Source organism: Gordionus sp. m RMFG-2023, chromosome 5 (genome assembly GCF_954871325.1).
Source record: "Gordionus sp. m RMFG-2023 chromosome 5, tfGorSpeb1-WG-v2, whole genome shotgun sequence".
NCBI classification, from domain to species: domain Eukaryota; kingdom Metazoa; phylum Nematomorpha; class Gordioida; order Chordodea; family Parachordodidae; genus Gordionus; species Gordionus sp. m RMFG-2023.
Genome location: NC_088779.1, coordinates 2772718 through 2844806, shown reverse-complemented (window position 1 = coordinate 2844806; position 72089 = coordinate 2772718). Strand labels below are relative to the sequence as shown.

General features: G+C 28.1%; 2 protein-coding genes across 2 annotated transcripts; both read left to right on the top strand.

Moving 5' to 3' along the window:
* Positions 1-30385: 30385 nt before the first annotated feature.
* On the top strand, positions 30386-36542 carry LOC135929702 (uncharacterized). The gene is made up of 2 exons (XM_065466407.1): positions 30386-31575; positions 36428-36542. Exons 1-2 carry the CDS (start codon positions 30476-30478, stop codon positions 36432-36434), a joined length of 1107 nt encoding a protein of 368 aa, XP_065322479.1. The 5' UTR covers positions 30386-30475; the 3' UTR covers positions 36435-36542.
* An 18199-nt stretch (positions 36543-54741) lies between these two features.
* Positions 54742-68182, top strand: LOC135929594 (large ribosomal subunit protein mL39-like). The gene is made up of 13 exons (XM_065466248.1): positions 54742-54859; positions 54917-55454; positions 56290-56407; positions 56454-56660; positions 56701-56840; positions 56888-56987; positions 60303-60367; positions 61833-61945; positions 62399-62546; positions 63147-63224; positions 65937-65984; positions 66930-67171; positions 67986-68182. The coding sequence occupies exons 3-13, from the start codon at positions 56374-56376 to the stop codon at positions 68119-68121; spliced, it is 1311 nt and encodes a 436-aa protein (XP_065322320.1). The 5' UTR covers positions 54742-54859; positions 54917-55454; positions 56290-56373; the 3' UTR covers positions 68122-68182.
* Positions 68183-72089: the final 3907 nt, after the last annotated feature.

Genomic DNA, 72089 nt, shown 5'->3' with positions numbered 1-72089 from the left:
AGAACCACGGTCCAACTTTTTTTGCGGGTTCAAAAATAAAACGTAATTTTGCGTGAGGTTAAAATGGATGAATATGCATTTTACATTTTAAGAAAGAGAAAGTCGCCATCAAATAAGAACATAAGTAGATAAACTGTAAAAGGCACACAAGTATTAAAAACACTGGTAAGAACCTTCACTTCCTACTTTTGCAACAATGAATAATACTTTAATGGCATTACAGAGCAAGTGAACTAGCGAAACCCAAATTAATTCTGTTAAGGATCAAAATCTCCTTGTTTTAAATGGTAGTTACGTTTCCGTTTATCACGATGCCTCATATTCACATGATGACTTAATAATAGACAATTGATCTGGATCTTTTATAATTATCATTGAGGAAGTCTGATTCTTCTTACATGTCCCCACCGATTAGAACTTTCGTATTAATGAGAAAGAACTGTTTGCAATCATGTCACTGGTTTTGATATGTAATATCAAAAATTTTTACTGAAAGTTTTAACGAATCCAGAGCCTACTTCGCAATGTGGAAGGGGAGAGCGAAATCTCCTTGGAATAATTATTAAACATCATTGATATGATATACTTGTCGTTAGCCAAGGTATTCAACGGATTCTTAGACATAAAAACCCTGCAGATCCAGAGAATGAATAAATAACAGTAGATGACAGAACCACTAAGTGAACACTATGTAACTAATACTTTAACTACCATTTGTGTTTATAATATAGCGTAGGCGTAGCCAGAAGGCGGGTGAATGCCTTCCCCCATTCAGAAATATATCACTTTCTGTTTATGCTTTATAAAAATATCCTCCTTAGCCCCATTTCCAACCCCCCCCCCCCCCCCCTGTCCCCCAAATATATAGGTATATATCTTAAACAATAATTTGAAAGAAAGATTGTAAGTTAATCATTTTTTTTAAACTAATGACTATACTTTTTTGGAATAAAAAATTTACATATAAAAAAGACAGTTTATTTTTTGATACCATCTCTTGCTTGTAGTAAATAAGACAATTGAATGATTTTACATATATTTTGATATTGATATGCATAACATAAGTATTATGTTTATAATGTAATGTATAATGAATTAAGGTATTTTTTTAATTATATGTTTTATAATGATTTTATACGTATAATATATAAGTAAAATATCCTATTAAGGGTTATTTACCTAAAATTTATGGAGATATTATTATTATTTTTTTTTGTATGTATCTTTTTCAGTAATTGCTTGACTCATAGACTACGCCTATATAGTGTATTATGTTCACGAGTTAATTACAATCTTTGAATTAAATTATAAAATATACAATACCCACCAATAACATAATTAAAATGATGTTGATATTTTAAAATATTTAATAAACTATATTAAACAATGTTGCCGTTTCTGTTGTTCCGTGTTTTATTGTTGTGTTTGTTGTTCCGTGTTTTGTTGTTGTGTTGTTGCATGTTTTGTTGTTGTTGCATGTTTTGTTGTTGTGTTATATTGTGTGTTATGTTACTGTTGTTGTTTTTACATAATTCAGGATAGTAGAATTCTTTTTTATCCCTTAAGAAAATTCGAAATTACGAAATTAAAATATAAACAAATATATTAGAGTTTTATGATATTTTTTAAAATATTTCATCATTTTTTTGTCTTGAAAATATTATAAAAATTTAATCCTTTATTATATGTAATCTAATTATAAATTGAAATGTCTGGTCTATCGAATTATTTGGAATTTATCTAAAATTATTATTAATTCAATTTTTTTACAAAAACAAAATTTTTCATGGTTAAAAATTTTTAAAGGAAACTAAAATAATAATTAAATAAAGCATAAAAAATATGTGATTTCATATCGATTTTACACTAGTGATATTAAAAGGCTAATTTGAGCCTGAATAACGGCTTACTCAGTATTTTATCATTACGCAGGTTCTAAAGATCTTGCTCATCAGTGGTACAAAGGTTTAGATATCTATTTAGCGAAATCTCAAGGCTAAAGCTACATTTTTCAGGTTAAAATATTGAGTTAGCAAAATCATCGCTCAAATCGAGCTTATAAATAACACTAATTTACTTGTAAATTATTAAGGATTTATTACTTGGATAATTTGTGCTGTTTACCATTTATGCATACGGTGTTTTTGAAGAGCATGGTTCCATCTTCCACGAATTCTTCGTATGGGTGCAAAATATATTCAGCTCTAGTTTTTTTATTTCTACATCTGGATGATTCGTTTTTTGGAAAATGTCTACATCTTTTTTTACATTTAAGTTCGCACGATGCTTTGTCTGCAAAAAAGTTAATTTAAATTTTATTAAGAAGAATCAAATTTTTTTTTCTTTGAATGGAATATATCACAATTGTTAAAGTATCTAAATACATAAATGTTGTTTGTCTGTTTATATCTAAATACATTTTTAAGAAAAACATGTTATATACATCTGTATCTAGATAGATTTTAAAAATGTCTCTTAACAACTCTAGGATATATGTTAGAGGCAATGTGTTATTATAATCATATATTGAGCAGATTTTTAATAATTCAAGTAACTGATTTTACCTGAAATGTATTTAATGATGCTTGGAATCCAATAATAAGAATTTTAGACGATTCTGCCATGAACTTTTGAACCTAATATAATTTATATTCGTTTCTTCCAAATATTTTTTTAATATTAAATGACTTCAAAGGTTAACGACAAAATCGCCTACAATTCATAAGCATAGAATATTCTAAACATGCTAAAATATATTTCTGGAAAAAATAAAAAAAAAACACATTGTCGCTAACATATGGTGATCCATGACAAATCAACGAAGAAAAAGACTATTTTCCACCCCGATCCTCTTAGATTTTTTAAAAATTTAGCTCCTAGTTAACAGCTGATGAGAAATGGGCCTCCTCTAAATGTCGGAAAATAGGGGTATTTTTGTCAAAATGCACTCCATTTAATTTTAAATATCTTTAGATATAAAGACTATTTTCCACCCCGATCCTCTTAGATTTTTTTAAAATTTAGCTCCTAGTTAACAGCTGATGAGAAATGGGCCTCCTCTAAATGTCGGAAAATAGGGGTATTTTTGTCAAAATGCACTCCATTTAATTTTAAATATCTTTAGATATAATAGAGCTAGAAGCGTTATTTAAATATCTTTCCTAATGGGCATAGGCCTTTATACTTTATATAATGTTAAATAATGTTTTTAAAAAAAAAATTTTTAAATGTCAAAAAACCGGAAATGGATACCCCGGAAATGATTATTAAATCAAACCGACATTTTTTTTTCTCTCTTTTTTAAAAACGGCTAACTCAATATTTTATCCGGGAAAATATTATACAATCCCTAAGGATTTGGCTCATATGTGGCACATAGGATTGCACATCTACTGGCAAAATCTTGACGCTTAGGCAATATTTTCCTTAACTTTGCCAGCCGTTTAACAACACTAATTGTAGCTATCAAATATTTTATGTTTAATAATTTAAAAGAAAAATAATTTATGATCTGAAAAGTTATTATTTTAATATTTTTGGAATTAATTTTCTATACAATATGAAAATAATTTAACATTATTTTTCACGAGTGCTTATTAAGAGTTATGAAACATTTTGTATTTCCGGGAATGAGTTTGGCCTTTTGAACAAGTTTCATATTCATTATCTTATATTTACGCATAAACAATTTCAGCGATATTTAAATAGAATTTAAATGAATCTAAGGTGTTTAATATTTGATTCTCATATGAATGCTTGGTGATGTTTGCAATGGGCTGTTACCCAAAAATGACATTTTGCTTTGATTTCAAAATCAAGTGCTTAGATTATGAATTTTATTCTTTATATTGAGTATATTACACCAAAAGGAAAAAAAAATAACAATTTTTGATAAATTTTAAAATTTTTTGATTTTTAGAAAACTAAATCATTTAAGTTAAAAAAAAAATTGGTCTTTAAATCTGCAAGTTTATCGAAGCTAACTTTTATATCAATATGAATTTCTTTAAAATTAGAAATATAATTCCTCATGATTGCATAAAATGAGAATTTTTCTTCTGGTTATCCTTTTTAACCTACGGGTGATACCCAGGTATGACTCTTTGGAATCATGAAATTTTCCAATAATATCTCTATAATATAGTCTAAATAAACACTTCCAACTCCCTTTAAAATATTTGGATTAGCAATATTTTTTCTATCCACCCATGGATTCATTCCTAGAGAATTCTTCTTATTTTTAGGTTTCCAAGAATTTGATAAAACCATTATAATTATCTGATATTTTTTTTTTCCATCTCGAGAAATGTAATTTATATGCAAATTTAATTTTCAATTGCTTATTGATTTCACCATTCATCATTAATTTTAAAATTTTCAAAACTAATGTTTGGGCCAATCATCCAAGGAAGTGGATCCTCCCCACTTCCCATCCATCTTATTTAATTTTTCTTTATTTTAAAAAAATATGTAAAATAATAAAAGATTTTGGCTTAAATATAATTACAACAAATATTTACAATTTGACTCAATTGATTAAAATGCCATATTCTCTCCCATAAACCAGATCGCGTCTCAATTTTAAAACTTTTCAAATTTATTAATTATACTTTTATATCTATAAGTTATGGAGAAAAAAAAAATTTGAGACAAAGAAAAACACCGATTAGATTTAGTGATCATTTCCGGTTTTCTATTTCCGGTTTTTGATATTTTTTTTTTTTTAAAAAAAAAAATATTAAACAATTATCATAATTATAAAGGCCTATACCATTTAGGACATATTATAGAGACATTCAAATGAAGGCTTCTAGCTAAATTATATCCAGAGATATCCAAAAATTGGAAGAAGAAATTTTGCTCAAAATGCCACATTATTTTTGACCTTTAGAGGGTCAGTATCTCAGCCACTTTTTGGAGTTGGAGTTAAAATTTTATTTTATTTTCTTGTTAGCGTCAAATGTGTTTTTTTTCTTCCGGTAATGTGTTATTTTTTCAATTTCAAGTCATTTTTTTGAGCGCGTTTTTTTAAATTTAAAAAAATCTAATTTTACCGGAAGTGTATGCCCTCATGTTCGGAATACCTACTACCTTATAAATTTCAGACAATTTTAACCACAAACCTTCGAACTTAATATATTAGTTTTTCCATAGATTTTTTATAAATATAAATTATGAATGACTCAAAAGGTTTAAAGGAAAAAAAATTGTCTACAAATTCATAATATAGAATATTTCTAAAGATGCTGAATATACATTTCCGGTAAAATCAGATTTTTAAAATTTAAAAGAAAAACGCGCTTAAAAAAAAAGAGGATTTAAAGTTGTAAAAATAATCCATTTCCGGAAAAAAAAACACGCGTTGACGCTAACATAATCATATATATTGCAAACTCTAAGTTAAAAATATTTTTTTTAGAAAAATCTGAGGGGGTCGGGCTTGAACCATATATCAATTTGTCATACAAATTTCACTCCATATATATAATTAAATTACCTATAATATGAACATATGGCCCTATTTTATCGGACTTGTTATAAATTCGATTGCATTTTTTAATATTTGCCACGCGGGCTTTTCTTGATCCATCCTAAAATGATTTTTTCAATATTTTATTTTACGTATATACTATAAAATTAGAGAGAAAGTTTTAATTTTTGATATTGGTTTATTTTTAGTGACTGGCAAATCCATGACTCCCCTTCCCCCCCCCACTTTTTATTTTAAACTAGTGTTGTTAAACGGCGCGTTTTAAGACCGATATTTTTTTTAAAAACGGCGAAACTCAATATTTCCTCCAGAAAAATATTATCCAAGCCAGAAGAATTTTGCAAGGAACAAAGGTTTAGAAACCTATATCGTAGAAATTTTGAGGCTTAGTTAATATTTATTCGGGATAAAATATTGAGTTAACTCTTTTAAAATAACACTACTCCTTATCCGGCTCGGAGATAATATGTTAAAATCCCGGGAAAGGCTTAAATATATTGTTCGGGGGGGGGCCAATATAATAATAATGGAAAAATAATCAGCTGTTTATCTTAAATATATCGGTCTATATTTGATCCCTTTATTTGACAATTTGATGGTGTATCAAAAAAAGAAAAAAGGGGGGAGGGGTACATTTGTTCTAAAAGAAACGGAGAAGGACGTTTACAAAGAATGTCTACTTTTAAGTGATGCAATAAAATTGTTCAAAAAATCAATATTCAAGATGAAGAAATTTTTTTAAAAAAAATTCCCTTGGCCGAGTTCCAATGACATAATAATAATACCTAAGATTGACGAGCATTCATAAAAATGCATTTGAAAGGCGTCGTTGAATGCAAATCAGCTGGACCCGCCATTTTTGGTAACCTTTATAGCAATTATTCTCATGTTAAAAATTATTATTTGATAACTTGCTTTCTTATTATCTCGATGATCAGGCAACTCTTTATGCGTCCAGACATAAGATTGGTCACTCGTTTAAAATTTTTAATAATGATATGGGTAATCAAAATGGCGTTGCCAGCTATTTTCATCGATGTAAACCTTTAATGAATGCATCGTCAGTCTACAAATAAAAAATCTTAACCTAATCCCCAATATTACACCTCAAAGTCGAGCCTCCCAGTGCTGGTCACATGACGGCATTATTTATAAAAAAAATTTCCGGGCCGAGATTAAAGATACGAATAAATTACAAATCCTAGCAATGACTCAAAAGGTTTAAACTAGTGTTGTTAACGATTCGTTTTGAACCTATTTTTTTAAAAAAAACGGCTAATTTAATATTTCACTCAGAAAAATATTACGCCAAGCCTGAAGATTTCGCTCACAAATGGAACAAAGGTCTAGACATATATCATAGAAATCTCTAGGCTAACTCAATATTTTTCTGGCTAAAATATTGAGTTAGCGGCACACTAGTTTAAACGGCTAAATTATTAATAATTCGTAAGATAGGTATATTCTAAACATACTGGATTATATTCCCGGGAAAATCAATTTTTTTTTAAGTTTCAAAAAAAAAGGCGCCCAAAGTCATGATCTAAGGTTGAAACGAATTTGCCGCTAAGATATCTAAGTTAGCGGGGCAACGTGTTATTTTTTTTCAACTTTAAATCATACTTTTTTGAGCGCGTTTTTTTTAAAATTCTAATATCTAATTTTACCGGAATATATATTATAGCATGTTTAGAAATACCTATCTTTTTAGTGTTGTTAAACGGCTCGTTTTGAACCCATTTTTAAAAACGGATAACTCAATATTTTTGCCAGAAAAATACTGCGCATGCCTGAAGATTTTGCTCACAAATGGAACAAAGGTCTATAGACATATATTATAGAAATCTCGAAGGCTTAAGCAATATTTTTTTCTGGCTAAAGTATCGAGTTAGTCGTTTTAAAAAAATCGGCACAAAATAAGCAGTTAACAACACTAACTATCTTACAAATTGTAGACAATTTTGCCGTTAACCTTTGATTCATCTATAATTTACATTTAAAACAAAATATATGGAAAGTACTACTAATAATAAAATTGTAATTGGTTCAAAAATGTTCGTGGCGAAATTGGCCCTAAATTTTTTTAGAGTAGGTATTTCAAACATGATGGAATATATTTCGGATAAAATCAAAGTTTTAATATTAATAAATCGCGCCCAAATAAAATAATTTTAAGGTTGATGTTGGAATACAGCATCTTTTCTTCTTTCTTTCTTTCTTTCTTTCTTTCTTTCTTTCTTTCTTTCTTTCTTTCTTTCTTTCTTTCTTTCTTTCTTTCTTTTCTTTTTTGCCGCTAAGAATATATATTTACGGATCATTCCTATTCCTAACAAATCATTAATTTCATATTTTTTCCCAATTTCCTTTTTTGAAACTATTCTACAAAAGAATAATAATAAAGACCCAACAAAAAATAATTTTCGAAGAAAAGGAACCTTAGAATAAAAATGCAAATATATAACCGAACCGAAAAGTGGTCCTAAAAGTTATCTTAATAAATTTGTTGCCAGCATTTGGATTAGAAAATTGAAAAAATAAATAATTTAATCTCAGGGGGATTGGTAAAATATCTGATTCTCTTAACTCTGAATTATATCATAGCTTAATAAATCTAAAATAAAGTATTATATATATATAAACGGTCTGTCCTTCATTGCATTTCAAATATCTGTCGCTGCAGGCCCACCTGAATCAATTAAAATATTATGTTTTTTTTTAAGGATTAGTAAATATGAAATATATCTTATAACGTAATTATTTTTATTTTTATAATTTTTAAAATACCTTTTCTTTCGTAAATGGTAGTTGATGCGAAAAATCTCTTCGATTGGAACCGATCCTTAAAATAAGGGCGAACTAAATATTTTAGCCAGGAAAAAAAATATTGCTAATCTCGAGACTTTCGCTAAATTGATGACCACACCCTTGTGCCATCCTTGAGCAAAATCTTCAGTTTTGGATTTCTGGATAAAATACTGAGTTAGCAGTTTTTGAAAATCGGTTCGAATTCGAGACATTTTGCAACACTTATATAACTATACAACAAATGTATTATTATACATTTTTTTTTGTCAGAGTATCTATAATGAGCTCTCTGGTAGTGCTATACCCTTTAACTAACCTTGCTAAAAGAGTTACTTCTAAAAAAAAACTTACCATTTAGAAAGCATGGCAAAAATAAAGACTTTAATTATTACAGAGACCCACAGGTCCGGCCCTATCGGCCCGGAGATACAAAGGCCGGGCCGGGCCTGGAAATTTTTTTGAAAAAAAAATATCCGGGCCAGGCCTTATATTTTAAACCAATTATTTGAAATCGCCATTATTAGCTATAAAAAATCAAAAATAAATGCCGGGGTATGCAAATGGTACCTTTGAAGAGTCTCTGAATTATTATTTAGCAATTTTTTTAAAAAATTAATTGCTTCCACTTTGGAATAGAGATCCTCAAAATCTGAACTAACCAAAAAAAAAAAAAACTTAACGACCAAATTTATGGTTTTGGGGCGATAGTTGAAAGAAAGAAAGAAAGAAAGAAAGAAAGAAAGAAAGAAAGAAAGAAAGAAAGAAAGAAAGAAAGAAAGAAAGAAAGAAAGAAAGAAAGAAAGAAAGAAAGAAAGAAAATTTTATTAAAATTATAACGGGCCGAACCGAGCAAAATATTTAAGCGATATTAGGTGTCCGACCCTGACTAAGAACCATTTTTTTTTCAAATTTCCAGGGACCGTTTCAAGGGATGGAGTCATGCTGATCCCTTGTATGGTATAGCACATTGAAAATATTTACTTAGAAAGGTGTCGCTAAAAAACATTTTATCAACCAATTTTAATAGGTGGTGGCTACGTTTAAGGGTTCTTTTACATTTTGTGCAATACATTTTTTTTATATTAAAAAAGTGAGTTACAAAAAAAAAATAGGGATAGAATTATAAATATTTATATAATATAATACTATTATTATTACTGAGCTATTTCTAAAGTACACTCCATCACCTGGAAAAGCATTCCGAAACCCGTGCAATTTCCGGTTCGATTCCATGTCATAACCCCGTTCTCAAAGGTATTATTTTCGAGACAGATACTAACGTTGCGCCTTATTTTCACTTTAAAATAATAATTATATATATTTTTGCCAAATTAGAAATTAATTCATTTTTTTTAAAAAAAATATTATTTCCTTCCCGATATTACTGTGTTTCGTTAAAGGTAGGGAGTAATGCTTATTGAAAAGCCTCAATATGACCGATTTTTAAGAAACGGCTAAACTTATTATCTTAGCCAGAAAGATATTGCCCAAACTTCAAGATTTCGCTTAGATGTCCAACCCTTTGTGCCATCTATGAGTAGAAAAAATATTCAGGCTTTCATTTTAAAAATAGGCTCAACACTGAACTAGGGATAAAAAGGCAATAATAACCAAAAATTATTTAATTTTTCTTCTCCAATTTTCCGCATCCCATAGTCAAAAATAAATAAATGAAAAGGAAAAAAAATAAAACTAAAAAATAAAGAAATAGTTTTAAAAAAAAATACAAAACAAAATGTCCGAAATTTTTAGGGTTATATTTAAGGTTTCAAATATAGTTGGGTAATGACTAAATGTTGTCAGCTAATTCGGCTCAATCTTCAGTGGCTTGCCGGAGAAAATCCGTTAGCATTTAAGGCGCTCTAATTGTATATCGGTTTCTCCCAAATTTGAGCCGCTATCTTTTAAGAAAAAACCCCGACACCAAAGTGACGAGTTATCGGGTAAAAACTTTGTTTAAACCGATTTTCTAACCGGCTAAAAATTGGCCCTAAACGGCTAAAATAAATACGGTAATTACCGAAACTATAAGTTTGCTAAACCCTAAATGATATTTACTTTACTGGTATAATTATCATTAATTATTTTAAACAAAATTCCTTATTATGACCAAAAAAAATATGGGCTAAAAATTGGTCTAAACGGTTAAAAATGTGGTAATTAATAGTTACTAAGCCCTAATTATTACTCTACTGGTTATCATTGATTATTTAAAATAAAAATCTTATAATATACATGGAATAGAGTCTTCGGTGACAGAATCAGCTTTGTCGTAAATTATTTCATCAGTTTTCCGATAACACTCATCACAATCCCCCTTTAAGGTGTCCTCTTTGGCTTGCTCTAAAGAAAGTTAAATAAAATAATGATAATATAACATAAAAAATTTACCCATCAGACCAACAAAAACTGATAGGATGATTCCATAGATGATCATCGATTTATAAAAGAAGAAGCCAAAAAAATAAAATAAAATGATATCGTAAATTGGAATATTAAAAATAAAATAATTATTTTGGAGATTATTGTGGTGTATTATATATATATTTATTTTTTAAAAAAAATTATTAATTTTGGTAAACAAATACCTTGTTTTTTGTTTTTTTTAAAAAAAATATATTATTATTATTAGTCACTGTACTACTAATTATTTGATTGAGAGTTTACTGTGTCTCTGGAGGAAACTAAGCCTAACACGTAATCATGATCAGGGTTTTAAAACCGGAAATTGAACCAAGGGACCCTTCTGGGGCGAGGACCATGAAGCCAGAATCTAGAACCCTCTTATTTTAAAAGATATAGAAAATAGGTAAAATTTCCAGGAACCAATCAGGTGCTCGAAACCGAAACGGCCCTTCTTTATTCTTCTCCTTCTATTAAACGAATTCGTTCAAAATTAAACGCAGATTTCTCCTAGTGAAAATCAAAGCGAGTATAACTTAGAGCCGGAATGGAAAGCAATAATAAACAAGCCATAAGGAATTGATCTTATTTTATGGAAGATGAGAGAAAGAGGAATGGGAGGGGGGAAGGAAGGTACTTTCTTTTAAAACCCCTGTTTTTCATCCTTTCTTAATGACGAACAAACGAAAATGTTCCAGAAAATATATTTTTCCTGGAGGAGCGAAAAACCCGAATTTTTTTTTTAGCTAAGCTTACCGTAACGACAATTTAACAGATTATAAATCCAAGAATAAAATTGAAAAATATCAAAAATTAGTGATATTAAAAGGCTCTATATTTTTATTTAAAAAAAAACGGCTAACCCTAAATTTTAAGCCCCCAAAAAAATTATTAAGCATTAAAAACGGCTTAACCAAAATAAATATTATGTGGACCCTAAGAGATCTGACTAATAGATGGCACAAGGAGTTGGACCTCTATTTGGAAAATCTCGAGACTTTACATAACATTTATTTTGGCAAAAATTATCTGCCATCGTTCTTAAAAATCGTTCCAAAAACTTAGTAATGAATATTATTATATATATTCATCGTCTTCTATAAATTTATGTATATAGTTTAAAAATTTCAAGAAAAAAAACCAAAAAAAACACACAAATTTAATTTAATATTAATTTTTTTTTAAAATATATAGTTAATTTAAACTTTTTAATTCTCACTTATTGAACTCTCACCTTATATTTTTGTTATGAATATTTTTCATATTTTTTGAAATAAAAATAAAAATTCCAAGAATTAAATATTTGGTTTTTATAATATTTGTAGGTAAAAAAATATATTTTTAAAAAATGATGAGAGGGTGGTTAAAGTTGAAATAATAAAAAAAAACAAAAATAATAGTTTAATTTCATAAATATTGATAAATTTTATTTTGTACTTGCCAAAACATAGCCAGCTATTTTTTTTATAAATGAGAATTTTCAAGCCTATGCAGCGATTAGCTCTCTGTCAAAATTGACTCCTAACTGTATCAAAAAGCCTTTTATTAAAAAATTAAAAATGGCCATATTTATATTAACTTTATAGTAAAATAAGACTTCCACCTTTCCCCAGGCCAGTCATTGTTTTCTAGATTATACTGTTTTGATTCTTCGTAAGATAATTTTTGAAGTTCTTGAATGCGATTTCTTTAATGACTTTAATAGAAAAATATAAAATTTATTAAAGAAAGAAAGAAAGAAAGAAAGAAAGAAAGAAAGAAAGAAAGAAAGAAAGAAAGAAAGAAAGAAAGAAAGAATGTTTGAAATCATAAAGAATTTTTTTTTTGCCGGGGAAACCATTAAATAAAATATTGTATTTAGAGAAATATATGAATTAAATATAAAATACGGACCTTAAAGGCGAAAGGTGAATTTTTTTGATACAAAATTACTTATTAAATAATTTAAAGGTTATATAAAAATAAATAACCTTTTAAATATATTCTAACCCGTAAAACAAAAGATCCTCTTTTAAGATAAAATATATATAGATTAATGTTTTTTTCGTCATAGGTTTGTCCAAAATTCAGGAGAATAAAACTCGTTTCCTTCACTTAAAAAAAAATATTCAATTTATGTTAATAATTATTGAAATAATTACAAATTTAGAACATTTACTAGGACCCTACAAATCAGTTGAACGTGTCAGGTGTCAGACTATGACAGACAACCTTTCACTTCAGCTCAATGTCCGGTCCTGGCTCAGGTTTGGACCCTGAAAACATTTTAAGTAGGTGGTGGGCTAGCGTACATTTCTTTTTTCATAGAGAAATTAATATTTTTCCTTCTAATAAAAATTATACATGAATTATAAATTTTTTTTTAAGATTAGGACAATATACAAATATACATACAACTACTGATATTTTTATTATATTTTAACATTAGAAAACAAGACGAATCTAGTAATTAATAAATATTATGAACCGGGCCGGGCTGAAGTCAGGTGTTAGGCCCAGACCGAAAAGATATAATTTGTAGGGCCTACAACTAAATTATCGATTCTATTGTAATAAATATCTATTTGAGTTTACAAAAAAAAACAAAGCTATTTTTGTAAAAAAAATTTTAACAAAAAATTTTGTTATAACTTATAACGTTATAAAAAAACAAAGCATTGAGTGAGTTGTAAAATAGTGTTTATTAAGTATTCAGGTTTTACGACTTGTAACTCGACTCCGTAATAATAGGGTTTGGAATTAACCGGTCGGCTCATTAAATATAATTTGGGCCGTGTTCATTTATTCCCTTCCCGATTTCGGTTTAAGCGACTCGTTTGCATTCTTTAAATTAGGATTTCTTTGAGAAATGTTCCAGCATTTTTGATCAAATCTTTTAATAGGTTATTTCTAATGGTTAATATGTGCGGTTTATTATTTATATACATATGGTGTCCTTAGCCAGTAAAGTACCATTTTACACAAATTTGCTTTTTGGGCATAGAAAAGGGTTAAATTCAGTGGAGATTTTACGTCTGGTTGATTTACGTTTTGGAGAAGAATCAGTTTTAATGGCTAAATTGTCATTCGAAAAAAATTTGCATCTGAGTTTGCAGGAGTCTTGATCTATAATAAAATTAAATTACAATTATTTTTTTGTTTTTGGCAAATAGTTGTTGATTTTTTTGTTGTTTTTTTTATACTATTACATCTTATATATCGGTAGGATCCATTATTACTGGGTTTATTATAAATGCTATTGCACATTCCACTATTGGTTGTCTTAGAGGGTTTTTTTGGCCAATTTTAAAGGTAATATTTAAACGATGTAAAAAAAGAGTTTTATTCATCTGTCCTATTTCAAATCGGAAAGCAAATGTTTTAATTGAAAATAAAAATTAAACGAGAAACTTTGACCGAACCCTAAAATGAATTTTTATTTTTTTCCCAAAAAATTCGGCTTGGTAAATTGAAATATTTTTTTTTATTCATTATAGTGTTCAATTTAAGACTAGGGGCAAGATAACCTAAAATGATGAGGTTGCAAAATTCTGGGCGCGGTCATATAATGGTTCAAGTAATTCAAGACTATTCTTTAAAAAAATTAACGGTCTCTGTATACATGATATCGTTGGTGATAAACTCGTTACATTCTTTACGAAAATATAAGTGTATTGTTACCGAATATTGTATCGGTAAATAGTTCTCATCTAAAAACCTATTTCATGTCCTATTATCATATATAAACAATATTATTTTTATTTTGAAGCTAACCCTACCCCCCCATATACGTGTTTTATAGAAAATCAAGAAGTTTAAGATAAATAATAATAATATATATCAGTGACCTGCAGAGGTACCATTTTTACGGCCCGGTCCGGATTTTTTTTCCAAAAGATTTTCAAACCCGGCCCGGCACGGGTAAATTAAAAAAGTTTAAATATGCACCGGCCCGGGCTTAGAGCCGGGCCTACAGGTTTCTGATATATATTTCTTAAAACGAAAATTTAATAATATACTATAAGCGCAAACTTGCTAAATATTGGGCCTTCACCCATATCTACTATTTATCCCCGCACCCCCCCCCCAAGCCAACTTTAAGGCAATTGAAATACATGTAGATTCCACTTTTATTTTAATTATTTTTATATATCATTTTCAATGTGAGAATATTCATCGACACTGTGACTAGAACAAAATAGTGATATTAAACGACTAGATGAGAACCCATTTTTCAAGCCTGAAGATTTAGTTTATGTCTGTCGGCACAAAGAGGTTTAGATCTATTAGCGAAATTTCGAAGGCAATATTTTTCTGGTTATAATATTGAGTTATCCGTTTTTTTAAAAAAATCGGCGCACATTTAACGACACACTACGTAAAAATAATCAAATAATAACTATAACTTAGCTATTTTTACAAAGGTGATGTTTTTCTTTGAGAAATGCTCCATTTTGGTAAAATTTTACCTAAAATTCTAAATAATTTTTGTTAAAAATAAAATTTGTCTTTTATAAATAAATCTTTTGTCATTTTATGAATAAAAAAAATTTTAACGATGAAATGACAATTTTGATCTACTTATAAAAAATAGGTAAATTAATTTTTATAAAATATTTTGGCCTAAAAAATCTTTGAAGATGAAGATTGTTTCTCACAAAACTCCTGTTATTTAAAGCGGCATTTTTAGGTTAATTCCAATCCAATTAATAATTTTATTACCCGGTTAAAATGTGCGGTTTATCATTTATACATATGGTGTCTCCTTAGTCAGCATAGTGCCATCTTGTACAAATTTGCCTTTTGGGTATAGAAGAGAGTTAGTTTTAGTGGGGTATTTATGTATGGTTGATTCGTTTTTCGAAGAAGAGTCAGTTTCAGTGTTGTTTTTACATCTGGTTGATTCGATTTTTGAAGAAGTGCCAGTTTTATTGTGGCTTTCATGTATGGTTGATTCATCTGTTGAAGTAAAGTCAGTTTCAATTTTGATTTCATGTCCGCTCGATTCACCTGGAGAAGAATCAGTTTCAATGGGGTTTTTACGTCTGGCTGATTCATCTTTTGAGCGAAAGCCAGTTTCAGTGTTGTTTTCACATCTGGTCGATTCATCTCTCGAAGAAGAGCCAGTTTTAATGGTTACGTCATTCGAAAAATATTTGCATATGAGTTCGCAGGAGTTTTTATCTGTAAAATTTTATGACAATTAGTTGTTAATTTTTATTTAGAAAGTAATAAACTTTACCTTTAATATATCGATACGATCCATTATCACCGGGTTTATTATAAATGCTATAGCACATTCCATCATTGGTTGTCTCTGATGATTTTTCTGGCCAACTCTAAAGGCAATATTTAAACGAATTTAAAAAAGAGTTTTATTTATTCATGTTTTTTTATCCTGTCCCTTTTCTAATCAGAAAGCACAGAGGTTTTGAAAATTAAAAATAAATGACCCTTACCTAATAAAAAATTTATCTTTCAAAAATCCGTGCTTTGTATTTGAATATTCTCTATTCTTTATAGTCTGAGGTTCATCATTTAAGATAAGAGCAAGATTACTTAAAATTAAGAGGTTGCAAAATACTGGGACACGGTCCATAAAATGGTCAAAATTTTTATAAATATATTTCAAAAATGGGCCGAATGAAAATTTTTTTTTAAAATTTATCGGTCTAATCAGAAAGCACAGAGGTTTTGAAAATTAAAAATAAATGACCCTTACCTAATAAAAAATTTATCTTTCAAAAATCCGTGCTTTGTATTTGAATATTCTCTATTCTTTATAGTCTGAGGTTCATCATTTAAGATAAGAGCAAGATTACTTAAAATTAAGAGGTTGCAAAATACTGGGACACGGTCCATAAAATGGTCAAAATTTTTATAAATATATTTCAAAAATGGGCCGAATGAAATTTTTTTTTTAAAATTTATCGGTCTCTGCTTTAAGTTATCGCTGGGTGCTAACTCATTACACACTTTTATAAAAATATAAGGCTATTTTTTACGAAACGCTAGTATCGGTAAATAGTCTCATCTCTCTAAAAAAACCTATTTTATGCCACATTATATACACTCAATATTATTTTTTATTTTAAAGCTAACCCTAACCCCCCATATATGTGTTTTATAGAAATCAAGGAGAGCAGATAAATAATAATTATATAAATATCTTAAAAGGAATTTGAAAAATTGTGATATTTTATATTAAACTTTTAATAGGCAAATAGCCAAATATTAGGCCTTCTCCTATATCTACTATATACCCCATGGATTATATGTAGATTCATTTTCATTCTGATTAATTTTAAATATCATTTTAATATGAAACTATTTAACCGACATGGTGTTCGAGGAAAAAATAGTGTTGTTAAACGGGTTTCGATTTTGAGCTGGTTTTTAAGATCGGCTAACTCAATATTTCATCTAGAAATATATTTCGCAAGCTTAAAGATTTAATTTATGGACGGCACACGGGTTCGTATCTATTAGCAAAATCTTGGGACTAAGGCCAATATTTTCCTGCTTATAATATTAAGTTAATCAACTCAACTCGAGCTGTTTAACAACATAACGTAAAATAATCAAATTTTTTTTTTTACAAAGGTTAATGTTTTAACATAAACTTAAATTCCATCTAATAATTGAAAATAGATATATATATATAAATAATTTTTCTTGCTTTGCATTTCCAAAATCTGTCCGAGCACCACCTTGAAATGAATATAAATATATTACATTTGATAATTAGTTTATAACTAATATACATATCGGAGAATTCTAGACCCGGACCTAAACCCTGCACGGGAAAAAAAAGTAGAACCCATTAAGATAATTGCATTCTTTTTTTGCAAAACTCAGGCCAGGAATTTGGTCATTTAGAAAATTGTGCTTTATATTTTACATAATAGAGCCAAAATCAAAGAAAACTGAAAAATTTTGGGCTGGGCTCAAAATTTTGATTTTCGTATGTCTTTGGATAAATTTAAAATATATAACAGTTAAGTTTATCTTTTTAAATTTGTATATACCTGTCAATATCTCACACAACGTGAAGTCTGTCATCTCAGTTGTAATAAAATATTTGTCAGAACCCAAAATTATTTTTTTTATAAAAACTTAAGTGGAAGCTAACAACCCTCCAATAAAATTTATGGCGAAAACCTCGATCTAATAGCAATCCCCCCCCTTCCTTTAGGAAAATCCAGGATTCTATGAGTGAGTACTTATATAATTTAAATAAAATATTTAATATCATAATTATAGGCAAATCTTGTGTCGTTAAAGTTAGTTTACAGTCATTATCAGAGTTGTTAAAAGATACTTTTTAAATGGATCTAGATACAGATACATCGTCTAAAATAATATCTAGATACAGATATTTTGATCAAAAATCTATCTAGATACAGATACCACATTTTTATATCTAGATACTTGTATCTAGATCCTTTAACAACTCTGGTCATTATACAACATTTCTTTAATAATCTGTTCCAGGTTGCTTATCTATTTTTCGAAGAAATAGGCCAATTTGTAGTAAGTTAATTTTTTTTTTTTTAAAAAAGTATAACTAGTTTAAAAGTTACATTTTTTACCGGCAACATTTAGGACACTTAAATTTAATAACTGTTAGAGTTAAGTTTCCCTGAGAAGTATATAGTTAGTTATGTGGTTGGTTTACCATTTAATTTAACCGAAAACACGGTTAAAGTTAGAGCACTCCTTGATTGTAACCAGAGACCTACAGAAGTACCATTTACACGACCCGAACCGGCCCGGACCGGCCAGGGTTTTTTTTAAAATATATATATTTACTTTTGATTTTTATAGCTATTAATGACGATTTCAAATATTTTTACGATATATGGCCCGGCTCGGATTTTTTTTTTAAAACAATATATTCAGGCCCATGCCATGTTTAGAGCGGGTCCTGCACGATCTCAAATATTTTTACGATATTGCCCGGCTCGACTACCCCGAAAATCTTAACAACACAAAACTTCTTATAAAAATAGGCGCTCGAGATCTGATGAATGCTCTTACCGCGAGATCAAAAATTAGAATTTCGATATTATCCATTCTTTGCCATTTAACTGCGTAAAGATTGAGAATAATATTTTTATATGAAATCAATTTTTAGAGGAAGAAAATATAAATATTTACTTTTTGGTTTCTTCTGACATTATTATAAACCCTCCCGGACTATAATTTAAGAAGAAAAAAATATTAGGAACTAAAATAAATATATATATTTTGTTTAAAATAGCTTAGAGGAATAGGATACATTTATAAGAGAAATTAAGTTAAAATTTAATTTTTTAAAAATAAAATCCAAAAAAGTTTAAAATTAAAAACAGTAATGTTAATAATAATTTTTTTTAACCAAAATATCTGATAGATATCGTATCGGTTTTTGAAAAATAGTTTTAATATCCGATCAGTTTTTGTAATATATTTCCAATATCGGATCAGTTATTTTCAATATCGAATCAGATCAGTTTTGAAATATATTTCCAATATCGGATCAGTTTTTTGGAAAATATTTTCAATATCGGATAAGATCGTGGCTGGTAAAAAAAATTTGAATACTAAAGCCCTAATAGATATGGTAATATATACTTAAGTATTATTCCCAAAGTACATTTCATCACTTGGAAAGGAATTTCGAAACCAGTGCAATTCCCGGAAGGTTTCTATCTCATCGTTCTTTTATTATAACCATTCCTTGAGTGATGTAGTACATTAATATGGCACGTTATTTCCACTAATAAACAAATTTTAACAAATCGTTTAATTATATATATAATATATTATAAGAATTCTATGATAAATCAACATGAGTTTAAACCCGACACCTTAAAATAAAAAAAAAAATTGAACCTCCAACATCAGACAGCTGCTGAGACACGGGACTCTATTGGTCGAAAAAATAGGGCATTTTGGGCAAAATGCACTTCCTTTAATTTTAGATATCTTTGGGTTATGATTAAGCTAGAAGGACCATTCAAAGTTCTTTATATATCCTAATAAACTTTTAAAGTTATATTATGTTAAATATTGTTTAAAAAAATTTAAATGTCAAAAACCGGAAATGATTATAATATCAAATCGGCATTTTTTTTTAGGAGATATGGCATTTTAATCATTAGTCAATTGCAAAAATTCGTAATTTTTATTATATATATCTTATTATATTTTATCAACTAATTTCTATCTCGAGTTTTTATTGGCGTAAATATTTATCTATTATTTTCACATTTCGCGGCATAATCTTTATCCGCCATTTTCAAATTTATAGTCAAATTAATAATGGATATTTAGAAATTTCTTTAAAAATATTGTTGATGATGAAAAGTTCCTAGTCATCTTACAAAAAAAGCATAAATAGTTTTAAGTCCACCTCTCCCATAATATATGCAAATAATGAAAGAATTGCTGGAAGAATAATTGAGAGTCAGGATATAAGTAACTTATAAAAATTTAATTATTAGATATATTTAAAGGAATATTACATTATTAATAGTTGAATTTCCTTTCTTCATCTCATAATAAATAGTTTAAATCCATTAAAATAATTATTATATTCGATTACATTTTAAAATTTTCAATAATATTAAATCCGCAAGTTGGCGTTTATGATTTTAAAGTATATTATTTCAAAAACAAAAAAAAATAATAATACGCCAACTTGCGGATTTAATTATAATTATTTTGGATAAAATTTATATTAAAGTATTTTAAACTATTTAAAAAGGAAATACATAATACAACGATTAATATATTATATATTCATTTATTATTGAAAGGTTTTTTAATGTTCAATCTAAAAATAAATATACAAAATTATAAGATTTACATTTATTATTGATGAACAAGTGAGAAAAATGTTCAATTTAGAATAACTTTATTTGCAAGTATTTATCCAGAATAATTTATTTTATTAAAACCGCATCGAATATACGAAAAAAAAGTGATACAATTTTTCAAAACGTTTTTATAAAATCTCAATATATATATCTATCGTAAATCAATTTATTATAAATAAATTGTGGCTAAAGGCTTCGTATATAAAAATATAATATATTATTAAGTGTAAAAAGTAATATCGATTAAATAATATATTAAGAAATTATATTAAGAAATATAGCGCACATGCAACTATTAATTTTTTTTTTACTTTAGCTTCTAAAATGCTCAAATAAATCTTTAGATTCTTGAATGCTTAATGAGAAATCTTTAGGTTCTTTTAAAAATAAATATATAAAATTATAAGATTTATATTTATTATTAATTTTTACTTTAGCTTCTAAAATGCTCAAATAAATCTTTAGATTCTTGAATGCTTAATGAGAAATCTTTAGGTTCTTTAATGTTCAATCTAAAAATAAATATATAAAATTATAAGATTTACATTTATTATTAATTTTTACTTTAGCTTCTAAAATGCTCAAATAAATCTTTAGATTCTTGAATGCTTAATGAGTAATTTTTAGGTTCTTTAATGTTCAATCTAAAAATAAATATATAAAATTATAAGATTTATATTTATTATTAATTTTTACTGTATAAAAAATTAAATTTATAAAAAAATATAAATTCTTTAATTTTTCGGCGCCTATGTTATTCGTGATATTTTTTTCCTTTCTCTTTTATAAGGCGCCGTTTTTGATTTATGTTCTCTGTTTCATGTAAAATATCTTTTTCGTTTTTGGCTTTATACTTAGCGCTCTCTTATTTTGTTCAAATAATTGGTTTTAATTAAACATAGCTTATAAGGAAATTATTTAGTAATCTCAGGGGACGCAAATAAAGGATTTTACCTTCATCACCAGATTTCCCTGGAAATCTGCAGGTCCAATTTTTTTTATCATTCACTCTTCTCTAGTTGTGATTTATACCCTTAAAAAAAATTCTTTTTCCTCAGTTCTTTTTTAATACATATGGTGAATTCCATATCAAATCAACAAAAAAAAGTCGACTTTCAAACCGACCCCCTTCAATTTTTCTTAAATTTTGGTAGTATATACTATAACTAAGAAAAAAATGAAATTTTACTTTCCAACATTGTTTACCCGCTAAGATATGGCCGTTAAAAGCGCGGAAAAATGGTACATTTTTGACAATATTCACCTCATTTATTTTCAAATATTTTGAGTAATAATTAAGTTAGAAAAATAATTTAAATTCTATTTTGTAGCTTAATAAAAGTTCTTTAAAATGACATAAAAATAAATATGATGGACATTTTATTAATATCGAAAATCGGATGTGTAAAACCAAAAATGGCCATAAAAAGGTATTTTATTTTTTCAAATTTTTTTTTCTGTAGATAGATATCACATTCCTTTATATTTGTACAAAATTCTAAACTGCAATGAACATGAGTTTAGGAGTTATCACTCTTTTTATGGCTAAAATTGAACAAATTTAACATGAATATCATCATATATTAATTTAATGAATAGTTATGACATAATGTTAATTTAAAAATCATGACTAAATGATAGGACCTTACTTTTTTTTTATCTTTATAAAAAATATTTGAGAGGTAGCTGGGATAATGAGCTGTTTAAAACTTTAGTTAAATTTTATCTCGAAATTAAAATTACTTGATAAAATAATTTTAAATATTTTATTTAGCATAAAATAATCTATCAAAATTGAAATTCAACAATAAATTTCCCCCCACATATTTAAAATTAAAAGAAAGGCTTAATATATTATTTGACGAGAATTCCTTAGATTATAAAACAGTTGATCGAACTACCCTCGAAACACTGACAAAATCCGCTGACTAATTTGTAGATTATTTAATTGAATAATTAAACAATTTAATTCCTCATTGTTTATAGCTTCACGATAATCATTAATTCGAAACTTTTTAAAATTCAATTTAAATGTTGGCGAATTCTTAGTTATTGCAGACTTTTCAGAAAATTATGCATTTGTAGTGCAGAACCATGCACAAGGATTAAATCAGATCAATAATCAAGCCACTATCAACTCTTATAATATATTACCGTGAAAACTACATAATAAAACATGTAAATTTAGTGGTTATATCAGATTGTTTAAAGCACAACGCATGTGCATTTTATTTATTTTGAAAATTGATCTTCTTTTTAAAGGAAGGAAATAGAGTGGCTAAAATTTATTATTTTTCTGATGGAGCAGTAACCAATATAAAAATAAAAGATTTCATTATTCTCTACAATCATGAAAATGATTTTGGGATAAAGGCTGAGTGACATTTTTTGAAACCGCACAAGGTAAAAGTTCATGCGAAATTTTAGGGGCCGTTACTAAACGGTTAGCAGCTCGAGCAAGCTTGCAACGTCCATATGAACATCACATATCGACAACAATAGATTTATTTAACTATACAAGAAATAATATCAAAGGGGTAACTGATCGTTATAGGATTAGATCTTTTTAAAAGGATTAACAAGCCCTGGCTAATATATTGTGTTTTAAATATATGGTTATTTATTTATATTAAATTTAAACATTAAATTAATTTTTTTTTTTTTTTAAATAAATTTATTCATAACGTTTTGAAAAGAACGTGAACGCGTCAACTAATTTACAAAAAATATTATAATTCGCGGGGGTGAGGGAGGTAGGCGGGGGTGAGGGTAGTGGGCGGGGATGAGGGTGGTGGGCGGGGGTGAGGGTGGTCGGCGGGGGTGAGGGAGGTGGGCAGGGGTGAGAGGGAAAATCATTTTTTCTTTTTTTTTATACAAAGTATTACATTCTTTCAATTTGGATAAAAACATATATGTACTATATAAATATACATCTTGACTCCTAAAAAAAAATTTATTTTCTTGGGATGAATAACCGGAATAAATCATTTAAATAATTAATGAATAGAATTAAACAGAACGAAAGATGGTAAATTCCGAGATTAAATTCGCTAGATAATCGGCACACTCCTCACCCCCCCCCCCCTTCCAACAATTCTTTAAAGATATTTTTTTTGCTAGAACTACTATTTATAATGATTTCTGATTTTTTGTATGTCTTCATTAAATTTTAAAATTAATATATGGTTAGATAATTTTTTTTTTAGGTTCTTTCTAAATTATTAATTTACATGAGTTAATAAGAGGGAAATCTAATGTTAAAACATATAAACATATTTGTATATAAGTTTAAATAATTACCATTTCTTTTTTTAGTTTCATTATATCGTTGGTAAATTGGTAAAAAGCGCAGCTATTAATTACCCCTTAAATAGCTCCCACGGTACAAAGGTAGAAAGCCCCAATGTTTTTTTAAATTTTTATTTCGTAGTCCAATGATGTAGCTATAGAACTGCACGGGCTATCCGTAGCTCGACCCGAACCCGACCCGAACCCGACCCGACCCGCAACCCGAGCCGACCCGAGCATGCATTTAAAAAAAATATATTTTTCGGGATCGGTCTGCGAAAAAATAAATTTGCAGACCTCTAGATGTGGCTATCCAATGATAAAATTTGTTTTTTATCCTCTCTAAAATAACTATTTTAAATTTAATCGTAAAAAGAGCAAAAAAAAACATCTGCTGTATAACCCCAGTATCCCCCTTTATAGTATAATGTTTTTTTATTTGAAACTTTGAAACAAATAAGTAATTAGCAGTGAGGTAGCTAGTATTTATTCAAGTAAGACGAGGGGGGGGGGCATAATTTTATTTTAGGGATTTCGCCCTCAAAACTCTTTTATTATCAGGTCTTTGGCCGAGTTTTAAATAATATTTCTTATATCCCCCGTGGGGTTATTTTTATTCTACTTTTCGAAAATGTGTAATAGTCTCCGCGAAGTTTGGCCAAACAATTGGAAGTACTAATTCGAAAATAATAGTCCAATATTTCTTTATGCTTACGATTTACGATTTTATATTACGGTTAAAAGAAATTATTAACGTGCTAGTGGTTGTTTAAGTAGAGGGCGAGACGATAAATAAAAATGATAAAATGTGAATCGCTAACTTATTTGCGATTTTTTCTATACGTTATTTGACACAACGATAAAATACTCAAGATCCTCAAACCATTTTTTTTTCAGAAATGAACTAGATGAGTTCTGATTAAATATGTAAATACATTTTATTTTCATTAAAATGATAAATTATAACGTAAGAGTGGCCTAATGGGTTAGATGTATGCTTGTAAGGACGAAGAAGGACGCAGGTTCAATCCTAGTAAGGAGCATAAAAACTTTGAAGTCTTTCTTCGATGACTGATGTGTAAAGACATATGGTAAACGATACATTTTAGAAATTCATTATTAGGAAGATTTGGAATTTGAAAATTCTCAAAGAAGATCAACAAAAAAATACATGATTTTTCAATCATAATATAGATTAAATTTTAAATATAAATTATTTTTAATATTTAAAATATGATGTTTAAGCTTTATAAATTGCTTTGACTTTTTTTTAAGTTCATTCAATATCTTAGAACCCTATCATCCTTTCATAAGATGATGTCTTCACAACTATCCCGTGAGCTATAGGTAAACCTCTCATCTGACATTTTACCTATAATTCCCGCAAGACAGCAATAGTGACACACTTAGGGGAGACTGAGGATATAATGAACCCGGGGTAACAGTGAGATGTGGCTCTATTTTCTAGAGTATTAAACTTAAGGGATAATTTTTTTTACCAAAACTATATAATGCGGCTATAATTTTTATTTCTATCGGACAGCTGGAATAATTTTTATAATGCATTATACGATTCGTACCTGCAAAAGTAACTTTTTGAACCTTTAACTATTTTTCAAAAATAAAGATTAATACATATTTTTATCACCCCCAAAAATCATTTTATATAAAAGAGGAAAAAAAAATCCTATTTTTATAGAGAATCAATTTACCCGAACAAAAATATGTACTAATAAAAAAAAAAATGTAAAACTTTTATGTGGAAAACTTAGCAGAGTTTGACCAAAGGTTCGTTCGTCCCAGCGTTAGGGTTCACTCGTTCCCCAAAAAAAAAATTCCAGAAAAAAATTATTAGATACATATTTTTGAAATTTAAATCTACCATAAAACTAATAGAGCTGAGCAAAATATTATTTAAAAATGATAAAGTACTTTTAATTTTATTAAGGTTTGTCTTTAAAAATTCCAAAAAAAATTATTAGATACATATTTTTGAAATTTAAATCTACCATAAAACTAGTAGAGCTGAGCAAAATATTATTTAAAAATGATAAAGTACTTTTAATTTTATTAAGGTTTGTCTTTTTGGGTTCGCCATAACCCCACCCCAGTCTCCCCTACTCAAGCCGAACCAAAAAAATAGATAAATTAATACAAAACATCGGATAATCGCCATTTCCACCATTGATATTTTGCCCCTTTTAATACCTTCCTCTCTTAAAAACTTTGGCTCGTGATGAAATACGGATCCACATACTGGAATGCCAAAGAATTCCTTTCAAATTGAAATATTTATGTCCATAATTATCGCGCGTTTTTTTTAAGAGACCTCAACACTCAATTTTAAATAATAACCTTTTATATTTAAAAAATATTATATATATATATATAGTATAAGTAGACCTGTCGGCCGGCTCAATTTTCAAAAATCTAATGGACGGCTGGCTGCGCGTCGATTTTTAGCCGCCGTCAATAAAATCGGCGCAAATCGGCGCAGTTATAAATTTTTATACCATAAATTTTTTTAATTGCTTATATTAATTTTTTTTTTAAAAAAAACACAGATAAATATACACTACAGATATCTCGGCATATTTTTTTAATATTCATTTGATAGAAAACTTATTATATCCAAAATCTATTTCGTGATTTTATAATATCTCGTATAAAAATTATTTTATTTAAATTTTCGGGACATAATGATGATCTCCTTGAATTTAACGTCAATACAGCGGGAGAGAAAACTCTTTTACTGAGTGTGCTAGTCGCCGGAATGCAAAAAAATTTTTAGTCGAAACTGGAAAGATTGGGAAGTTTACTCTTCTTTCCTCTCCAAAAATTTAGAACGTCCATATCTTGTGAATGTCGTTTTCAAGAAAACTGTGGCATTCTTGTTCTAAGTCACCTAACTTGTATTCATAATTTATATTTGTTGAATGTTTATTAGCCAATTTTGTCAAATAACTTGAATTTAATAATTCATCTTCATCCTCATTAGCTATATTTACTACCTGATTATCATCATTCTCTATAAGTTTAAGATGTTTTATTATAAATTCTGAAGCTGATCAATTTTGCTCTATTAAATACTTTGACACAATTGTCAATTTTTAAAATCTTGGAAATAAAACAGAAGCCAATACCTAGATAATTTTAAATAAAAAATAAAAGAATATACTTATATAATATTATTTGCATATTATAAACCGGAAAGCGTAACGCAAGTTTTTTTAGTATATTTTCCTTAAGTTAAATAATTTCAGAACTATCATTATCATTTACTATTAAATGTGTTTCAATTTCACTTCTAAAAATTAACGCCAAGTTTAAAGTAGGCCCTTTTTGTACTGAAAAAATTCGACCGTTTCTTTAAATTTTGAAAGAAATGCTAATAGTTCTTTTAACAGATCAGATTAATAATTTGAGAAAGTGCTTCCCAATTCTTTTCAAAACATTATTAATTAAATCCTTATTTAATCTACATATGCTTTCTAGCATAATTAATATACTAGGCCAACGTGTTGGGCTTGGGACATTTAATTTTAAGGTTTTCATATACGTGGAATTATTGTTATTATTATCATTGGAATTGCCAATTTGAAAATGGATACTAGGGTATGGATCAATGCTGTCAAGATCTAACATGTCTGATTTTAAATCTAATGTACTAAGACATTTTCTTTGATACTCGAATTCAAATTCAACTTCTGCAGTTTTATATCTTAGAGTAGTAATAATTTCTCTAATTCTTTTGCAAAAAATTTCCAGACTATGGATTTTTTATTATCCAGAGTTAGGATACTAAAATTATTTTATAGAATTATTAAATGTAGATACATCCATTTTAAAAATATGTAAAATTATGGTAACTTTTAGAATTTTAGATTTTTGATTGGTTGAATTCTATAATGACGTCAATATAATTATGATTTTAAAATAGTAGAAAATAAAAATTCATCAAAATCCTGTCCGACATTATAAAAATTACAAGAGTGATGTTAACGTGTATACTGTATATAGTCTTTAATTGTTAATTAAATAAGTATATAAATTTTAATATTCAACAATATGTTGTTATAAATTAAAATAAAATAACATTTCTTTGTTTACCACTTTCCCCCTTCCCCTTTTGCTGTACATATATTTCACTGTAATAAAATTGATTGATAAGACTTAGGGCGTTTACCGATGTGACTAGGCGAGGTTGAACACTAAAACAAAATTTAAATAAAAAAAAATAATGAGGGTATAATTTTTGAAACCTGACATTGGTGATGCTAAATCGTTCAACCCAAGTTGACTCTAGCTGGAAAAAAAAGCGGCTACACCTTGAAGCTAAGCTCGTTCCTCGCCTAGAACACAATTAATCATATGACACTTACCACATTACATTTTTTTTGAAGTTTCACTTTCATACGTCGAGTTTCTGGGATCAATATTTTCAAAAGGAGAAAAAAAAATTTTTCCTATCCATATTCATTTGCTTTAGAAATGAGAAATTAAGTAATATGATATCAAAGTCAAAGCTATAAAATTTCTAATATAAATGATTTATTATTATTAAGTTTCATTTTTTGAGCGGTAAAATTACACTTGAAATGATTTATTAAATAGGATTCAGTAGTTAAAAAAATAGGTTTAAATAAAAAATGGCTCCCAACTCCAAGGCTGAGTCAATTCCTCTGGGCTATAAATTTGGCCAAACCCTTTTGGAATTCGACCTGAGTGGAAGTATTTTTCATCGCAACTAATACCATGATAATTTTTTTTTTAATTTATTTATTTTACGTAAAATTTAGTGTTGTAAACGAACGCGTTCAAAATGAACGCGTTCGTGAACGAAGTTCGCTTTTTTGAAAATGATGATGAACGGCGTTCCTTTTATTTTTTACGAACTTTAAACGTGAACGCGTTTCTTTTTTATGACGAACGCGTTCGATTTAACGTTCGTTCAATTTTAAAAATATTTTTTTTATTTATTTTGAAAAATTTAATATTTCCGAATTTTTTTAAAAAATGTATTATTTATATTTAATCGGCTGTGTATTTCCTTTTCACCTTTCAATTTTTTTAACACATAGTTTTATTAATTTGAATTTGAATATTATTGTTTATATTTTAATTTAATAGATTAGCATAAGCATAGATATTATTATTTAATCCTCATCATCTGATTCTGAAAATCCAAAATCAGATGAATTATCATTACTATGGCTAAATATGATAGATGTTTTACATTAACATCCTATATTGAAGGAACTAATCCAATGCTTACCAAGTGTAAAATGTGGCCAAAAAATATTATATTGTCAAAATCTTCAGGTTCCAATTTACACGACATTTGATTTTAATATTAATTATTTGATTTTATATGATATAACTAAGTTAAATCATTAAAATAATGCATTTGGGATATTTGACATAACGATAGTTATTTTAAAATTAAAAAAATTAGTGGCCTCAAATATGGTTAACCATTGATAGACGCCGTGTTAAATAGGATTAATAAAAGGTATTAAACCTATCACTCTCAATTAATTACATATATTTTATTTTTTTAAAGATTTGAACATATATATAAGGATCAATATGTTCTTTATGCAATTATACAACCAGCATCCAAACTTCAATGGCCATAGATAAAACTTCCACAGAACGAACCAATTGAAATAAAGTTATAGGGTTATTGAAAAAAATGCTTTGAAAACCGTAGAGAACTGTTAATTTCGAGATATCCATTTTTTTTTGTCGAGAGTAGAAAATGGATTGGAGGAGAATAACTTATCTCAATTTTTTGCAAATAACAAAACAATATGTTTTTAATTAATTCTCCATGTTAAAAGAGCTGTTTATTAAGTATAATACCGAAATCCCCTCATCTGCCCCTGTAGAGCTAGGCTAATGCCGTATAAACTGCTAAGTGTTCTTGTCTATCAGATAAATATTTTGAAAACAATTGTTATTAAAATTTAATAAGAAAAATTTTTTATAGATAAAAATATCTTTTTCTTCGCTATAATTATATTATATTTTATTTATAATTATATTATCAAAATAATTATTTTTTAACATGGCTAAAATATATTGTATTAAAAAAATATAAGTTTATTTATATTAAATTAAATTTAAAAAAAAATTTATCATAAAATTTTGAACGGTTTTATGAACATGAACGCGTTCGTGAACGTGTTCCTTATTTTTGAACACGCGTTCGATTTTTGTCAATAAACGTTGAACGCGAACGCGTTCGATTTTATTAAAAATGTTTACAGAAATTATATTTTATATAAGTAAACAATGATGATATCTTTTCAAAATTAATTTCCATAATTAAGAAAATTTACGTAAATAGGTTATTGTTTAAACATTATTTTAAACCTCCTGTTTTAATACAATTGATTGAGTTTAATAAATAAATGCTTTGTTAAAATTAATTATTATTTTTTTGTTTTTAATTAATATATTTACATATTTTTTACGCTTGTAAATAAAAAATAATTTATTAATAAATTTTCAAAGCAATAAACATAATTAATATTTAAATGAACCTCGCGTAATGATTAAATTAAAATTAAAATCAAATCAAATTTTATTTATTATTAATCTTCTTTTGTAAAATAAATAATAAATTTTAAACTAGAATTATATGTCTTCCATGTCTAGCACTAACAATGTTGAGAATATAGATTCGCCTCCACCCGCTAATCCAGAAGATAAGGAATCTGTACCTAACCCTAACTCGCCGCCATCAAGTAAAAAGCCCAAAAGAATACACAAATATTGGAACAAAGACAAAATCGAGATCGTCAAAAAAATGCTATTGTTACCGGAAACGCAAAAAATGAGCGTAAGAAATATCAGCAAACTTGTCGACATGTCTACGGCGTCGGTGCATAAACTGAGGCGGAACACCTTTCCGGATATTATAGGGGATCCATTGAAGGACTACGATATACAAAAACGGGGATCGAAAAAGAAGGACCAATCAAATGTCCAATCAGAACTGTTGGATCTGTTGAAAGCCAATAACACGTTTACCATCCAAGAAATGATAGAAAATTCTCCCGCTGATTTCCCAAAAACCAAAACGACCATTAGAAAATATATCAAAAGTATAGGATGGTCCAAAAAAAGGGCCGGTAAAGAACGCTACGATAAAAAATACTCACCGAAAGCGATCAATTTTCTGAAGGCGTATCGCTCGAAGGTGCTAAACACGCCCACGGAAAAGTTATTCTTCTTCAGCGAAACGTGCATAGATTTACAGAATTCGCCCGTCTACGGCTGGGCACCATTAGACGTAACGCCAATCGTGGTCATCCCAAATTCTAAATCTAAATGCGTTAGCTTTTTATGTACCATAGGCCTGGACGGTCTGGTTAATTATCGCGTAGTGGAGGGGGCTTATAAGATGACATTTTTGCTGGAGTATATGGCGGACCTGGTAAAAATTCTTCCGGAAGACGCCGTAATCGTGATGGACGATATCCCCATGCATATGAGCCATCATATGGACCACTTTAAAAGTAGGGTAGAGTATCTTCCGCGACATTCGCCTCAATTGAATCCAATCGAGAGCTTTTTCCGCGTTATCGAGATTAAATTTGACGCTATTCATCCGCCACCCGCGACAAGAGACGATATTATTGTCAATATTTCCTCCATCATGAATCAATATGACCAACATAGTTTTTCAGATTTTTATTCCGATATGCTAAAATTTTTGGAAAACGTTCCAGTTAAAATGTAAATAAAAATGATAGTTTGTAATATAATTTAAGAAAGATATACATAAATAATATTACATTATTTCTCTCTAAATAAATATTTTCCCCATCCTTTTAAATTATTTATGTGCTTGTTGCATCATTAATTCATATATATGTTAGCCTTGTAAAATGGCTCGTTTTGAGCCGATTTTTAAGAATGGCTAACTCAATATTTTAGCCAGAAAAATATTGCCTAAGCCTCAAGATTTCGATAATAAGTCTAAACCTCTGTTCCTTCTATGAGCAAAATCTTCAGGATTGGGTAATACTTTTCTGGATGAAGTATTGTGAGCAGGGATCCAAACCGAACCGCTAAAACCCGGTATTTTTTATCGAACCTAAACCGAACCTAAACCTCTAAAAAAATTTCTAGCCGAACCTGAACCGAACCGCTATGCCTCTGAACCGGTTCGAGTCTCATAATTTTATGCTTATAAAATAATGTGTAAGTTATTACTAGTATTATATTGCAAAAATTTTAATTATATTCAAATTGTTTTAAAAATTATTATCAATCACATTTGATTGATAACGTCAGTCATAATTTTTATAAACTTTAGTATATTGCCATTTTACAACATTTTTTAAATATTTTAAGCTTATAAATTATAATGCCTAGAAAAAAATTAAATCTAATATATCAATTATTTACATATATATTATATATGACACATCAAATCTGATATCATACTGGCAATGCCAGCTACCAAGTTAGTGTGGAAAGATGTTTTAACATATTATCTCCTTATAGATGTAATTTGTGAGACGAATTTTGAGAATATATTAATTGTGCGGCTTAATAAAAAATTTTTAAGTAATTGTTCATATTAAAATTAATCATTGATTTTATTTGTTATATTTATAAATTAAATATTATTTTATAATGTGCAATTAATAAAAATGAAGGTTTTTATTTTAATTATGAAATAAAAAATTTTTTTTCCTTTTACCTATTCCTAATGTAGGTTTGAATACAAAAGTATTCAAACCGGTTTTTAGAGGTTCGAACCGAACCGATATTTTTATTTTTTGCGAACCGAACCTGAACCTTGAACCGTTATTTTTATCCGAACCAAACCGATATTCGGTTTGGATCCCTGATTGTGAGTTAGCGGTTTTTAAAGATCTGCCCAAAAGGAACCGTTTAACAACACTAGCATATAGGTATAATTGTATATATATATATATTATATATATTATAAATATTTAAATCCATATAAATAAAATGTCGAAATAAAGCGAGGTTATCGTTATTCTTTGCGAGAGGTATTAGTTACCCTTTACTGGAAACATTTTAAAACTAGCATTTTACCCCTTATTATAGATCAAAGTTTAAATGATTTATTTTATCTAAGAATACCCATTCTCCATATAAGATGCTGTATTTTATTTTATACGAACTTGTCGAAGATTATAAGATAAAATCCCTTGGTTTAAAATCCAATCCAAAACCGAACCTTTTAAAAGATCTGTGAAATAACATTTTTTTTTAAAGATGATTAATAAACAGTTTTTGTACTTTTCGACGGCGCCAGTTACTTACCCTATTCCGAGCTTGAGGGGTGTTCTCAGCCAAAAAATATATTCTTCCACCTTATGGTATAATTTGACGGAAGAGTATCTTGAGAATATTTAATCGTAATTGCAGCTCAACAATTTATCGGAGACCTGTAGACCCGGTCCTAATCCTGCCGGGGTACCCGGGCCGGTCCTAAAAATTTTTAAAAAAAAACCCGGGTCGGGCCGGATATTTTAAAACCAAATATTTTAAATCGCCATTTTTAGCTGTAAAAATCAAAAATAAATAAAATACATTTTAATAAAACCCGGGCCGGGCCTTTGAGGTTTCTGATATTTATTTTTTATTGGAATAATGCGACCATCCTATATTTTCTATTAGACAGTTGTATCATCCATCCACATGGACTTTAAACTCCCCTAAGGAGAGGAGGTGGGGGGGGGGGGGGTGTGACGCAAGATGGTCATTGAAATTGGATAAGGGGTAATAAAGTTATGAAGACCCTATCCTATCGTCAATTTAAATTGGAGAAGGGGGTGGAGTGGTTAGGAGGGTAGTTTTGATTATAATTTTTTTTTTTTGCTAATTTTGATTTGATAAGGGGTGGATATAGGGGGGGGGGGGATTCACGTCTTAATTTGGCTGGAAAGGATGGGGGGGGGTGATGCATAAATCCATGGGACCAAGATTGGAATCCGCAGACGAGATTTATAAATTTTGAATATAAATTTTAAAAAAAACAGGATTTATAAAATATTTAATTATTGACGACAGTTGGGTTAAAATGTCTAACTTGGCTATTTAAAAGCATTCTTCCTATAAAGCCTGTTTAAGACAATGTGTGACGTATTTAATTAGTATATTATAAATGTCGTATTTGGGATTAGGGATCGGCAAATAGCAATCAGTCGGCACGGCCTTGTGGGAATTCAATTTACGCGCTGCCTTGTCAGATTTCAGTATATTTGCTGAGGGTGCCCATTCCGCGTTTGCAAGGTGTTCACCGAAAGATATGTTGTTGAAAGTCAAAATAAATAAGTATTTATATTATTGGGTGTGTAAAAAAAAATTTTTTTAAAAAAAATACTATACCCACTAACTTCTATTAAATATTAGAATTCATCAAATATATATAATGAATTTTTTTTTTGTGCGGCTTTGCTGGAACTTTTCTAATTGGAATATCTAATCCATGGCGATTCTAAATCTTTCAAAAGTTTTGGATCATTCACTGAGAGCGATCTATAAACTTAAATTTTGCCTGAAATATATTCCAACATATATAGAGTTACTCCCATCGTAAATTCGAGAACAATTTCATGGATTAACCATTGAACTAGCCTTAAATTTTTATCTAAGTTCATGGCAAAAAAAATTATCTAAATAAGGCACTCTACCCGTGCTGAGAAATGCATTTCCAGTCAAATCAGATTTGGACAGATTGCTGACTCTTAGTTGATTCCGTATTTAATTTTACGAAAATAATATAACGACCAGAAATAAATTTAAATATCATTTATCGTAAATTGTTCGTATTCGGAATCAAATTCAAATAATATTCTTAAATATAGGATCAAATCTTTTTCCGTGGCCTATATCACCTGTCACCGGAAAATGAACAAAACGCTAAAATGAAATAATGAAATTGGGAAGGAACTCCTTATATAATGTGAATGTGTTGTTATACGGCTCGTTTTGAGGGGAATTTTAAAAACGGCTAACTCAATATTTTAGCCAGAAAAATATTGTCTAAGGCTGCATTCAAAGTGAAGACGGATCCGTTTTTTTACATCCTTTCCGTCAAAAGTCAATCTCATTAAAAATGATATATATATATAGATTTACATTTTTTTTAAAAAAATTATAATTAACGGTTTATAACATTCTATAAAATTTGCCGGTTTTTAAGACGGAAGTTGTCGGAACGGACGCACTATGAACATATATATCATTTTTTAATGAGATTGTCTTTTGACGGAACGGATGTAAAAAAAGGGATCTGTCTCCACTTTGAATGCAGTCTAAGCCTCGAGATTTCGATAATATGTGTCTAGAGCTTTGTTTCTTCTATGAGCAGAATCTTCATGCTCACATGATATTTTTCTGGATAAAATATTGAGTTGTTAGCCGTTTCTAAAAATCGACTCAAAACACGAGCCGTTTAACACCACAAAAATGTGAAGCGGTAAAAGGAGTGTTCGGATAAAAATAATAATGATTCGTTTTAAATGATTTTTTAAAAAAATATTTAATTTTAAGAAGACAAAAAATTTTTTGAATAACCACAATTTAAGTTCTTTCTTTCTTTCTTTCTTTCTTTCTTTCTTTCTTTCTTTCTTTCTTTCTTTCTTTCTTTCTTTCTTTCTTTCTTTCTTTCTTTCTTTCTATCTTGAAGGAAAGAAAGTTGAAACATACCATGTTTGGACTGGGCTAGAAAACATTCACAAAAACTCAGCATGTTTTCTCAAAAACTATTATAGATTACAGCTTTGATTCATATTTTATTTTAAAGATTAAAAAAGATTGGGCAACACATTTTCTAAATCGCTAAATTAAAAGCAAATGGCTAAAAATAGGGGATATATCTCCTAGAAAATTTTTTAAAAGTAATATTAAAAATAATATTTTAATAGATGCTAGGAAAATAACTTGTATCTAAATTAAGTTTTTGTAAAAAAAAAAAATCGCTAAAAATTGAGGAAATATTATCGTTTGTTCCCAGAATTGGGAACAATATTTTGGGAATATTGATGATATTTCCCTCATTTTTAGCTCTTTTTTTTTATTTAAAAAAAAATCAATTTAAAAATACCTTTGTTTACCTTCCCTAAGCATCTATTAATATTTATTTCAGAATTTTCTTTAAGAAATTTTTTTTTAGAAAGATATAAGTGAGAGAACCAAATTTGTTTGATATATTACTTTTAAATGTTTTCTCGTTGAATCCTAGTCCTACTAGTCTTGTGCTTGATTATAAAACCTTCCGGCACATTTTTACGAAGAAATGTATACCCTGTTGTTAATTAATTAATATATATTTTTCGTCGAGATTAAAATATTTAGCGAAATCGGGAACGGGATATTCCATAATATCATCATTTTCCAGAGAAAAATTACTTTTGCCGATCGATATGATTGGTAGCAAAATTATCTTTTTCAATAACAATCTTCTATCGTTGACATTTTAAATTATTTACTAAACTATAAGTGAAAATTAATTTTTTAAATATAAATTTGTTAATAGAAATTAATTATAAAATATATATATTTTTTTGTAAATTTTATACAAAATTGAAATTTCCAAAATTAGCAGCTAACTACCGCTACCGCTATAGCGCACTAAAGCTCTCGCTATTGAAAAATATAGCACATTACTTTAACCACGCCGCTGGATGGAGAATAACCGTGCGCTTATTATATAGAGATCTATTTGAGACAGTAAAATTATTTTTTTTTATATAGAACTTTATTTATTAATAAGATAAAAAGATTAGGGGAAAGAAAAATTTACAAATTTTTATACCGTTAAAAATTTAAGATTTGGATAAAAATAATAAAAATATGTAAATATAAATTTGTAAAATTGTAAAATAAATTATATATATTATATTTATTTTATATGTTTATAATTTTTTTTTCGTTATAAAATAATTGGTAAGGTGATAGTTTTATATTGTTCAAATTGAGCGCGTTATTTTAAAATTTAAAAAAAAAATCAGATTTTTGCCGGAAATGCATTTCAAATAGATCTATAATAACCCATCCTATAAATTTCGGAAAATTTTATAATGAGCTTTCTTATTGCTATTTACCCAATAATTTTATATTCATATTTTGTTCATTAATTTTTAAGTGCATTTATTTAGGATAATATTTTTGTATAAGTTTTATATGATGAGAATAATCCTGAACCATCTAATCTATATCACTTTTGCAGTTAGGAATGGAGTGGAGTGACTGGCAAAGTATATTATACTTTCATCACATTACTTACTATCTTTTATTAATGTAAAAAAACAAAAACAGAAATTTAACACTTGTTGATATAAAAAAAATATATGACTTAAGATTTTTTTTTGATTAAATTCTGGTTTAATATTTAAATCTTTCGATGAACAAGATTCTATAATTGGAATTGAATAATAAGTTAAAATAAAAGGTACAACTAACATATATATATTCTAAGGTTAACAAAAACATATAAATGTAAGACAGTGATTTGGGAGCATATATTAGGGCTATAATATCCATTAGCATCTGCATGATCGATACCGGTAGTAAGAGAACTATAAATTGAAACGTTAAGATGGTCAAAGTTTTTATGTGTTGTTTATGTTCGGATAACTTTTTGGAGTTCCGTCTGTTAGAATTCATCATGTAAGGTTCATTGGTGACTATTTTATTTGGAGATTTGGTTATCCTTGCTCCTTCCTCGATTAAATTAGAATTACGATTAAGAGCGGGGTCGTTCCCAAATGTATCGGGAAAATGGAAATTAGGTTTTTTATAATTGTCAAGATTATTTTTGATACCATTGAAATCTTCTCCAGTTTCGTTGCCAGACACGCCAGTAAAACGCTTACTACTCCGCGATTTAAAAATTTTATGAGAAATTGTTACGCCTCTTCTGATGAAGTATAATTTTGCAGGATATTATCAGGGAAAAGGGAATTAGCACAGCAAAAACTTCTCTGCTAATTTGGTAAATTATCCAAAGATACCTGTAGCTAAGTATCCTGGGGTCGGAGTTTTCGTAATCGATAATAATAGGCATAGTCTTCTGTGTAAATTTTATTCCTTCTGCTAACTGTGATAGTACATAATTTGAACCATTTGTGAGTCGGAAAATACCATATGATCGAGTACGTGAGACCTTAGAGCATAGCAATTTTGAAAATTTTAATATTAATCAACGAGTTGTAGTTGAATGGGTATACAACCGCAATCAGCTGATTAGCAAAGAAGAGCAAATAAATGAAGAAGCTAAAATTTAACAACGATTTCGATATGGGATAATGATAATTTGCTAAATAGAATATCCAACCTTTAGAAGTCCAAAAAGGGTTTTTTAGATGCTCAGCGCCGTAAATTTGAGAAGGATGAAATAATCAATCCCAAAACATTCATAAAATTTACCAAGAAAAACCATTTCAACAAATATGGATTAATATTAACATTACGTTTTGTTCTATTGAAGGAGGGTCTCGTATTTATCGAAAACAAATTTCGAGGATCTAAGGACGAGATAACCATATTCGACATTTTTTTCCTCGAGGATCCTTTTCTTCCAGCTGATCGTTTCAAGGTTTTGATTATCAGGTTCTTCGTACATTCAAAGTAAATCCTTAGAGCGCATAAATCATTGCTACGGGCGGAAGCATCACTCCGAATAAGTTCCCGACGACTCCCAGAATCAAGATAAATATGCAGAAAATTTTAGTAAACTGGTTTATGTTGGAATTGCTAAATATTTCTCAGGAATATGTAGAACAAGGTTGCCGTTCATCCATAAATTTTTTGAATTAAATCCTAACATGGTTTTTTTTTAAAAAAATTATTTACAAAAAGCCTGTCGCTGTGAATTTCTTTTAAATTGATTTCAATTAAAGGTAAAAATATAATGAAAATTAATTATTTATATTTATTTTTAGTATTTAAATTCTCAAAAAAAAAATCTTTAATAAATATCACTTATTAATAAAAAACAAAATTTGTAAATATTTAGCTTTTAAAATGTTTCGTAAAATAGAGTCAAAACTGTGTTTTTTAATTGAATTATGCAGCTTTGCTTAACTCATTTTCACAGTTTCAAAATTTGCCTAGTTTTTTTAATGTTTTTTATAAAGAATATTGATAAAATGAAATCATTCGGGGGACTGGCCCGTGAATAATTTAGCAGGATTAGTTATGTAAGGTTAACAGGCATCGGCTTGGGAATAGCGTAGTTTAAACCCCACGAGAGGAAGTCATCGCCTCGACCTAAAATTTTGAACGGGTTTTTCAACCTAGCCCCCAAAATGGCTGTCATTAGTATCGACTTAGACTCGAGAAGTCCTTTATTTTGATCCGACTCATAAATTTGGCACGACATCAATCATGATATCAAATATTATATTTCTAATTATTAAGTAATGGGTTTTAAAATTTTAAAGTAAGGATTTAGTTTATGGAAGATGAATGAGGAGCATTTGAAATGTGGAAATTTTCTCTTTTAAAGTTTTTTTTAAGGCAATTGGGTAGGATTTAGCTGGAGATGAACCATAGAAAAGTGACAATTATCATATTTGTCATGTTAAATTAGAATTTTTTTTCAATGAAGATGTGCCATATAATAAGTGACAATTATCATATTTGTTATTTAAAAATTTTAAGTATAATACGGGTTTAAAATATATATTATAAACATGTTAAATTATGATTTTCAATGAAGATGTACAATGTGACAATTAAATATTGTCGTTATTATTATTATTTTTTGTATTATTTTGAAGCAAATGGGTAAAAAAATAAATTTGGTGTTAAAATTAAAATTTTAGTGAAGATGAACCATGGTAAAATGTGACAATTGTCATTTCGTTATTTAAAAAGAAAATTTTTTTTGAAATTATTTAGAAGCAAATAGGTAAAATTATAAAAATGAAAACATGTTGAAATTAAAATTTTTATTGAAGATAATAAACTATATACAAAAGTAACAATTGTGATAAATCATTATGGCTAAATTTTATTTTAAAAAAAAATAGTAAAAAACAAATGGACTTGAATATAAATTTTAATAATCGTTATTTTTATTCAATTTTGAATATTTTTATTTGAAGCAAATGGGTAAATTATATGTTTGTAAACATATTAAATTAAGAATGCAGTAAAGAAATATACCAAAAAAAGTGATAATTATCATAAACAACATTATTAAACTTTTTGATCTTTCTTTAAGCAAATGGGTAGGAATATACAAATTGTAAACATGTCATTTAAATTATCATAGAAATGTGACAACACCAAATGCACTGTTTTGAATTCTTCTTCTAACAGTTTTAAATTTATTGATTTGCGCATGTTCCTATTCCAAATTAATCCTAATGAATCTTACTTGAATGACGAGTAACTTGATGGAAGGGCCGATTTTCCGATATTATCTCATGACAATATTTTACGATACTTTCTTGAAATTTATTTGATTAAGCACACAAATAGAATAATAACATTGTTTTCACGTATAATGATTTTAATTTTATCTGATACTGCGGGAGGTTATAAGATAATTATCAGAGTTGTTAAAGGGTCTAGATACTTGTATCTAGATCTTGTATCTAGATATATAAATGTCTGTATCTAGATAGATTTTTGATTAAAATATCTGTATCTAGATATTATTTTAGACGATGTATCTGTATCTAGATCCCAGGAGCGTAACCAATGTGGGGGGGGGGAAATCCCCCCATCGCAAATTTGACTGTTTTCATAAATATCATTTTAAGCTAATAAAAATTTTACCCTCCACCCCCTCCCCACTTCAATCAAAATTTTACAAATATTTGAATAACAATTTTCCAACATAAAACTTATTTTTTATAAATAAATTTTATTAAAATTTCCTTTCCTTGTGAGTACATTAACATTATTCAAAAATATTAATAGAATGGAAAAATTTTAAGTTCAAAGAGATTGAAATCAAATGGTAATTTAGTTTATTATTATATATAATTATTTTATTAAATTCAAAATTATTAGTAAGTTAGAATTAATAAGTATTTTTAATATTAATTATTCATAAATACCTATAATTTTTTAAATATTTTATTTTTACTTCGAATTTTGTAGAATAGAAGAAATAGAAATACAAAAGTTAAATAAGGCTGAGCATGAAAAAAAGGAATGTGTCGTCAAAAGCGATATCACTATTGAATTCAATTGATCAATCAGAGTTTATCAATGCTGCTAGTTGCATCAATAAATTATTTTCCTATAGCTCACTACTTTGTAGAAATTTACAAAAACCAAATTTAGATTTGATTCAGGTTATTGATTTGGCAGAAAATATATATGAACAGGTAGATACAATAAGAATGAACGTAGATGAATATTTTCATAATATTTATATAGACGTTGAATAGAAGGCTAAATTTTATGATATAACACTAATTAAACCTCGTCTAGCACCTGGTCAATTATTGAGATGTAAAATAAATATTGGCTTAACTGAAGAATATTATAAAATATCCACTTTCATCCCATTCTTAGATACCTTTTTATCGCAAATAAAAGTACGGTATGCCCAAAGATCCATCTTCGTTTTCTAATGCCCAGTGGCGTAGCTAGGAATTTTCCTTAGAGGGGGTCCATACATATAAAATCCTGGGAGCTTCGCCCCCAGACCCTTTGACGGGCCTTCGGCCCTTTTGCCCGGCCTTCGGCCCGGTTTGTCTTAAAAATCATAACCACATCTTCGACAATATATAATAAATAAATGCATGAATAATATGTTATTATAATTTAGTAGATTATTCTCAATGACTTTAATAATACTACCCAGAATAATTTCAATAGTAATATAATATCCTTCCACAATCTATCAAAACCAGAAAAATATAAATATTAATGGTATTTATTTGATGTAAAGTCACTTTTAAGTCTTTTGAACGTATAATCTAAAAAAAAAATTATGCTCTGGGAGGGGTCCAAACCCGAAAACCACCCCCGTAGCTACGCCACTGCTAATGCCACTATTGGTAAAATTAAATATTTAGCAAAATTTTATTCCTATGATATTGATACTGAAATAAATTTAATCAGTGAATTCGAATTGTGGTATAAATATTTACTACGTTTAGCTATTTAACCCGAGCATGCTATTGATGCGCCGCTCAATTGGTGTAAAGAAACCTTGGCTCAAATTCCTAATATTTTGAAGTTGTTTTATATTCTACCATGTTTGCCTATTATAACATTTACGAATGAAAGAACTTTCGAACTTAAGAAGGTTGAAAACATATTTATGAAGTACTACTTCCGAATCTCGGCTAAATGGGTTAGCTCTGTTAAATATCCACAGAGATTTGGTTCCAAAGACAAACAAAATTCTTGATGAATTGACAACATTCCCACAAAAATTAAAAATCACATTATAATTATAGTAGTATTTAATAAAAAAATTTGTATAACATTGTAATTGATAAGAAGTTTAAAAAAACTTGTTCTTTAAATTATTTTCTAGTCAATATTTTATAGTTTTGTTAAACGCCTCGTTTGGAGCCGATTAAACGGCTAACTCAGTTATTTATCCAGAAAAATATTATGCAATCCTGAAAATTTTGCTCATAGAAGAAGCAAAGGTCTAGACCTATAGTATCGAAATTTCGAGGCTTAGTTAATATTTTTCTGGCGAAAATATTGAGTTAGCCGTTTTTAAAAATCGGCTCAAAACGAGCCGTTTAACAACATTAATATTTTATACACACTGCTATTAGTATTTTCATTAAAAAAATTATATTATACTTATATTGTATGAGAATTTAAGCTGAGGCTAGTTTTTAAAGCAAATTTTATAAAAAAAATGACATTAAACTTTATTCAACTTTACATTTAAAAAATTTTATTAAATATAATATACCCAACTAAAAATAATAAAAAATAGGCTTGTAATATCTATTAGCACGAATTAGTAAATAATAGTTACAAATATAAATATAATTATCATTAAATTATGAATAATTTAATGGAATAGCTAAAACATAAGACCCGGCCGGAGGCCGTGGGACAGCTGGCCGAATGCCAAATAATGGGGGTTTGGGGGCGAAGCCCCTAAAAAATATTCCCCCCCCCCCCATAAGAAAATCCTGGATACGCCACTGTAGATACATTTAAAAAGTATCTTTTAACAACTGATAATTATAAAATATTCATTAATTCTCTTGTTTGTCTCAACTTTTTCATCAAAAGGCAAAACTGATATTCGCAATTTTCAAATGTTTTTTTTTCTGAATCACGGGCAGAAACCTCACGGGCAGAAACCTCACGGGCAGAAACCTCACGGGCAGAAACCTCACGGACAAATAATCCTGAACCAAAAGACACTCATTGATACATAGGTAAATGAGTAACCCACAAACACTAAGAAAATATGAAAATTACACATTTTCTAAAATTGGAGTATTCTTGTCTCATTGAATCCACTCGTGGTTTTTGTTCTCTTTAGCCAAATTTGCAAATTCTTTATTTCCATTCATATCATAAAAAAAGGTCGAGAACAGGAGATGTTCCCAGTTTAGGCTAAAAGGAATTTATTTTTTTCCTTATATAGTAGTTCCTGTTCCTGAGCTTAATCTACGCGATCATCTCTGGGTTTTAGCCTCGTCAAAATGGCATTTAAAATATAAAATGAGCGCTAAAAAGTACACTCTTTTGATAAGTTAAAATCAAATTAAAATATTTTCTGAGCTTGTTTCTACGATATCCGTTATTCAAGCTAACCATTTTGTCTTTCTTTGCCTTTTTATTCCCCCTCCCCTAAATAAAATAATATCTAAAATTAAATCATCAATATTATATAACTCAATATTTTAGCAAGAAAAATATTGCCTTAGGCCTCGAGATTCCGATAATATATGTCTAAACCTTTGTTCCTTCTATGAGCAAAAATCTTCAGGCTTGCGTAATATTTTCCTGGATGAAATGCTGAAATGGCCGTTTTTAAAAATCGGCTCAAAACGAGCCGTTTAACAACACTGTCATTATATTTATGATCACGAATAAGATGTCACCTTGAGGTGGTATGACTAAAAGCTGTGCATTGCTAAACTGCATTGCTAAAAAAGCAAATTAATCATAAATCAATCAAAATTTTATTTATATAAATCGTTTTTTATTTTAATTAATGAAAAAAAATTTTTTTAATTTTCTTTTAAGAATTAAATTTTTTATTCGAAATAAAATAAATTTCAGAAATATTTTTTTTAAAAAAAATATACATAAAAAAAATTGAGATTTTAAATATCAAATAATTTAATAAATCTATTTTTTACTTTATATTAATTGAAGAAGAAGTAAAAAAATTATTTATTATAGTTTATTACATACAACTCAATGATATTGTGGTTTATTATTATATTTTGAGTTTACAAATTTTATACATATAAAATATAAAAAAAGCCTACTACTAGTGTTGTTAAAGCCAGAAAAATATTGCCTAAGCCTTGAAATTTCGATAATATATGAATGGACCTTTGTTCCTTCTATGAGCAAAATCTTCTGGCTTGCGTAACATTTCTAGGTGAAGCATTGAGTTAGAGCCGTTTAATAACACTATCTACTACTTTATGATAAATAAATAATTTTTAAAGATATGTTTTATGAATTAACAATAAGCTATTATAATTTTCCATAAAGAAAATAAATAAAAAAAAATATTTTAATTCCTAATTAGTAAGCATCTCTTATGACCTAAATGGTTTCAAAAAATTTTTTCTATGATTGAAGAACAATCGTGAATAGATTGTTGAAGAGGCTGGCTGCTAGCAGCCATATGGCTGCCCCTACACCTATCTCCTCATTAGTCCATTCCAGAAGCCTGGTAAATATCATCATTGAAATCATACTTTATTAATAAATTACATTTTATGTTCTCATAATTTTTTTTACATATATCATCTTCAAACGAAATATAATCAATTATAAATTATAAAAAATGATCGATTAAAATTGAAAATTAAAGTTTTAAGTTTTGTATAAAATAAGAAAATAAATAATAAATTGTCAATTTTATCGAAAATATTTAAGCGGTAAAATAAATTGATTTTTAAGTTAAGAAACAAACATAAATTGCAAACTAGTGTTGTAAAACGGCTCGTTTTGAGCCGATTTTTTAAAACGGCTAAACTCAATATTTCATCCAGAATAATATTGCGCAAGCCTGAAGATTTTTGTTTGTGGCAGGAACAAATGTTCGGACATCTATTTAGCGAAATCTCGAGGTATTAGGCAATATTTTTCTGGCTAAAATATGGAAGTTAGCCGTTAACATCACTTAATTGCAACGATAAAATGAAAACGTTAAATATAAAACCTAAAAATAAAATAATCTCGCCGAAAGATATAAAAATTTTAAATCGACGTATATATAACAACGATAATATTCTTAAGCACGAATATCATGTTGATGGATTCTTTTATAAAATTAAAAATAGCTATTAATAATTTCTCATAAATAAAAAATTTTATAATTCCTAATTTGTAGCATCTCTTATGATCTATTAAAAATTTTGTCTACGATAATATTCTTAAGCGGGAATATTATGTTTTTGGATTCTTTTATATATTAAAAATAGCTATTAATAAAATATCCAAAAAAGACAAAAGGAGGGGGGTTCATAATTATAAAAAATTTTAATTCCTAATTAGTAGCTTGCAAATGTTGAATTAAAGAGAAAAATAAAAATGTTTATTTATTTTCAAGAGATGTCAATCAGATTATTATTTTTTGAATGATATGTTTTTATTGAAAAAGTAATATTTTATTCAGTCGGTGATTTTATAAAAATTGAGTTGTATTCTTATGAATTGGAATTTGAATTATTTGATATCGACTTTTATGATTATACTGTTGGAATTTATTAGACAAAAAATAAAGTGAGGTTATTAAAATAAAATTAATTGTAGTGTAAATTGAGAAATATTTTATTGGTACCGAACGACCAGTATTCTTTAACACTTATTAGGGAAAAAATAAGTTAGAGAAAAATATAAAAATTGAAATAGTTAGAGAAAAAATTAAACAAGAGTGTTTTATAAAAATAAATTTTAGACGTTATTAATCAAGAAAAAGATTTTCTAGGACCGGTCCTCAAAATAATAGTGGATTCCGGATATATAAAGGTAAGATATTTTTTTTTTGTATTATAAATTACACAACGCAATAGTAAGATTTTTTGGATTAAAATTAGAAATATATAAGATAAAATTTTAAATTTTGGGTAATTAATAAAAAAATGGCTTTTTTATTTTAATGATAATTATAATAAGCATAATATTAATAAAATGTCAAATTTTAAGAGTAATTTTAATAAAATTTTTAATTCAAACTTTAATAAAGTGGATGTGACCAATAATGTCATTACTGCATTAATTTTTTTCGTGTTTTATGTAATCTTAATTATAATGAAACAAGTAATATGGAAAATAAAAAGAAGATCTCTTTAAAAATAGAGAAAATGATATAAAAAATACAAATACCGAAAATTTAATTCCTAAAGTTTTGGTGAAATCTCCAGATATTTCTGAAGATATCAAAAATAGTTTACATTTAATTTTGTTAGAATTAAAAAATTTAAATGGTAAAAAATGTTGAAGAAAAATATGAGAAAATATTACATACGGGTGAAGTATTTAATTTTCCTCAAAATATTGACATATCGGAGGATATGAATAAAAAATTAAATTCAATTGTGATAGAATTTAAAAAGCAAACAGCTGAGGTTTTAATCGAGAAACCAGTAGAAATTTAGAAAAATAATAAAACAAATAATACTTTGAGACAAAGTACCGAGGAATCTCGAATTTTAAGTGAAATTAGAGAAATGAGAGAAAATATGAAAAATTTGTCCAGAGAAGTTTCCAACTTAAAAATCAAAAGTAATAATGTGATTGAAAGTTGTGAACTTTGTGGAAGAAAAGGACATATTGGTAAAAATTGTTATTCAAGAGACCGAAAAACTAATGAGAATGTGACTGCAAAACCAAGTGAAAAAAATGACATAGTGTGTCATAGATGTGGTTTTGTAGGACATATAAAAAGAAATTGCATGGTGAAAGAAGCCAATTTCAAAAGTGGATTACCGCAACGAACATCGGTAGTGATAAATCCAGTGGTTCGAAGTATACAAAATCCTCAGATTATAAATGTGGATGAAATTAAAACTTATAATACAAACCATGATAGATTGTGTTTCAAATGTGAAGAAATGGGACACATTGCCATACCATGTATCCAAAGTGTGAGTGGGTCACAGTGACTATATGATTTGAAAGAGAATCATATAAAAATAGAAAAATCATATTTAGAGAATAATAAATATTTCGATATATATAGTTTTATGAAAAATTGTGATGATTGAAAAAGAAATTAATCAGTGTTGGTGTTTTCGTGTCAATATAAAATTGAGTAAAGCATAATTAAAAGTGATAATATATTGTAATAAAAGTTTTAATAAAAATAACATCTGTGAAGAAAAGTATTATTTATCTTAAACAATAGAGAAGAATATTTTAATTTAAGAATTAAATTTTTATCAATAAAATAAAAACATTGACTTTAATAAATTCATGTGAATAATACCATGTGGCATGGTATTGGAAAGTTCAATGAAATACAAACTTTTGTGTAGATTAATTTTTAAAAAAAAATGTATTTTTTTTTTAATTTAAAGAGATATTGTTGTGAAACAATGTAAAATTAAAATTTTTTTTAATATTATGTGGTAAAGAAAAAAAAACTCTTAAATAAAAGTCGGTGGACATTAAAAGATTTTAAACTTTGACCTAGTGAAGAATTATGTAAAAAAAAAAGTTTTAAAAAAAGATGGAATGTGATGTGATGTGATGATATTGTTTATAGTTTTAATAGTTATAATTATAAATTAACATTTTTTTTATCTATCGGCACATCTTCATATTTTTTTTTGTAACATAAAAAATATGATTGTGGTGGCATTATATATATATTGTAGTTTTGTATTTTTGCTATATGACATGTCTTAATATTTTTTTTGTAATTCATATTATTTTCTTAATGGATATAACGAAAATCAATTTATGTAGTTTTAATAGTGATAATTATAAATTATTTTTTTTATCCCTATTCGTATTCTTTTATTTTGTTTGTGGTCAATTATTTGTTTTATAATTGAACATTAAGAAAAAGAAAATAATTGTAAAGGATTGTTGAATCCAAATTTATATGTATTATAAAACAAACAAAATATATTAATTATTATAGTCCGCATGTCGAAAGAAGATAATTTAAGAGTTAAAATTCGATGATGTTCAAAGATAAGATTCGATAAATTACGAGGAAATAATCAATGAAAGAACGATAATTATATGGTATCTGGGCTTTTGAAGGATGGGCGTGTTGCAAATGTTGAATTAAAGAGAAAAATAAAATTTTTTATTTATTTTCAAGAGATGTCATCAGATTATTAATTTTTGAATAATATGTTTTTATTGAAAAATTAAAATTTTATTCAGTCGGTGATTTTATAAAAATTGAGTTGTATTTTTATGAATTGGAATTTGAATTATTTGATATCGACTTTTATGATTACTGTTGGAATTTATTAGATAAAAAATAAAGTGAGGTTATTCAAATAAAATTAATTGTAGTGTAAATTGAGAATTATTTTAGTAGCATCTCTTATGATCTATTAAAAATTTTGTCTACGATAATATTCTTAAGAGGGAATATTATGCTTTAGGATAAGTCATCCACACAATTTACCGAAGAAAAAATAAACTAATTTAGATTTTAAAAATTTAACAAATATATATCCATAAGAGGGCGTTAAATGCATATATATGAAAAATATCATCTTAGGAAAACTAGAATGATTATTGGTTAGCGCTTTCTTTCTTTCTTTCTATAGAAGAGAAGAGAAGAGAAGAGAAGAGAAGAGAAGAGAAGAGAAGAGAAGAGAAGAGAAGAGAAGAGAAGAGAAGAGAAGAGAAGAGAAGAGAAGAGAAGAGAAGAGAAGAGAAGAGAAGAGAAGAGAAGAGAAGAGAAGAGAAGAGAAGAGAAGAGAAGAGAAGAGAAGAGAAGAGAAGAGAAGAGAATGAATTTCATAATAATTTTTTTATATAAAGAAGATATGCATTATTTCTCCCATTCATTATGCCAGATTATATCATGTTTGGAATATCTATCTTCTGAATTGTTAGGCAATTTTGCTGGCTCACCTTTGAGTCATTTATAATTTATATAAAAATATTTATCGAAAAATACCTAATACATATTTAATTAAGTTTTCTAAGAGTTCATGGTTAGATTGTATATTCCAAATATGATGGCATACATTTCCGGTAAATTTAAATTTTTTTAAATTTAAAAAAAACGTGCTCAAAAAAATGATTTAAATTTGAAAAAATAAAACAATACCGGGGAAAAAAAAATATTGACGCTAACTTATATAATTAAATGAGGATCGGATTTCAGGATTTCTATCTTATTTGTCGAGGATTTCAGGATGTCTCCCTCGACAAATATTGCAGATAGGAATCCTGAGATCCCTATTTCCCAACCTCATGGGATTTTCCATCCTATGTTTAACATTCTTTTCATATTTTACAGTGTTGTGATGATTTAATGAAACATGTTGACGATTAAATTAAAACCCATCCATTATAAAAATGATTAAAATAACGAAAAGGGGGAATAAAAGAATTTTTTCAATAATGTTTGGTCTAAAATGGATGGGTTTTAATTTAATCGTCAATATGTTTCATCAAATCATCACAACACTGTATAATAAGGTATCTTTCATTTATATTTGATATCCTCATTTTCCTCATATATTTCAAAGAAAAAAGAATAATTTATAACAAAATAGAAATTATGAATGATAAATTATTTTTTAAAAAAATTATATTTGTAATTTGTAAGCGATGATAATAAAAATAAATAAATTAATAAACAAGTTGATTATATAATAGGGTTATTATTTAATGATTAGGATGAAGCAATGTATCGGATACAAAAATCTATCGTAAAATTAAAAGATTTATTTACTTTAAGGGTCTTAATATTTTTCGCAAAATATCGTTCACGCGCCAATTTTTTGATAGTTTGTTTTGTGGTGAGGATTTGATCTCTATGAGTAAAGCTTGTCCATTTAATAAATTTTAAGATGTCGCACATTTTGATGATATATAATAGAGAAGAAAAAAATTAAATATTTAGTAAGTGGTCGGTTTCGATTCGATTATCGGTCAATTTAACGATATTTATAAAACATTTTTTTTGTGATATTGTTTTGCTATTTATAGATATACTGGCTGAGAGCCCGTCAAGAATGACGGACGGGTAATCAGAATTTTCTCCGTATGGATAAGTAATAAATTTTACCGTCATTTGATGATGGATGAATCAGAATAGTCAAATTAGAGGAATAGATTATCCGTATTTATCCTTCCCAAGATTTCTATAAATTTTTAGGGAAAAGTCCAATAAACATGGAATAAAAAAAATATGATTTGTGAGTTATGATATTTATCAATTCTTTTAAGAAATTTTCCACGTTTGCTCTCGCACTCCTTATAAAATCTACATTCTTCTCAAAGAATCATTTAAATGCTTTTAAAACCTTCCTAAATGCTCTTTTAAAAAAAGATCTGTCCTTCATATATTCGAATCAATTATGGGGGCAAACCAGATTACCTCACAAACACTGTGGTGGATTGCAATAGGCTATTTAGAAGATTATTAGCAAAAATAATTGCTATGGGTCAAAACCCACAGTCTTAACTTATTAAGTATACTTATCAATTAGGATTTGGTGTTAAGGGAAGGCAAAATAATTTCGGATGCCATTTGTATTCCAAAATCCTCCTCCTAACATAGCTATAATTAAAGTAGACTTTAAAAATGCTCAATAGCAAATTTCGTGAACATTTCATAAATCGTGTTCCTTTATTTGTTGATTTTATTTATTTATTTTATACAAACAGATGATCCTACCAACAGTCTTAATTTATTTTTAAATAGTGTTTTTTTTATAAAAGCATTTTATAAATTTATAAAATCAAAATATAATTTTAACCTTGATCATAGTACAAAAAAAAGTATAAAAATCATTAAGCATTATAAAAAATAAATTGTTTGAATATACTTAGTATGATATTATTTTATAATTTTAACAAATTTATATTATTTTAAGCATCCTACATATTTTTAAGGCTGTCCATTTTGTCGGGCCGCACAATATGCCCTTTTATCTCTGATGAATATTTTGTGTAACTAACTGAAAAATATACAAAGTACATTAATAATATAACAATTTTTAAGGACCCTACTTTTTTAAAAGCTTACCATTTTGTCGGATCCACCATTGCTCTATTATTCCTATGGATTATTTTGTGTAATGCTCAAAAATATATACATAGTACATTATTTTTATTATAAATAATTTTATACATGATTTTATATCTATTCCAAAAAATCGATTACTTTTTTATAATTTAATTAAATTTATATTATTTTAAGCATCCTACCTATTTTTAAAGCTATCCATTTTGTCGGGCCGCACAATATGCCCTTTTATCTCTTATGAATATTTTGTCTAACTAACTGAAAAATATACAAAGTACATTAATAATATAACAATTTTTAAGGACCCTACTTTTTTAAAAGCTTACCATTTTGTCGGATCCACCATTGCTCTATTATCCCTATGGATTATTTTGTGTAATGCTCAAAAATATATACATAGTACATTATTTTTATTATAAATAATTTTATACATGATTTTATATCTATTCCAAAAAATCGATTACTTTTTTATAATTTAATTAAATTTATATTATTTTAAGCATCCTACCTATTTTTAAAGCTATCCATTTTGTCGGGCCGCACAATATGCCCTTTTATCTCTTATGAATATTTTGTCTAACTAACTGAAAAATATACAAAGTACAATTTTAATATTTAAATAAATTTATACTTTAAGGATCCTACTTTTTTAAAAGCTTACCATTTTGTCGGATCCACGCTACATACTTATTTTTATTTTTTTATTGATTTTATTTTATTTTTTTTTTATAGAAAATATTTTTATAGAACATTCTCTTAATTATCAAGTATAATATTTCTCAAAATTATATTGGGATTTTTTAATGTTAAATGTTAGTCTTATGTTACTATTTTTATAAAGTAATATATTTTACCTGTAGAATAATTGGTAAATTAGAGATTTCCTCTTCATTAATTAAAAAGTTAATATCTCTGGGCTTGGTTTCAAAATTATTAGGGAAGGTGGGTTAGAGAAATTCTTTTTAAATATTAAGATCTTGGATGCTTTTTTCTTGAATCTATATTGGAATATTTTAATGTTAAATGTTAGTCTTGGATGCTTGGATATTTTTTCCATGTTAAATGTTAGTCTTATGTTATTCTTTTTATAAAGTAATATATTTTACCTGTTGACTAATTTGGTAAATCAGATATTTCCTCGTCATTAATTATAAATTTAATATCTCTGGGCTTGATTTCAAAATTATTAGGGAAGGTGGGCTTGAGAAAATCTTTTTAAATATTAAGATCTTGGATACTTGGATATTTTATCCAGATATTGTAGGCTTATATTGGGATTTTTTAATGTTAAAGGTTAGTCTTGGATGCTTGGATATTTTTTCCAGATATTGTATGCTTGAACCCTATATCGGGATTTTTTAATGTTAAATGTTAGTCTTATATTATTATTTTTATAAAGTAATATATTTTACCCGTAGACTATTTGGTAAATCAGATATTTCCTCTTCATTAATTATAAATTTAATATCTCTGGACTTGGTTTCAAAATTATTAGGGATTGAGGTGGGCTTGAGCAAATCTTTTTAAATATTAAGATCTTGGATGCTTGGATGTTTTTTCCAGGTATTGTAGGCTTGAACCTATATCGAGATTTTTTATTATTAAATGTTAGTCTTATGTTAATATTTTTATAAAGATATATATTTTAACTCAAAAAATAGTTTTCAGTAACATACAAAATGTATACTGATTATGCTATGACATCATATGTATCCTTACTATAGACATCATACATGCATTATTTTAACAACAGTCTTAAATATGGGAAAAATCTAAATTTAAAAAATACTAAAATTCTCTTTTCCTTTCTTTCCCTTTTAATTTCCCTATTTTCTTTCCCTTTAATTTTCTCTTATTTCCCTACCCAGGCTACACACTTTAGGCGAAAGCTGGTTATCAAAAAATAATGTCATTCAATTCTTAATTCAAATCATATTCAAGCAAAAAAATATACTGGGTCATATGACATGAAGCCCAATAAAATCTACCAAATGCAAAATAAAGTTATTCATCTATATATACTAAAAAGGCTTATACTTTTCATTTTAGAATACTTAGCTTATGATGGATGAAATTCCCACTATTTCTAGAGAGGTTAACCTAATATTGACTCCTCTTCAGGTTTAATACATTAATATATTTTTTATTTATTCTTTGTTTTTATTTTAGATAACAAGCCCTGTCTTACCCTCATTTAATGATTGTACAGGTGGTATATTGACTCCTCATCAAGTTCAGCATTTATTTTTTTTATTTATTCTTTTGTTTCTATTTTAGATAACAGATAACAAGCCATGTCCTAGCCTCAGTTTATAATTGTACAGGTGGTGATTTATCCGTCATTAATAAAAGAAAAAGATGGCAGATCTATCAAAAAAAGAAACCAATGTGGTATATCATGAGGTTATATCCGATTAATCCCGGTTTATAAGAATAAGAATGAACATTACTTAGTATGATATTATTTTATAATTTAAACAATTTTATATTATTAAAGCATCTTTTTGTCGGACAGCTCAATATGCCCTTTTATCTCTGATGAATATTATGTCTAATTGAAAATTATATCAAAGTACATTTTTAAAATTTAACTAAATTAATATAACAATTTTTAAGGATCCTACTTTTTTAAAAGCTTACCATTTTGTCGGATCCACCATTGCTCTATTATCCCTGCTGATTATTTTGTATAACGCACAAAAAATATACATAGTATATTATTTTTATTATAAATAATATTATATATTATTTTATATCTATTCCAAAAAATCTTCATTTTATTTCAATAATGATGTTTATTTATATTTTTGCCTGATTTCTTTATTTGTCTAGGCTAACTCAACCTTAACCCTCACATTGCTACAAAACATGATGATTCTATTATTAAAGATAAGCAAAGAAAATAATGACGAATAAACAAACGTCTTACCCGTTCTAGAGTTACTGGTAGACAAAATAATAAAGTACTACGCTTGAAATGAACTCTTCTGGAGGTTTTTTTTAATCTTATGTTTTATATCTATGTTTATTATATTTTCACCCAGTTCTCCAAATGATATTTCTATCACCACTATCACAATCCCTATGCCACCTCCACCTATTTTTTAACAAATATAAACATTTATTTATCACTAAATTTTATTATCTCATTCTTTTCTTTCTATTTTTATTATCTATTAACCACTATTTCTCAAAACCTTATCACCTTTAATTTATATAATATAATATAATAATTTATACCTTCTTTTTCCTCCCTTTTTTAATCTAATTTTTTAATTACCTTACAATTAATTAACCTTTATCTTAATAACATTACATTTATCATGTTATTTTTAACTTTTAGAATATCATAATAGACTTGATAAGTCCCCCAAAAATTTTATTTGATGATAGCCCTCCAACTTATTAGAAATATGCATCTAATATTGACCCTTCTACCGGTTTTACATTATTTTAATGTTTGTTTAATTTCAACAATAGTATATTTATATTTTTGCCTGATTTCTTTATTTGTCTAGGCTAACCCTAATCCCTCACATTGCTACCAAACATGATGAATCTTTTATTAAAGATAAGCAAAGAAAAAAATGGCGATTCAACAACCGCCTTACCCGTTCTAGAGTTACTGGTGGCCAAGATAATAAGGCACTGTGAACTCCTCTGGAGGTTTATTTTGTTTTTTATCTAATGTTTTATATCTATATGTTTATTTTATACACCCAGTTGCCTCCAAATGATATTTCTATCACCACTACCACAATCCCTATGCCACCTCTGCCTAATTTTTAACAAATATAAGCATTTAATTCCACTATCACTCACCTCATTAGGAGTTATTATAAATAATACTTTACCGATTCCCTGAGGAACTTTCATGAATATTTAGAGAGATGTTCAAACGTGAATGTGTAGTGCGGCCAATTTCATTAACATTATTAATGGGAAAATATGCGGTAGTTTTGTCATGGCCTTTATAACAATACTTACGACCATTTTATGGTTGAGTTGACAATGTCGTTCATGATTCTATTTTAGAGGGGGATACCAAAACTGACACTTTGGCAGAAATATCATTTTGCGTTCTTCTTTTACCAGTAGCCCAGGGCCTCAGCTTTATCAGGACGCAATGGGTGTTGTACACTGCTTTGGTAATCCGTCAATTACTTTCACCTACAACCCTAAATGGGATGATATTATACATTAATTTTTTCTTCTGCAGACGACTGAAAGGATTTGCTCTTAATTTTACCAGACACACAGAGTAATAATTATTCCTCATCATTTTTTAAAAAAATTACCTAAATTTATATGGCAAGAAAAACAAATTTCTTAAAAAATATATAAATAAATTGCATATAAGTTTCATTTGTATTGAATGACATTTTTGTAATTTAAATAGATAGCATTTTTTTATAGCCCTTTGATAAAAGGAGTTAACCCACTAATTGGTAAATCCGATATTTCCCCTTCTTGTGTTGATATATTATTTAGAAATTTAACTATCTCCGGGTTTGGGAAAAAGTTTTGAAACTTAATATGGGATGGCCTGGGCTTGAAAAATCTTCCTCAAGATTAATATTTGCTTGCACCTGACTTGGGAATATCTTATACAAATTATTATGGGCCGGGCTGGGAAAAAATTTTCAAAATTATTATGGGTTGAGCTAGGCTTGAGAATTTTTTTATAAATTATAAGGTCTTGAACGCTTGGAAATTTTTTTCCAAATATTATGAGCTTGGACCTGGCTTGAAATTTTTTAATGTTAAATGTTAGTCTTATGTAACCAGTAATATATTTACAAAGAATTTTGGTATTGGGTACAAGCTCATTTAAATATATTTTGACTCAAATAATAGTTTCCACTCTTAGTCCTAATGGGTTGGACTCAATGACATTGCTTGGACTTGACCTAAATGGGGAGGGGGAGGGGTTTAAAAATTATATAAATTGGATATGATTTTTAAATAAAAGTTAACATCTTTCTTAAAGACGAATAAAATTCTCATTCTCCGTCATTTTTGACGGGCAATAATTTTTTGAAAATATAAGTTTTTTTTAAAAAATATTAAAATATATTTCGAAATTATTTTCCTAGAAATATGACATAAAGTTTGTCAACTTTAAATTCTATGCCAATCACTTTATTATCGTATAAGCTCGATTATTCTATACAAACATCATGGAAAGATATTTGAATTTTAATAACTTTAGAGGTAATAAATTATAATGTTTTTCAGTAATATTTAAAACAATGTAAAGGGATAGCAACCTTGATTTCTAATAACGTTAAAATAGGAGCTAAAGATCTTAAAATATTTAGAAATGAACAGTTTCAAAATGAGAAAAATAGACAAAAATCATTGATTACAAAAATTGAAAAAATTAAAGTTCAAATTAAAGGTCCGCCACAAGAATGTTCATTAATAATGAATAAAAACCTATCCACTCCTTACGATTGTGCTAAACGTATTTTATTTTAAAATTTTCATTACTATTTAATAATTAGATATACATGAATATGTTACAAAAAGATGTGCTTTAGCTATTGTTAATGGGAAGGTCTGGGATATACATAAACCTCTTGTTGAGGATAGTGAGTTATATTTTCTTCATTTCAAAGATGAAGACAGTCAGTTCCTTAATAAGGTAAATACATTACTATACATTTATTTTACAATATGATTAAAATATAGGCTTTTTGGCGCACAGGTTCCTTTATTTTAGGGAATATAATTGAAAATAGCTTTAAAGATGAACTTTCAACTGACTTACATAGTTGGATTCCTACATTAGGTTGATATTTTATATAAATTTGATTTTATGAATAATCTAAGACCAGACTAATTATCATAGCTATTTTGCTTGTTTGTAGAAATATTTTGGTATTTTTTTAAAAATTATATGGCTTGAATTATTTTAAAAAAAAGTGAAGTTAAGAATATTTATTATCGCTTCTATTGGGACCTATTTTTCAGGTCTGATTTCATCCAAGAAAATTTTTTTCTGATCAATCAGATCTGTCAATTTTTCAAAGTTACAAGTTTAATCATAAATTTTATTTAAAAATAAATCCAAATACAATATTTAAATGGACTTTGAAAAAATGATAAGCAAATGCCAAAGGATAATAACTAATTTTAAAGTTATTTTTAAAGAAAATATTCATTAAAACAATAGGTAAAAAAAAATAAATTTTGAAATTAAAGGGCAGAATTAAGCCTGGTCTGAGAAAATATTGGCCCAAGTCTGACCAACCTTGTTTATTTAGATTGAACTTGAATCAGATTAACTTAGACCAGTTCATGCAAAGCTCTTTATTTTTAATTCATAGTTAGCTCATAATACTATAATGGAGCTTAAGGCATAAACTATATCTTTGTTTTAAATCAAAATTTTAACTCCCTCTTTCCATATTTTATTATTTTTTTTGAATATTGTAATTATTAATTTGTAAAATTTTCTTTAAATGTTCTATAGATTTTTGGCAATTTACCTCTGTAATAAATTATTTTGTCAGTTATTGTTAACTTGCTCTTGTATTTTCTAAATCACCTCAATAATTTAACCCTGTGGATATAATTTTTCACCCCAAGCCCATGTCTGGTCCAAAATTATTAACAAAATAAATACAAAACTAAACCATATTTTTTTTTATAAGAGTAGATTCAATAAAAAAATCCTGATATCTTTTGTCTTAATCCCAGAGTATTAAATATAAAAAAGGAAAATTCCTATTTGTTTAAATTTGTAGTCCAATCAAACACAATTATTAAATAGGAAGTAATATTTTCAGTAGTGTTGATATACGGCTCGATTTGAGACGATTTTTAAAAACGGCTAGCTAAATATTTTAGCCAGAAAAATATTTACTAAGCCTCGAGATTTAGCTAATAGATGGGAAAACTTTTATGCCAGCGGCTTGCGTAATGTTTTCCTGAATAAAATATTGAGTTAGCCGTTTTTAAAAAACGGCTCAAATCGAGCAGCCGGTTAACAACGCTAATTTTTAGGGGGCATAGGTAGCAGGAGGAACGAGTCCCCTTCCTCCCCCCCCTTGCGCAGTAAAATTTTGTAAAAATATAAAAGGGTTTTCATGAATTATGAAAAAGTATTCTATTTCAAATGAGATCGTTATATTTAAAATTTTAGCCTAAGAGTTAAAATTAATTTAAACATTTCTTCCCTGTGCTATTAATATTTTATCCCACCAAAATTTAAAGCATATTTTCTTACATTTTTTTTTTTGAAACCTCTTAAATATTGATGGATACGAGATAATTTTATCCACCAAAAAAAAAATTATATTTAATTTATCTCTACTAATAACTATGAATAGGCAGCAACATTTCTAGCTTTGTTAAAATGCCCAGATAATCAAATAGACAGAATCTGCTGAATAAAATAACTTAGGAAACTTCTGGCGCCACAAGAAGAAATAAATTGCAAAAGGCATACCCACCAGGATGGAACCTAAGACATCAAGCTGTTACAGCATTTTTGGTATCTAAAAGAACCTATTTTTGGAGAAATACTAGAATGGTCTCAATCTATATTTCATCGAAGCAGATACGTTAGTAGATAAAATTACGTCAGCCGATTTTTTTTTTGCATTGGAATGCATTAATATATTTAATTACCACCACAAATTTTATGACAATGTTAATGTTTTTTTTAAAAAAAAAAATGATATGGATTTGGCTGAAGTTATGAGAATCGCTAACAATTATTTTATTTTACGCGATAGCGGAGGCGAAGGCGAAGGCGAAATTATATAATTTCGAGATTCGCGAGTCTAGACCTACACCTAGACCTAGACAAGCGGATGGTTTCGATAATTAACCTGGACTAGATTCAGGAGTACTATAAAAATAACCGTTGATATTCCATTTTTTGGATACACCTTTTTGACTTCAAAGCTAATGGAGGATTGAATTTTCATCGTAATAAATGTTTAATTCTATGTTTTATTGTGATTTACGTGATCTGCATCGGGCCTAATTTTTCAAACCCGGCCCGAACCCGAAATTTTTTTAAAAAAGTTTTGCCGGCCCGACCCGAAGAATTTTTTTTAAAAATGTTGCCAGAATTTATTTAAATATAGAAATTAATTTTTATAATTACTCGAAATAAAAGACATGTTATATGTTGTTTAATTTCGATAAATAAATCAAATATTTTTTATTTCACATAAAAATAAATCAATGTAAAATTGATAAATTTAGATATATTTAAAAAAAAATAACTTTGCATATCTCTAATTTACATACCGGTTATAGCTAATATTTTTTTAACCTTATATTATTCGCCCTTATGTATTTTTTATTTTTCCAATATGATTAGTTTATATTGTAATAAATATTATATTATTGATTAGTTCTAATAAATTTGTTAATGTTCCAAAAAAAAAATTATCCGCCCCTGCCCGTAGAAAATTCTTGGCTACGCGGGCAAGGAATTCGGAATCTTTTTGCTCGGTGTGACAGCCCGGCCTGACGCCCGATAATTTAATATTCAGAAAATATTCTCGATAATCATCTTATTTCATCGGAACGACAATTAAGAATCACGTGTCATTTTTCCATCTAACGCATTTCACCTATATTCATTTACGTAATTTTTCCATTTCCCAAATTAACAATTTTTCCTGTGATTGTCACCAGTTAAAACTCTTTAAAACACATCATATTCTTTTAGGTTAAAATAAAATATATATTACATTCTACATTAAGCCGACAAAATCTGGAATTTTAATTTCTGTTTATGATAGTTACGAAATTCGATTAAATAGCCTCAGATCTTTATAATATATAAAGATGTTTATAGAATATGGGATACAAATTTAAAAAATGGTATTTTTTGAAAAGATTGCAACTCGAGAATTTGAGACCCAAAGAAAAATTCGACTGGAAAATCTGAAGTGTGGAAGAAATTCCTACTTATATTTAATAAACGGGTTGGGAAGGAAGGGGTGAAAAATTCCAAAATTTTTTTAATCGGGCTCGGGTCGTGCTCTCCTCGCGAAATATTAACTTTACAAGGGCTCTGGCTACGCGTCTAAATATTTGATCTCGTTAAATATTTTATCTTTAAAAAAAAAATTGTATTTAGTTAACAGATGTAAATTTTGTTACGATTTTCTACTGCCCTTCTCAACAAAATGGTCTCCCTCGCAAGTAATAAATTTTATTTTTAGAATGTTAGATATAGTTAAGAGTTCTAACGGCTCATTTTGAGCCGATTTTTTAAAAACCGTCAACTCAATATTTTATTAGGATAAATATTATGCGAGCTTTAAAGATTTTGTTCATAGGTGGCGTGGCACAAAGGTTTTGAACATCTGTTAACGACGATGACTCGAGGCTTAGACCATATTTTTTTCTGGCGAAAATATTGGGTTAGCCGGTTTTAAAAATCGGCTTAAATCGAGCCGTTTAAACAACTGATAAACCGGTAGGTTGTGGCGATATCGATAATACACAAAATTTTTCCGCGAATCCGATATTTTTTCCAATATTTACTCCCACAAAAACTAGTGTTGTTAATGTTTTTTTTTTAAATATCAACTAGTTTACCAGATTTATTGGAACCATATTATAATTTATTAAAATTTAATTATTTTTTATTAAATCAAAAAATTACAAATTGTTTTAAAAAAAAATTAACAAAAGGAAGGAACCCAAAAATAAATTTGAATTCTACTAATAATATTTTTCTTAACTTTTATACGTCATTTCATTTTGCGCAATTAAATATTATTTAATGTCCTAACAAATTACGAAAAAATAAATTAATTAATCATATTAGTGCGCAGGCGCCCAAATTTAGCGTTTTCAAAACGCAAATAATACATTTTAAATGCGTTCGTTTAAATTGTGCAGCATTTTTTTTTTAAATTTAGCCGTTTCATATTTAAAAAAAACCGATAAAAATTAACGGTTCAATTTAAATATAGGTGCGTTTCCTTTTTTTTTTATTTGCGTTTTGAAACGGTGCGTTTTTGAAACGTTCAATTTTTGCGCACTAATTGATCGTATAAATAATTTTGTAATATTCCCATATAATTAATTAAATAATTACGTATTCAAATTAGAGATCTGCAAAAGTAGGCCGGTTCGGCTCGTACCCGGCCCGAACCCGACCCGGTCCGAACGCTAAATATTTCAAATAAAAAAAATTGACTATAGTCCCAAAATTAGAAAATTATGATATAAACTAATACGTCTTTAATGAACTCAAGTTAATGGGGGGGGGGGTAAATTTGAATCCCCCCCAACAGTTAAATGGTTCGATTCTGCCATTTTTTTTAAAAAATGGCGTAATAAAGAATTTAGCCAAAATATTTACTTAAGCCTCGAAATATCGTCAATTAAATGTTCATATAACCAATTAAGATTTTTGTAAAAAAAAAAATGAAAAATATATTAATAGGACCGAACCCTCAACGTGACTTCTATTTAATGATCCTTTTGTTTTGTACTTAATAGACACATAATAAATTTTACAGCTGTATTAGATAGGCACCAAATTGACGCCATGCCGAATTGTCGTGCGCCCACTTTTCCGCCACGAATTGACGTGGAACCACTTCTTTTTTTTAAACCAATCAGATATTATCATTTTTTTTTTAAAAAAAATAAGGCGGAATTACGAATTTTAACCAAACAAGCCAATCAGTTTTGTTGGAGAGAGCACCTCATTCAACCTTTAACCGTCGACGCTAAGATAGCCCAAAAAATATTTGAACATTCGAAGTTTTTTAAATTTCTTATTTATTTTGTAGTAGTATATTCTAAAAATTTATTCTAAGGCTTACTTACGAGATTATTCGAGAAAAAAAACCAATATCAACAACACTACATTAAAGATTCTGATTGGCGAATTGAGTAAGACTAGTGATAAGCATAAAGAGATTATCTATTATATCAACAACATTGCATTAAAGATTCTGATTGGTATTGAGTAAGTAGGGACTAGAGATAAGCATGATGAGATTATCCAATTAAACCAACAACATTAAGATTCTGATTGGTCAATTGAGTAAGTGGGGACTAGAGATAGCATGAAGAGATTATCTAATTTAATATTTATTACAAAAAATTATATTTCATTTCTAACTCGGCCCTGCCAGATATATAAAAATATAGAACCGGGTTTTGGTCCGACCTAAATATCTTATTTTAAAAAAAATTTATTTGATTGGTTAGATTTAAACGCGAACAAATATCAAAAATGGCGGAGGAATCGAAGACGGGATTTTCCGTAAACTTGTACAGAGTGGACGATCACGTGGATTTGAGCAGAGGTCCTATGATAGCCAATACAAGATTATTCGGCCGATTCGATATTGTCGATGTAACGCCATTTTTTAAATTCATATATTTAGTAGTTAATTCGTTCTCAACTGGATCTACCAAACGCCGTGAAAAAATAATTAACTACACCTTTAGGAGTTAGTTAATTAGTTACATCAATAGTCGGGTATACCTAGAAAATCTCAAAGCGAAGGTTATAGTTTTTTGGCGAAAAACTATATTTATTTACTTTTTAACCGACTAAAAACAAGGCTGAACCGGACTAAACTTTTGGTCACTTTTTAAACTGGCTGAAAACTATATTTAACTGTTTTTAACTGGACCAAACTATATTTAACCGTTTTTAACTGGACAAACTATATTTAACCGTTTTTAACTGGACAAACTATATTTAACCGTTTTTAACTGGACAAACTATATTTAACCGGGCCAAACTATATTTAATCACTTTTTAACCTGCTAAAAACTATAAAGCCGTTTATAACGGATTCGAAAGTATGTTTAATCCCGTTTTTAACCGCCTAAGAGCTATTTTTTTAACCGACTAAAAATAAATTAAACACTCAACCCACACCTATTGCGAAATAAAGCGATAGAACGAGAAAGAAGGAAATATATTTATTTTATTTATTCATTAAAGGTACATGATTTATCGGAAAAGGGTTGCGATGAAAATATGTACAGAGCCCAAGCTGTCGCCCTTCCATCTCAATTATCGGTTTTTAAATCAATCAAAAATATATATATTTTTCATTTATCAATGGGCCTTAGCGACGAATGCCAATTTTCAAAACCCGGTTTTTTAATTTTAAGGTCAATCATACCGAGTTTTAAATTCAATATTTTACTATCCGACCAGGGTTTTGTCTCTAGCCTGTATCACTGTATCCTCATCGATCCTAAGACTAATCTATTCATGAATATCGGTCCATTAGCCATTGCGATCTTTTTATTTCTAAAAAAAAAATGAATTTCTAAGAAATTGATACTTGCCAAAAAATTTTTTTGTAATAGTTTGATTATTTTTATGTATTTTTGAATAATTTTTTATGGTAAAGGGTCAGAAACATTTCTGGAAATTTACCAATAAATTACTGGAAGTAAATTCGGAATTCTCGGGAATTAATGCATAAAAAATTTGATAATAATGACATTGGAAAAAAAAACTTGAAAATTAACTTGAAATTTTTTTCAAAAAAAAGCTATCCACATTAGAGATCATAGCTAGGCCGGTTCAAAAGCCCGCGGGCCTGACTGGGAAAATTAAAACGAGCGGGCCAATTCATGCGTAAAAAATTTTCTGGGCCAGGCCTCGCATATCTCTAATTTCTCGTAAAATTTTAATGGGCAAGGCCGGGCATTAAAATTTGCTTATTTCTTTGTATTTTTTTTTAGCTGCCCAACCTAAAATACTTAAATCTGCAAATAATATAGTAAAGATCCAATTACAAATGCACAATAGAGATATCAAACACAATTAATTTATAAAACGGTCGTTGTAGAAATAGATAGCCATAGAGGAGGGGTATAGGAACTTAAATTGACATTGGGGGGAAAAAATAGATATAGATAGCCTGAAAATTCGTTCAAAATAACTTAACTGGTCGGGGCGGACTTTTCATAAAACTATAACGGATCTGGAGGAGCCTGATTTTTCGCAAATGGGCCTGGGAATACATTCAACGAGTGGGTAGGGAAACATATGCGAAAATTCTGAACGGGGGCGAAGCAGACCGGGCTTTATAGACCTTTAATCCATATCACAATATTTAAAGATTATTAAATAGAATAGTTGCTTAAAATTAAGGGCAGTGCTATAGCCCTAAAATTTGCGGAACATCATATTATATATATAATGGATATCTAATTTTGCAGAAAATATACATTGCGTAAAAAAAAAATCTTGGCCATAAACGAATTTTTTTTCAAAATTTTTAAATTAATTAACCGCACGTTTTGATTTATTATCGTTCGCAGACCCGTGACTTGGCAGCCACTCTTTTAGTATATTGAGTAGGATTTCATTGGCTCCTAGAAGACTCGTTAACGTTTATCAATTATTAAACTGGTAATGCGTTTTATCGTAAAGCACGCAGAAATCCGTCATAATGACATATTAATAAGGTGAAAGCCGCGCTCATATTTAGCAGTACTACAAGGAATTGTGCTAATACAATTTTCGAAACTTTATCAATATCCTCACTCATCCCATTTATCGCGAGATCCATATCGAACTTCTGGTTTTCTTTATCACGATATTCCATATCGGATAAGATGGCTAAAAAAGATAAAGACATAGTATCCCTTTTTCCTAATTAGTAGAATTATCTGAAATTATTAGCATCCGTTAACCTATATTTTGCATATTGTTCTATTAAGGCAGTAATGAATTGATTTTCGTTTAAGACCCAGAGTGCCTTCCGCTTTCCTTCAATAAGTTTATTTATCTCTCTAGCTTCTTGGGCTAATTTCATTCGCTCTCTTTTAAAAATATTATTATAAATAATTCGTGTAGAAATTATAAAAAAGATTTAGAACCTACCAGGCTTATCCTCGAACAATTTTGGAACACGAATCTTTCGCTTCCCGAAGCCCCAAAAACAGATTAGGACCCGATAGGAATTCACCGCTTTTAAAAATGGGTGGGCACAGCCCGTTAAATTTTTGCACGGCTTGCTAGAATTAGCGAATTTTTGAAATACGTATACCGGGACTCATAGTTATTCCTAAACTGCCTTAACAGTACGAAGACGGCTAGATACCCCATCGCACATCGAGTGCCCTTCCAATCCATTCAGGACGCTATTTGATCCCTTTATACGATTATCGCCTGTAACACTTTTTATTGCATCGAACACCTCTAATTCATAAACCATGATTTAAACAATGTCAGGGTGTGATCGTGGGTTATATTGTTGGATATTTTTTTAATAACCAATTAAAAATAGAGGAAGGGTTATTTTTTTTTTAAATTATAAATGTACAATTACATATTAATAATATACTACTATTTTTGTTTATAAAATATTTTATAATTAATTTCATGATATAAAAAAAAATAATATTAATATAATGTGCTAAAATATATCATTATAAATAATAAAAAAACAAATTTTTTGGAAGGGTCTCGCAGCGCCCTCTACTTTTTTGGGAAAATTTCTGGCGGGGGCTCGTTAAGTTTTTTTTAAAATCGACGTATACCTTTTCTACGTCTATTTCATTGGAACCAAAAATGTCCTTATGAATCAATTTGGACATTTTTATAAATCTATCCGAGAATTCTCGAAGTATACATTGGTATGATTGCCCTAATGGCGTTCTAACGTGAATGCTGATAAAAGTATATAAAATATAATCTATATTCTTTCCCCTATTTAGCCTTTAAATGTCAAATTATTATTTTTTTCTTCTCTCTCTAATAAATTTAAAGCTTCATCAATGGACTTGGAATTTGTTGAAGAAGAAAGCTTCCATACCGGTAAAACTAAAAACTCTATAAAAATTTTGATTTTTAAAACAGAACAAAAAAAATACGATATATTATCATATCGCATATAGGGTTTCTTTTAAATAGTTTAGGATTATGGTCGGGGAAATAAAATACATTATATTTGCTCATCATTATATTTTTTTTCCCCATAAAGAAACGAGTTTTTTTCGGGGAAAAAACTAACGTTTTTTTTTTGTGTTTCTTATTTACTACCATACCAATTTTCATGGAAATTATTTTCAATATCACTATTCATTTTTAAATAGCGTTAAGATTTGATAAATTAGGGGTCCAGACCCTTCTGCCATCAATGAGCAAAATCTCCAGGCTTACATAATATTATTTTGGTTAAAATCTTAATTGGGCGGATTTCTTAACGACACTAATTTTGAATTATAATATAAAAATATTTTGATGGAACTTTTACATTTTAACAAATATCTAAAATAAACTCGTTCATTTAAATTTAAAATTACCTCATTTTTTTAAATAAGAAAATTAATTTTTAAATTTAATTAAAATGATAAAGCACATGTTTTTTTTCTTTCTTTCGGTTTTTTTTACATTCCAAAAAAACATTTTTCTCCCCTTTTTTCCTTCCATAAATTTGTTAACTCATTTTTAGGTTCTATTTTATAAAAAAACCACAAAATTAAAGTTTCTTTTTTAAGAATATTAAAATGATTTTATAAAAAAATTTTTTTTTTTGGAATTATAGGAAAAATTTGATCAAAAAACTTGTTCGAGAATCAAATTTTCAGAGATCAAAAATCTTTGAAGATTTTTTTTTATTTTTGAAGAGCATTTTTCAAACTTCTATTTTTATTCATTCATGTTAAATGCTCTAAATTTTGGGTAGCACATATATTTTTATATCAAATTCTCATCCAATCATTTGCTTTGATGTCATATATTATTAATGCGCACGATCAGTCGTTCGATCACCTGCCTCAAAGGTACGAGGATTTGAAAAATTCGCCCCTAACTAGACTCAGGTACGCCGATCCGGATTTGGTGAAGCCCAATAATACGGGCTGGAACGAAATGCATCTCCCTTTCCGCAAGGAATCGCCGCTTCAAGACAACGCGCCTAATTCATTCGCGGCTACGGATAATCAGAATTTAAACCAGGGAAACCTTGTTCACGATACCAGACTTAAGTTCAATAACGTCAGGTTAGTGTAAGAAAAGTGCCGTATAACTTTGATAGATTGATCATATGATCAAATTTAATATCATTCGAAATATAGGTTTATCAAAGATGGGCACAATACCTATATAGTGGTTAGGTCAGTTCTTGCCATTTGGTGCATATTTGATTTAAATAGTTTTGATGGCACAATAAATTAAAATGTTGGAAAATAAGGATATTAATAAAAGGAACAGTTTAGGGTTCAGATGAAAATAACATTTCCAAGTTCGGTTTGCAAGAAAAGGATATCGGCTCTGTTTGATTGAACCTTTAAAACCCGATTCCGCTTGATAGAACTTTAAGAACCGGTTCTAACCTTGCGCATAAAAATATTTACCTGAAATTATGCAAAGAATCGCATTATTTTTTTAAAAATTATTGAGCCTTCTGACAATTAAAATATTTTTAGAATTTGAAAGAGAATTCTATCGCTGAAAACACGGTTAGCTGACGCCAATAAGTGGCACAATACAAAGATATCCAAAAATTGTTACTGGCACTTATATGCCAATCATTTCGATTATTTATTTATAATCTTTAAAAAAGAAAATTAGGTTCCAACAGGTCAAGTTCATTACCTTTTTTTTAGAGGAGGTTCTGGTTACGAAGTTTTTAACGGTTACCAATTCCGTTTAGATTCAGTAAATAATATTGATTAATACATTCTTTACGGTTCGGTCAGGGTCGGGGTATACCACCTGGAAGAATATTTATGAGTGAGAAGATATTATATTTGTATTACAAATTAGAAATGTAAGTGTACTACTGACATCTTTATTTAAATTTTCTTCTGCCAGACATCAATGGGAACATCGACCCGTTTTCGCTAGGAGAAGCAGACCCTCTATCTACGTTAATAGCATTCAAAATTTACCCAAGGAATATGTTCAAGTCCCTCACTCGAACTCCGATAAACAATCTAGGCCTATATAGAACTATAATTTTGTTGGCTATATATATATATACATTTAAATGTTTCTTATTGGCAAGAATAGTGTGCGTTTTAATATATTTTTATATTAAAACTATGTGTACGATCTTGAATTGATTTTCATATGTTTATATAACCAAATTTAACCCGGAGTGCAAATTTTTTAAATCCGGTTAGTTGAAAAGCAACTAATCGAAGGGTCAGTAAGATATTCTTATTCGTTAGCCGAATAACAATAACGGGTCAGTAAGATATTCTTATTCGTTAGCCGAATAACAATAAAGTAATCTTTTATTAGAATGGATCTTAATTTTGAACTATCATCCAAAAAATTTAATTCATATAAAGCATGGATGAGAGCCCGAATTCTCGATATTTCGCAAAAAAAATTTTTTTAATTTTTATTTTAAACTTTCATTTTATTTATTTTAAAATTATATGTTAAAAATAATATAATATTTTAAAAAAACGTGTAATTTATGATTTACATTTATAAAAGATTTCCAATTTAAAAAGTGGTTCCTATTTAAAACAATTTTTGATCATTTTTTTTCGTGGAATCATTCAAGTTATATTTAAGAGTTGGCCATTTTTCTTAAAATTTTTTTACATTTTACCAAGCAAGAGCAGATTTGAAAATATATAATAATATCTATTTTAGGATATTGTTTGTGGATTATTAAATTGATAGTTAAGTAAGACAAAGAGGAGTACAAAATCACGAATATATTATTATGATGATAAATTCTTATAAATTTTGAAAAAAAAAATTATATTTCTGTTATTTTAACTAATTTTAATAAGTTATTATTTTTCTGGTCTCAGAACCCTGAATCCCAACCTGGTTCAGAGATTTTAATGATTATTTATATCTCGGATAAAAAATAACAAACTTTATACGAAAAAATCAATTTTTTAAAAAAAAAAGGTGTAAGGTAATCCAAAGTAGGATGGATGCTTAGGAAACTCCAGATCCCTAAAGAGATCCTCAGGGCTCCGATATCTAAAAAAATTCTCCCCTGATTCTTTTAATTAATTGGAAAGTCTTATGCGTATAAAAATTTTATTTTAGGTCATAATATTTGTTTTTAAGGTTTTTTCGCCTGGGTCAGGGCAAAGTGTGAATTATTTGATTTAGAGAAATCATCTTAGTTACTAATGTAACCCCCGAGCTAGGGGGAGTCTCTCTGATCAAGATATTTATATAACATTATCCCGTCCTTCTTTAAACTATCTTTGATGAGAACTACTGGTTCAAAAGTGATTGGTATTTTAGTTTAAAAGCTTGTAATAACAACGCATGGCCGGATTGGCTCTCGATAAAATATTTACGATGTAATTGGTGGTGACCTTTATTCCTATTATTTTACCACCTTTTTTTAACTAGTTAGATTGGTTATTGTATTACAGCTTAGGCTAAGTGTGATAGAGATTTTAGGTTTTTCAGTCAGGCTGGGCTGGGTATTGTCTCAAGCCATTTATATTCAGCCTTAGCTTTAATTAGTTAAAAGAATTTATCCTCTTTGAGTGAGAAACCATTATATCACATGACTAACGTTTTTGGAAGAGCCCACTTACCTCCGATTTTGTTTATTTCGAATGAGTAACATTATTTTTCTTTATTTTAACGTATAACATTAAAACAACATTTTGTACGTATGACAGAAAGTTTTTCAACCCTGGAGGGGGAAAATATTATATCATAAAACTCGTCTACTTAAACTCATTATTATAATTTATGTCCTTTAATAATATCAATACAGTATCATGCTGGTTACATAAATTATATATATTTATGCTACTATATAAAATATTTCTAAATTTATTACTACTATAATACTAAATAAACATTATTAAGAAAGTTAGGAAGAAAAAGTAAATCATTTAATAGATATTTAATAGATTACAATTTTTTTTCGTCAATATAATATATAATTTAAGCTTTTGAGCCATTTTGAAAATTTTATGTCTTTTTTTTTAAATGTTCAAAATATAATATATACAAATTCAAGATGTAAAAATCTTATTATCCATCATTTCTATATTTTTAATAAAAATGAATATATTACGTTTTGCCATTTGTTGAGCATGATAAATTGAATTGTAAATTAAAATTTTAATGTTTATAATTATAATTACGATAAACTTTTTTTTTGTTACATAAATTATTTAGGTTATTTATTTTTTTTTTATTTTATAATAAAAGTGTATATATATATATATTAAACAAAATTTTAAAATGTCAAAATATAAAGAATATAACTAGCATTAAATTGACGAGACATTTATTTTTATAATAAAACACGTAAACAAAGATGGCATATGAGAGTGAGTCTGGTCTCGTCATTGTATTCATTGAAAGTTAATTTTATGATTTAAAAAAATGACAATATTTCTCTAACTCTCCTACAGGCCTTTTCAAATACGAATTGAATAAAATTTACCATTCGTATTAGATTCGGATCTAATTCTACTTGAACAAAACGAAAAATTTGTTTCTATATTCTAAACGAATCGAATTCTTTTTTTGGGCTAAGGGAAAACATTAATATTTAAAGAAATAAATTATAATATTCAGCGGCTAAATCTTTTACGAATTTTTAGAAAGGGTTCATCTTAGTCCGATATCGCTCTTAAAGGAACTCAATCGAGTGTACTCTTAAAAAAAATCCGCTACAAGCCGTGAGGCACAAGTTGGTTGATTCACTCCCCCTCCGCTTTCCTCGTGGTTAAGTAATCTTTTCTGCAAAACTCCAAAGGCGATAGGGATAGTTCTTGAATTTCACCGTTATTCATTTGGAGTTGGCCAAAGATGGGCATAGGATGAGAGAGTACTTTTTAAAAATATTCATAGAATAAGGGGGGGGGGGTGTTGGTGTCAGGAAGGGAATCCGATGTTTTGATAATACTATTCAGTAATGCTTTATTGCACTTGATACTACTATTTAGTAACATTATTGTAATAATTTTAAATAATATGTCATATATAAATGTACAATACCGACAATACGCGATCGATATAATAAATAATAATAATCATAATAATTTCTTGATTGATTGACAGACAATCTTCACATCCACTACAACACCTTCCCCTTTTATCAATCCCATTATATATCATCAAACGCAAATCAAACACCCCCCCCCTTCTCCAACATCCATATCCAATCATCTATCTGTCCTTGAAACCATTCATCAGACATCATTCGATCTTGAACCAATTCATCTACATAGCAAATCATCATTTCAGCTTGCATATTCATACCACCAGACATCACTCGATCCAATCATCCATCTGTAAACCAACATCATTCTTATTCCATATACTGTTAATCCTATCCTCCCATTTGACCATTCATCATATCATTTGACCACTGACCCACAACATTTTGACCATTCACCCTATCCTTTGCCCATTGGCCAACCTCTATCCATTTGATTCCCATTTAATTGACAATTCCCATTGACCATTCCATCTTACCCCATTTCAATCTTCATTCTATCATTTCATTTACATCTCAGTTACTCACCTGATCCACACTAAACATCTAAATACATCATTGGGCATCTTGCCCCATTTGTTACCTTCTTCCTCACATGTCATTTGATTATCTACCTGCATAATTATTACTGTATCCTTCCCATTATTTATCCTACATCTAACAATTGACAATTTCCATTGACCATTTCAATCTTCCATTATATCATTTCATTTACATCTCAGTTGCTCACCTGATCCACACTAAACATCCAATTACATCATTGCCCATCTTGCCCCATATGTTACTTTCTTCCTCACATGTCATTTGACCATTAATCTATATCTTTATCATTGTATCCTCCCATTTTATAATCCATTTGACCATTGACAATTCTTTTTCATCTAACCCTATATAATTTTGTCCCATTTTCACTACCTCCAATCTTTCTTTTCTTCTAAAATTTTTTTCTCTTATCTTTTTTCTTTACT

Bases quoted from the DNA above. Each gene is read 5' to 3' on its own strand.
- LOC135929594 (XM_065466248.1), top strand. From the start codon at position 56,374: ATGGAAAGATATTTGAATTTTAATAACTTTAGAG. The intron at 56,988-60,302 runs GTTGATATTTTA...AATTGTATTTAG, and splicing joins TAGTTGGATTCCTACATTAG to TTAACAGATGTAAATTTTGT. The intron at 67,172-67,985 runs GTTAGTGTAAGA...TTCTTCTGCCAG, and splicing joins CTTAAGTTCAATAACGTCAG to ACATCAATGGGAACATCGAC.
- LOC135929702 (XM_065466407.1), top strand. From the start codon at position 30,476: ATGTCTTCCATGTCTAGCACTAACAATGTTGAGAATATAGATTCGCCT.